The sequence below is a fragment of the Castanea sativa genome, chromosome 6 (genome assembly GCF_040712315.1).
Source record: "Castanea sativa cultivar Marrone di Chiusa Pesio chromosome 6, ASM4071231v1".
NCBI classification, from domain to species: Eukaryota; Viridiplantae; Streptophyta; class Magnoliopsida; order Fagales; family Fagaceae; genus Castanea; species Castanea sativa.
This window is the reverse complement of record NC_134018.1, coordinates 43,854,597-43,919,137: the sequence shown is the minus strand read 5'-3', so window position 1 is coordinate 43,919,137 and position 64,541 is coordinate 43,854,597. Positions and strand designations below refer to the sequence as shown.

The window sequence follows — 64,541 nt, the reverse complement described above, 5'->3', positions numbered from 1 at the left end:
CCACTAACACCCTTTTTCTCACCTACTAATCACAACTTATAGTTGCAAGGTGAAATTGTGAAAACATATGTGCATATAATTACATAAACTTATTAGCAAGAGTTTTGTTTGTTTCAATAAAAAACTTTATGTGAAAACTGAAGATGATTTTCACTTTTTTATATATTTGGTAATGTCATATAAAATTAAGTTAAAGGAAAACTGTTTCTCAATTTATCTTATATAGCTTGGCTTATGATAGATAATGAAAAACAACTCTATTATGGAAAACAATTCAATCTCACGTCAACCTAAATTAAAAAAAAAAAAACTCTATCTCACTCTAAAGTTTAAATTATAAAAAACAACTCTATCTCACTCTAAGTTTAATAAGAAAAGTTGGAAAATAGTTTTCTAACTCATTTTAAGATTAGTACTAAACATAAGAAGATGAAAGAAAATGTTCAAAAAAAAAAAAACTGTATTTTCAAAAAAATGTTAATGCTGAGAGCCTGAGACAAACAAAGCACTGCTATCCTGGGAATTTTTACTAATACTCTTCTCCAAACTGGCCTCACCAAAAAAAAGACGTGCAAGACTGGGGGACATGTTTCAGGTGGGTCCCACTCCAACTACTCTGTGCATGTCGCCGACCTCTTTTATATTTGGCTCATCGGCTGGGATCCAAAGCCCAAAGCAATTGACACGTGTCCAACCATGTATCATAATAAGCCAGCCGAAAAATCGTTTTCCTTATTACATTCTTAATTTATTTATTATTTTTACAGACTTTCTAGAAAATTGGAATTTAAATTCTAAATCACCACCGTAATTTGATCAACAACCATTTTCAACAACAAAAAAATAATAATAATAATAATAAGCATTCATATTTGTTAATAAAAAAAAATACGACCCTGCCCTCAATATTTACTTGATTTTCAGTAAATTAACCTATACATAAGTAAGTAGTTTTTCTTTTTATCCTTTTTAAGGTAAGATAAACCTATTTTTAACCTGTCGGTGATTTTCTGAATGTAGGAACTCAGGAACGCATCGAAACAATAAAAAACCCGTGTAAAACAAATTTGACCTAACAAACCAGATAAAAAACTCTCATCCGATTCAACCAGAAAAATAAACCATTGCAGAGAGTGATTAATGCTCATTTAGTCATAATTAGCACTCTATATTCCTTTAATCTATATATGTTAGCTAGTGGTACTTTAATTAACTACCACGCAAAAATGTTCTTAAAATAGATAATCTAATTCTTAGCTTAAAGAACTTTTTTTTCTGGGTTAACTGGTGCAATACTTACTTGGGAAGAGAGCAATCACGTGGCTGCCATTTCCAATATTGGTATTCTTTATCGGGTCGCCCATGTTCTTGGCATGTCAATTGGGGCTGTATGTAAGGACAGTCCGATTCTTGGTAATGAGGCCGAGTCAACTCGTCCCTAACCCAGCTCCCACTGAACACGTCACAACCTTCCTGGGTCTCCCCTATCGCAAAAGGCAACTTCTCCCACTTCTTCTCTAACCCCAAAAACAAAACCCAACTCAATTTTCCATAACAATTATCATGTGGAACACAAATATGTATATATAAGTTTTAAATCGGATGTTTGGGCTGAGTCAACTCACCTGTTCTGGAAACGGGTTGGCCCTGGTCGGCGTGGAGTTGGAGTTGTTGGCTGAAGATCCACATGAAGTCCTTGCCATAGAGAATTGCGACGAAAACTATGAAAGCTAGTAAGGTGAGGAGGTAGGGTGAGAGACGAGCTTTTCTGATGTGAACAGAGGGGGAAGAGATTGGTGGCTTCATTTGTATGGTGTTGTGTGTGTATGAAATGGTTTTGTTGTGAGTTTCTTGATGAGGTTTATTTTTCTTTTTTCTTTTTTCTTTTTTTTGATGAACTATGAGGTTTCTAAGTCTAAGAGCATTTGCAATTTAAATAGAAAGTGCTCAATTTTATATATTTAAACTCCAAATTACTCGTATCGGTCTACTAGAGATAGGTAAAATTTATATTCACATTATTTATTTTGTATTTAATTTTTATTTTTTATTTTTATTTTTTTACATGTCTCATGAATTAAGGAATAAAGTAAATTGTGATTATTGTGTGTAAAAAAAATTAATATTTTAATTAAATATAGCGTAAAATAAATATTTTGATGTAGAGTGTTTTGAAAAATGAGAGTATAAAATAGAAAAGGTAGGTTTTTATATTAAAATAGATATAAAATTTACAAGAGCTAATGCGAATACAACATATTCTACATGTTGAATTGAGATAGGAATTATATAGGTTGGAGATGATATGGTGATTTGCAAGCCTAATATCAAGTTTGATTGTAACATTAATCATATTTTAGGTGTAAATGCACCTTTTATCCTTATATTTTGACTATATTTTTATTTTGATCCTTACTTTTTCTATTTTACCATCTTTAGTCTCCAAAATAAAATGTGTCTCATTTTAGTCCTTACCATCATTTCACTAACAAAAATTATATATGTGGCAAACAAACACTACTAGCACTCCAAATGCTAAGGTGGCCATTATAATAATATTGCATAAAATTATTTGGCATTTAAAATACGCCACACCATCATTTTAAATAAAAAATTAAAAACAAATAACTTCTAATTTCTCAATTTTAATATTAATTGAAAATTAAAAAACAAAAAAAATAAATTTTTTAGTTTTAAAGATTGAGAAAAAAAATGTAATAACTTTCTCAATTTTTTTCTTAAACTTTCTTGGCAAAACACAACATTACAAAAATTAAATATCTCAAGGCTATAGTGTTTAAAATTCCAAACGCTCTACAAAAATCTCTCTCTCTCTCTCTCTCTCTCTCTCTCTCTCTCTCTCTCTCTCTCTCTCTCTCTCTCTCCATGAACAACCTCTTCAAATCTTGGGTATGTGCCAATTCTTACTCTCACTCTCTTTAATCTTTCTCTCTCCCCAGTCGATTGAGTGCTCTAGTATAGGGCTTGGTCTAGATTTGGTCTCAAGCTCGAGTTTTCTTCAATAATGGGGCTTTGTGGATCAGTGAAGGCGACAAGAAGGGAGACAAGATTCACAGGTGTAGATTGGTATGGGTGGTAGGTCGATTTGGATTTGTGAGTTATGGATTGATGTTGTGGGTGTTGTGAAACACAAATCAATGTTGGTGGTGATGAAATGGAAGTAGAAATCGGTGGTGGTGGATGTGGTGGTCGTAAACCAAAGGTTGTTAGTAGTGGTGGTGGTTAGCGATTGTGAAAGGGAGGAAGAGCTTGTGGGTATTGGTGGTGGTGAATTAGTTTGGGTTTGCTGTTGGTGCGGATAGCTGTGGTTAGCTAGTTTCTTTGAAATTTCTAGGTTTGGTGTTGGTGTGGATAGTTGTAGTTAGCTGGTTTCTTTAAAGTTTCTAGGTTTGTTGTTGGTGTGGAATGTGGTTGGATAGCTATTTGTAAGTTATTTTTGGGTTTTTTAGTGTTTGATTTGCTAAGTTTCAATGTTTTGATGATTGCTAGATTTTGTGTTTCCAAGTTGGACCTGATATTGTGTTTTGGTGGATCGGTAGGTTTCCAACTTGGAGATTGGTGTTGATTTTGTGAAAAAAGAAGATGCAAATCTATTGATTTTGATTGGTGTATGTTGGGTTCAAATTTTTTGGGTTTGATTTTTAGGTTCAATTTTGGGTTCGATTTCTACTATGCATATCTGTTGATTTGGTTTATTATTGTTTGATCTGAGTTATGAATTTTGATGTGTTTGGTTGTAAAGAAAGTACAAGAAAGACAAAGAAAATAAAATTAGGATTAATTTGCTAAGAACATGAACGTGAACAGTCATGTTCTAGGAAAGAGCACAAAAAACATGAACGTCCAAAAAATTAAAGAAAAGAAAGGAATGTTTTATTTTATTTTAAATTTTATAATCAAAAGTTTAGAATTTTGTTTTATTTTTTTTTTTTTTGAAGTGGCTTTTTTTAATATTTAAAATGCTAATGTTACATTAATTAAATGGTAAATATAAATTATTATTATTATTATTATTATTTTAATGCCACGTAAGCATTTTGAGTGCCAACTGTCTGTCTGCCACATAGGCTTTTTTTTATTAGTAAGATGACGGTAAAAACCAAAATGAAATATGTTTTTCATTTTAAGAACTAAAGGTGATAAAATAAAAAAGTGATGATCAAAATGGAAATATAGTCAAAATGTAGAGACCAAAAGTGCAATTACGCTTATATTTTATTAAACAGAAAAATAAGAAAGTTCTAAAACTATAGCTACTATTTGCATTTCATTTTTTAATTTTTTTTTATATATTGAATTTTTCTTTTTGATGAAATTTTTTATATATATATTGAAGATTGGGGTGAAATGATTTGAACCAAAAAAAAATACTAGTCTTTTTAATGTTATAATAAAGGTATTCAGACTTCTTTGAGTATTTGACTATTTCCTTATGTATATGCAGTTCTCTTGTCTCACACATACTGAGTTATAACAGAATGGAATCCCTAGAGAGAGAGAAAAAAAAAACCCTAAACATCGCATTTAACATAATTGAAGATGATTCTCCAAATATTTTAACCCTTAATATGTATAATATATGGATCAATTATTATTGCCTACAATATACAAAATCATTTTTCAAAAAACATTTTTTCAAAAATTACCTTCTTTTTTTCTTTTTCTTTTTTATGTTTGGTAGTGAGTTAGTGACTATAAAATGAGTGAAAAAATATTTATTGACGCAGTAGTAAGGGAAGTTAGATATTTGGTAGTATAAAATATAATTTTCTTTTGACCCTTTTTTTTTCTTTATACTACTGAATAAAGGAAAATGTAGAAAGTTATTTTTACGTAAGGTTTTTCATTAAAACAAACAAAGTATTAGATATTTTAAATTGTCTAAAATTCCACATTTGTTTTAATAAATACAATAGGAATTGAACCAATAACTTATTTTCTTTCATTTGTGGGCTATTAGATCTTGGGGCATATGTATAGGCTCCTATATGTATAGTTTAAATACACAATACCATTACTATAGAATGTCTTGTTTTTTAATTGTGAGACAACCCTAGGAAATAGTGTTTATTTTAAGCGTGAAACAAAGATGAAAGGCAGGGGTGAAAAAAAAAAAAAAAAAACCAATAGGTTGGAAGTTACATGTGTTTACATGTTTTTCCTAATACTCAAAACTAAAAACAAGCATATTTCAGAATTGATATTTCATTTACAAAAAAAATCAAATCAATTTTCTTCATTTTCAATTTTCCCTTAATTTGCAACAATGTTATTTTATACAGATGCTCTCTCTCTCTCTCTCTCACCTTGACCCAACTGTCACACAACTTCAAACATAGCAGGTTTAAATGCCCCACTTCCACATTCACACCCATCTGATATATGAGAAAATTTATCAATTTTGGGTTTTGATGACACTTTAAGGATAGAATAGCTTGGCAAATAGAAGCTCATTCCAAGTATCTTGAAGGCCAGGTAAACACCAATGAACACAGTCCGCATAGCTATAAGGGTTTGCTATTTGCTCAGGAGTCAATGGATTCCATTGCTTCTTGTAAATTTGAGTGTGGGCGTCTTTCCTATAACTTGAGAGTCGGGTAATGTTGAGAAATGTAATGGGAAACTTTGATTTACTGAATACTTCTCCAATCACCTCCATTATGCTTCTTCGACAATCTGAACCCCAGTAATTTGGATCTTCAATAAGAGTAGTCTGATTGTAACAGTTGAAACCTGGTTCACCTCCCCAGTCAATGCTCCTGCCAAATTTTATGTTCAATTAGAGTAGTGTCCATTTATATGCTTTTATGTGTGATATAAGGGATCAATGTCAAAGTCCCATAAAAAAAAAAAAAGGTGGATACTAAAAATTTTACTATATAGAATTGGATGAAACTTGTGTCCAGTGCCATTTCGCATTGGACACAAGCCTTATCCTACAAAATTTACAAACTAACGTATCAATGCTTGAACACAACACAGAAAAAGTAATTAAGAAATTTATTTATTTAGTTTTTGATGTGAAATCAATCACATTCATTATCACGTTATATTATAAGATTTTTATAATAAAATTAGTAGTTATTTTAGTATTTTTCATTCTTTTATATAGAACTTATGATAAATCTCTACCTGATCAATGGCTGAATGAGAGCTGGAGAACATAGCATCAATATGGTAATATATTTGCCATACAATTTCGTGAATGGTTTATTAATTTGTTTACAACTATGCCTAGTGAAATATTACTAGCTAATTAATTTGTCAGTTTGGGTTAAGGTGGGAGATCATCAATGTCCTGGCCATCTTGGCTGAAGCTTAGAACTCTCCATTTTGTTGTTTTTACATGAACCTTTTTTTTCGTTTTGCTAAGACATGAACTTATGTTTTAACTTACAGATGCATACCACATTCATATGGCAAATTCGTAGGATATACAATAGTGCAAAATTCATTCTTCATCCTTGGGGGAGTTTCTCTCTTTTGTAGCTGGTGGCAGCCACCTAAAATCACGATTCTCCACTCAAACTCAATAATAAACTTGACTTGAAAGTTTAAGCTAAATATAGTGAACTGAGTGAAGTCATGACTTGAACTCAAGAGTCACAGCCACATACTTTGATGGTATGATAAAATTGCTACTTGTCCCAAAACTTAAACCGGTAAGAGATGATGAATTTAATCTTGACCATTATTTTAAAACTCAACCCCCTCCAATTCTATCCCTGAATGAACTTGGTACATGTGCACTCATGCATATGAGAGTCAGAGAGAGTTGAGTTAATGAAAAAGACAGTTAAGATTAGAGGTTGCAAGCCTAAAGAATGCTTACTTTGCATGAGAAGGTGACATGCTAGTAAAGAAGACTCTTGTTTTCTTGGGGTCCATATTCTTCCGCACCCATCTTAACATACTTTTCATTGCCATGCGATATGCATCCTCAGTTGATAGCTCGATAATATCTTTCACTTCATCATCGAAGGATCCTAGCCTGAAAAAATTTAAGCCATTAGATCAAGAAGAGATAATACTAATGGAGAGGTGAATAAGTGATTTTGTAGAGCTAGAACATACAAGATCTTCATCTTCAAGCCGGTCATCCACCAAAGATAGGTATTGAATACTAATATATCAACGCCTTTCCAGTATCGCCCGTGCTTATTGATCGAACCTTTTCTAACAATCCTATCAGATATCCTGTGAATGACAGCATCATCTGAGTTTGATTCAAGAAGAAATGGTGCCCAATAGAACTCGATCGTGGCATTGTATTTCTAAAAATAAGGAAACAAAAAAAATGTTACAAAAACAAACATAAAGCAAAATGTGAACACTTAGTTTTGTAAATGTGAAGCTGAAATTAAATGTCACCTTGGCTGTGAAAACAGTTAATGAATCGAAAGTTTCCATGGACTTTTCATCCTCAGGTATAAGACTATGGAGAAGACACACCATTGAAACATATTGGCCCCGGTTCAAGGAATCCCCGACAAACATCATTCGCTTTCCCCGAAGAGTCTCAAGCATCAATGTGGCATTGAAACTGTACATAATTATTTGAGAGAATAATATTAATATATGTGCTACATTCATTGGAAAGAGTATGAATTCAATATGAAGAACATTACCTGGTTAGCTTAGAGGTCAAGTAAAAACTAATTATAATGCGAGTGTTGATGCAGAAAATTCTTTGTATTTCATTAGGTTTTAATTAACCCACTAAAATAAAAGGACTTGCAAAGTTAAAGATCAAATTGACACAATTAAAATATTATAAACTAAATTAAATTATAGTGTAAAGTTAGTGCAAGTTTACCCATAACTTAATACCAAATCAACACAATAAGACCAAATGTGTAGATTACTCATCGTTAAAACTCATTTAGAAATTACTACTAAATATAAGAAAATAAAATTTATATTTCATTTTTTTAATTATATATTTCAGAACTGGGTGACACGTTGCAGGTGGATCCCAATCCTCCTTTGGGCATATCGCCACCTACTCTAGGTGGAAGAGAGGGACGTGCTTCCGTGAAAGTTATTGCAGCTGGTTGACTTGTCAATTTGTAAATTTGGGTCATTGGCTGAGATCCAAAGCTCAAAGGACCATGAAAGCCAGCCGGCCAGCCGGTTTAATAGATATCAACAACCAGTTCGAAACACCAGTCAAGAACAAAAGCCGCTAATTTGACTCATGAAATTTAGATTATTAATGTTTCCACTGTTATTCTCAACAGGGTTTGTTTGAATGCCGCTTATTACTAAAAAATAAAAATATTGTAACAAAATAATTTTTAAACGTGTGAATGGTGCCATGAAATCCAATTTTAAAGTTATTTTTGTTAAAAAAAAGTACTCGCGGATCTCATAAATAGTACACGAGACCACACGAAAATGCAGGAGCTTTCCTTTTCGTCCGAATCCAAACATGCACAAAATTTTTAAAAAAAAATGAAAAGAAAATCGTATTTGTTATTACATTCTTAAGTAATTTGTTATTTTAACAGTCTTTCTAGAAAGTTGGAATTTAAATTCTAAATCACCACTGTAATTTGATCAACGAACATTTTCTATAATATATATATATATATATTTATATATTTGTTAAGTAATGTATTTGACCTTGGTGGTGAAAGAGCATAGTTAAAGTAGGTGTGTCTAGCTATTAATTTATTTTCTCAAAAAAAAAAATTGTTAATTAAAAAAGTACAATCTTTCCACCAATATTTTCTTAATTTTCAGTAAATCTACCTGTACATTAGTTTTTTTGTTTTTTTAAAGATAAAGTAAACTTATTTTTAATCTGTCACCAGTTCAAATCTAGTTCCTGGCATATTTATTTGTATGACAATCCGTATTACAAATGAATTAAAATGGGTGACTTTTTGAACTTTGGACGGGAGAGCAACATAATGCATATGATCAGGTGGATCTTTAAGACACTTGTCACTTTTTTTTTGCTGTTACATAACTTATTATGCAGCAATTACTGCATAATTCTCTTCCAACTCAACTCAAAAAAAAAAAAAAAAAAAAAACCCATTGCATTGAATGATTAATGCTCATTTAGTCATAATTAGCACCCTATATTCCTTTAATCTTTGTGTTAATGGTACTCTAACTACCATACAAAAATGTTCTAAAAATTGATAATCTAACTCTTAGCCTAAAGAACCTTTTTTTTTTTTTTGGGTTAACTGGGTGTAATACTTACTCGGGAAGAGAACAATCATTTGGCTGCCATTTCCAATATTGATATTCCTTATCAGGTCGCCCATGTTCTTGACACGTCAATTGTGGTTGAATGTACGGACATTCCGATTCTTGATAATGAGGTCGAGTCAACTCGTCCCTAACCCAGCTCCCACTGAACACGTCACAACTTTCCTGGGTCTTCCCTATAGCAAAGGGCAGCTTCTCCCACTTCTTCTCTAACCCCACAACAAGACCCAACTCAATTTTTCGATAACAGTTATCACGTAACACACACACACATTTATATAAGTTTTAACTCGGATGGTTGGGCTGAGTCAACTCACCTGTTCTGGAAACGGGTTGGACCTGGTCAGCGTAGATTTGGAGTTGTTGGCTGAAGATGCACATGAAGTCCTCGCCATAGAGAATTGCGACGAAAAATATGAAAGCTAGTAAGGTGAAAAGGTAGGGAGAGAGACGAGCTTTTCTGATGAGAACAGAGGAGGAAGATATTGGTGGCTTCATTTGTGTTGTTGTATTGTCTGTGTATGAAATATATATTTCATACACACCATTAATGGCTTTGTTGTTATGAGATTCTTGATGAGGTTTCTAAGTCTAACAACTTATTCTGCGTGATGAATCGAGGTAGGAACTATATAGGTTGGAGATATCAATGATATATGGTGCCTTGCTAGCCTAATATAAACTTTGATCGTAACGTTTTAATTATATTATAAACAGGAAAGTAGGAAAGTTCTAAAAACTATAGCTACTGTTTGCATTTCATTTCTCTTCATTTTTATATTTTATATACTTGATGATTGAAACGATACGATTTAAACCTAAATGTCTATGTTAGAAACACAAAAAACATACCAATTATGTAACATTTTTTATATATTAATGATGAGAGTGAGAGAGAATTTGAAGTTAAATGTTTATGTTAGAAACACCAAAAACATATCAATCATGCTACAAAACTCTTACCTCACATTTTACATAATTGAAGATGATTCTCCGAATAATATTATAACACCTAATATGTATAATATATGGATCAATTATTATTTCCTACATTTTTTATATAAATGCACATGCAGCTAATAATAATTGTAGTACGACTTATTTGAAACGTTGTCAAGCAGGAGTCTATAATGATTGTAACATTCTCTCTGTCGATCCTTGGACGTCGGACCTCTTGTTTGGGATCCACACACATTCAATTCAACTGGTAAAATGTTGGATGGGAAATGTAATGTCATGTTTCATAATTACAAACTAAAAATAAAAAGAATGTGGAAAAGAAAAATTAAGATTGTTTTTTTAATGGATATAATAAGATTCGGAATTTACAACGTTTTATAATGATTCTTTTTCCCATTTGAACAAGAGACCAACATGTTTTTTGTGTATAGACAAGATTTAATTCCCTTAATAAGGAGTTGTACTAATTGGAATCCACTTAGGCTCTGTTTGTTTCAATATTAATATTTTCTTAAAAGTGAATCATTTTTCAAAAAATATTTTTTAAAAAAATATCTCATTTTTTAAAAATGTTTGGTGGTGAGTTAGTAATTATAAAATGAGTTGGAAAACTATTTTTTAACTTTCTCTATCTAGTTTCGTGTGAGGTAGAATTGCTTTCCAGAAAATTTTAGCAAAAAACAACTCTTTCTCACACTAAAGTAAATAAGTGAAATTATAGAGATAGTTTTTCTTTGACCATTTTTTTTAATACTATAAATAAAGGAAAATACAGAAAATTATCTTCACATAAGATTTTTCATTAAAACAAATAGAGCATTAGTTATTTTTAATTGTCTACAATTCCACATTTTTTTATAGGATTTGAACCTATAACTTATTTTCTTCTATTATAGTCCAAGTGATTTATATATTTATAAACAAGATTGTTTTTCTAAAATCCAAATCATAGTGTAAATTTTATTTTACATTTCTAATTATATTATGTTTCAAAGAGTGACAATGAATGATATCAATCATTTTATTAATGGAAAAAAATTATGAATGGACAACATCTTACCAAAGTTGATGGGGTCACACTTCTTTTTTATATATAATTGTGAAGTTTTGCAATAGTTTTGTTTATTTATAAGGTTAGAATATTTTTTATATGATAGATAATTGAGTAAAATTCATAAATTTCTCTATTTTATGTGCAATACTATTCATCTTATAAATATAAGTAAAAAGATATATCACTTATTTAACTAATTTAAACAAAATTTGACCATTATTTACCTTAAGCCTTGCATATTTATTTAAATAATTTAAACCTATAAATAATATGATTATTACATGTAAGCAATCAAGTTTTATTTCACTTTAAGTTTTAACTTAAATATGTATGTTTTAACTTATGTGGGTTCCAGTTAGCTCAACTGGTAAAATCTCTGATGGTTGTATAAGAAATATGGGGTTCAATCCCCACCTACACCAAAAACTGATTGGTGTCTTGATCTAATGATAAAGAGCTATCATCAGGAGCAGACGTCATAGATTTGAAACTCTTTCCCAAAAAATACTTATAACCCTTACTTACGCACACAAAATTTTTAATAGTAGTGATGATGAGATTATTTTACTTATATAGGGAAGTAACGTGGACATCTCATTTTTATCGTCTAGTATTATAAATGGGTCATTTGACATCAAAATTAAGAAGGTTAAAATGAACACTTAGTCAAAAATTAGATCATAATTAGAAATTAATTTGGATTCTAATATATATGATGCCACAAAATCGATTATCTCACAATATACAAGTTTTTGGCATTTCGCTTGCTCTTGCATTCAATTCCTTTCAATTGTCAGTTAACCATATTCTCAAACAGTGATTATACTTTCCTTGTGAGCTTTATTATAAAATTACATTCAAGAACAAATTCTCTTATATCTCATTCAATGATTCAAACAAAAATAACTATCTCACAGAATTTTATCTAAGGTAAATTTTTTTTTTTTTTGGTCCTATTATGTCCCAAATGTTGTATATAGGTAGGGAAGTCAATTCAATTGTCATGTTTGTGCTTTTGGGCAAAAATAGAAAAAGGAAATACAGCCATTATTAGAAGGGGCGTGATGAAGAAGAGTAGTGGGTGCATTATGATCTTTGAAGGTTATAATGTCGCTTGGCTTTGAAGGTAAGAGTGTCTTAGAAAGAGAATGAATCATACTCTTTCCTTTTCTTTTTTACCTTTCCTTTTATTTCATGTTTAAATACAAAAGGGATTGATACACTAATAAAAGGAATCGTACTCGTTACTTTTATATATATATAATCATAACAATTATAATTGTTACAATAGAAAGGCCAAGATATATGATAAAATATGGGAGGGTTTAGGTAGAGAGTGATTGGGTATTTGTTAACATTTCAGCTTCAAAGTTGGTTGGCATTCAACTGCTCCTCTAGCCCCAAATTCTTTACCAAAAAAAAGGATCAAGATTGCAGCTGTATGTAAGCGATAGTCAGAGCTGTAATAGCGATTGATCAACTAAGTTGATTGTTTGATCCTTACCTTATTCTCTAAAAGGGAAAAAAAAATAGAGGTGATTGAATTCGTTTCACTTGTCTAATCAATGTTCAGTGGTCCATTGTCCTCGTGTTTTTGCTTAAAAATGATGCATAGCAACAACTTAAAGCTGTTCTTAAAATTTTGCACGAGTATGACTCCATTAATAAAGAAGAGAGGGACAGCATAAGACCCCATTTGAGATGGAGTAGAATTGTTTGTTTTTGAAGAAATGGAAGTGGGTGTGGCCATGGGAACCATAATTATGTGTGTTACAATAGTATGACACAAGCAATGACATAGATTTTAGGTTATTTCTTTCTCTGGATGTTTCTTTTTCTTTTATTAGGCATGAGTATAGATTCAGCAATACTAAAATGATGCCTGTAAATAAAATATGTGAATGATGAAGATTTGATTGTTTATGCTGCAAAAGCTTTGATTGTTTATGCTTTGCAACATGATGGATGTCATTCACCATTAGATTAAATCTTAAGGAAGCTGCTCGAGCTTTATACATATATACTCATGATAACCTAGGTGGCAATCTACAACTAAACTTTCTTCCTCACAAGCCGAACCTTATCAAAATTTTCTTTGATAGGACTTGCTATTGCCCATGGATGCTGATGTCTTTCAAGAGAGTATAGCAAGCCACATGCTGATTCCAAGTAAGAAAAACTTTCAATCTGGTATTTCCCATATAGTTTCACTCTCCTTTTTTATATTTCGTTAAGTTTCACACATATCTAGTGGGTCTTGAACTCACAACCTCACCCTTCACCTGACACTTGCAAGAGAAGAAAGTGTCAATTGAGCGCCAGTATTTCTTATATAGTTTTTGGGATTGAGATCCAGTACAATAGCAAAAAGCTATTGCACCGTGGTGTGAGAGAGAGGTGAAAAAATGAAGAGTAAAAGTAAGATGGTAAAAAGTTGAGTTCAAAAAAAATTTATTTAAGAATTGAGATTAAAAGTGACTTTTGCAACTTTTAATCTCAACCGTTGATATACTATTGCATGAGCTATTACACCATATCTCAATCCATAGTTTCTGTACCACTAGTACTGTTATTTGTTTTACCACGGATACATCGATTATTTGCTCATCCAATACGCAAACACCGATTACTCAACAAAGCAAATTAATGTAGCTACAGAGCAGGAACATGCTACAGAGCACTACACTCTATCGAAGCTTTTACCGATTTTTGATCTTTTATTGTTGAATAATCAGGGCGAAATATTTCCTTACCTTGCAATGCTTAGATAGGAGGTAACGAGTTCATCAAATCTATGCAGATCACCCTCAAGCATTTATACTGGATTAAGGTTTACACACACATACACATAACTATATCAACCGTATCTAAAGACCTATATGTTCTATTCAGTATTTTACATCTAAAATATTTTATGCGATTTTTTTTTTCCTATCAGCTGCATTTATAAGATTACATATAACCGTGTGAATAATATATTAACAAAAAATACCATTCAAAATGTCAAACAAAAACTAAGTAGGGGAAATTACACTTTACTCAATTAAGGTGTAATTGTTTTTCCAGTTCATGAGTTGATGTATTTAAACTGTAATAAAATTGGCAGTGTTTCCTGTGCTGCTTTCCAAGTTACATGAATTACACATTCAAAATTTTCATCAATTTGGGGCAGAAAAAAATACTAAAGGAGGTGACCTTAAGCAGGTAGAGTATAAAAATTCGTAAAATTCCATTGATATCACAGAAGGGAAATGTGACATTGACTTGAAAGAACAATGATAGCCGCATTTATGGTCAGCTTTAGGGATTACAATTAATTGAATATCATTGATGACATATATTTGGGTGTAAAAGATACCAAGAAGCACCTGTAATATGGTGGTATATCTCAAGCAATAGCGGTAATCTGCTACAGATCTAAAAAGAAAAAATCCACTATTTTGAAGCGGTTGGGTGAACTGAACCATTGCAATTGTATGTTGAGTGTTCATGGCAGAGCAGAGATGATACAAGATAAATTCTCCAGTAGAATCCTAAATGGGAAATGTTATATGATCAGAAGTTGACAGGAGAATAGGAGCTCCTGTGACCTTGAGAAGGTCCTCTAAATTTCTGCACCAAAGAAGCAAGCAAACTCTACAAAAAGGAAACAACAGAGTTGTAAGTTATTAAGCACCAAGAATATATAGCTTTGGGAGGGAAATTCACTTTTTTTCAATATAGGGAAACAAAATAAGGACATCAATTCAAACTTGTTCATATATGTGACATAACAAAGTATAAAAACAGATACTGAAACAAGCAAGTGGAAAGAATACCTGTGTTCTTTGAGGTAAACTGGCCCAGAAGTCTAAGTTTGGGAAAATCTGAGCAAGATGAGGAATAAACAACTGGAGTCAAAACACCAAGACCGGTGTAGGTGCCTTGGGTGCTCACCAAGACTAGATATGATATGAAAACTATATATTGTCTCTGTAACATTTGCTAAGACAATGGATGATCATAATTTTTAAAGCAGCTTACTGCACAAGCATAACTCAATACCATTATACTGACAACAAAGAAAAATATACTTTAAACTCCCCATCCTCCTTTCATAACAAGTGCAAAGTTTCCATGACATTGATTCTTGGATTAGTATGTTTTAATAAATAACAATAACCTCGTCACCTCACCAATGAGCTCTAGCTCAACGGCACTCCCTCCCTTTACAAGTGTTAGGTGAAGGGTAAGGTAATGGATTCAAGACCCACTGGGTGCACATGTGACTTACCAATCAAACATAAATAAATAACATAGAGCTCTAGCTCAAATGACACCTCTTCCCCTTGTAAGAGCAATATGTAATTGATTCAATTATGGAATTGTGAACAATCATCATTCCAATCAGTGCATAGTAATCTATACTTTTAAAAATGATTAATGTAGTTTCCAAGTCAAAATAAAATAATAATAATAAAAAGTACTAGATGATTGTAGTTTCCAAGACAAAAAATGCCACACCATGGAATAGCAAGCTTAGGCAAGTAATGAAAATGTAAAAGGAGTGCCTAGGATAATAGCCTATGAACATTCTTTAATTGTATGTTTTATGCAACAATTTGCTTTAATAAAACTCATTTCCAGTATACTGCTAATTTGAGAGATTTAGAGCAACCACATTAGTCCGTCTAAAAATTTTCGTCTATTTTACACTAAAAACCTACTTTTTCTATTTTATACTATCACATTTCCAAAACACCCACATCAGTTTATCTATTTTACACATCTACTCTAATTAAATGACTTTATTTATTGTTTTTTATTATTATTTATTAATACCCATTCTCTCACTCTCTCACCCGTTCCTCTCTTTCCCTCACTCTCTCCCTCATAGCCACCTCACCCAGCCCGCCGTCGCAGCCGATCCAGCTCGCCGCCTCAGCCCTCCGCTGATTCGACCTCCCTCTTTCCTTCGCCCCTCCCTCTCTCCTTCACCACCGACCCTTCGCCTCCCACCCCCAACCGACGATAGCAATGGAAGATCCAGAGGCAGCAATGGAAGACCCAACGCCAGCAGATCAAGCAGCAGCAGTGGCAGCAGATCCGGCTCCATCGGGCATTTCATGTGAATTTTCCATTGAGTATGGTTTGGGCTGGGTTTTCCGGTGGGTTTGGACTGTTTTTGCGTTGGGTTTACCGGTGAGTTTTGATTGATTTTGAGTTGGGTTTGTCTTGATTTTGAGTTGGATTTTCTAATTGCTTTTCCGTTGATTTTGGGTTAATTTTCTGTTGATTTTGGGTTAATTTTTTTTCTAGGTTGCGGTGTTTGGTGGTGGCACTGGGTTTGGTGGTTGGGTGGTTATTTTCTTCTTCCTTCTTCTTATTCTGGCGCACTGAGTTGTTGTAAATGTTGGGGAAGAGAAGTAGTTCGATAGAGGAGAGAGAAAAAAAGAATAAAAAAATATTTTACACGTGAACAGCAACCGTGTATATATGCATGATTACTGTACATTTGCACAACCGTAGTGTATATTTGCATATATTTACACAGACTGATGTAGAGATTTTTTGGGTAAAAATGTGCAAAATTGAGCACTTTTTGCATTTTACACATTTTTGCAACCACTGATGTGGTTGCTTTTAGAGTAAGATGTCAATTGTCTATAATCTAAACTTCCCTACATCCACTAAATAATATGTCAAGCCACTCAAACATACATAAGGACAGGATGATCAATCATATCACAAAATGTCTACATATGCCAGATACAGACATACTTGCCCTAGCATTGCTCCATTTCCTCTTAGACAGGAAGTACTTAAGGACTTGTGTCTCATATATATATGTTTCAAAATCACCTCACCAAAGTCACCTAACCACATTTTTTCAAATTGGAATTAACCACAGTAATTTTCTCCTTTATCCTTTCTTGTCAGAAGCCCATTCATGATTGATTGTTGAAACATCATCAAAGTCACTGGGTTTTAGCCTTGTGTACTACTTCACCTAACCACATTTTTTCACCTTGATGCATATAGCTTGAGCAAAATCCATTTCACCAAAGTCATTGAAGTACAAGATAAGAAAATACAGAGCAACATATAAAAAATACTAGTTTAGCATACATATATAGATGGACAAAAGCATGCATTAATATAAAACCACATGCGTAACAGGAACAACCCCAATTCAGGTGAGAAAACATACATCAATTCCACGAACTCCAAGGATGAAATATCGATAAACTGTACCCGCCAGCAGATACGCTCCAAAAAGGCAAAATACACTGAAAACAGAGCAATCAAATGATCAAAACAACTCCTTAAAAGCTTAGGGTTCACCCAAAAAATGTCATTTTGTAAAAATTAAATGTGTAAGAAAACACATTAAAATTACTTATTAAAAAAAAACATTAAAAGTCTTACATGGTTATGAAGGTGCCAAACCAACCCCACCCTTTCCCATGATACTGTGCAATCTTGGCACAACCAGAAGGATGCCTCATTACCGTAGCCTGCCAAAGAAATACAATTATGAATATAATCAATAGGATTCATGAATTTAAACATGATTAATCCACATTTGAATGCCAAGCAAACATTAAACAGTCAAAAAATGAATAATTTTGAGATCTATGGTTGTGACTTGTGACAAACTACATGCTAGAATAACCATGTTTTGTTCAAATGCCACCTCCTCTCCCCCTTTCCAACAGCACCACCAGTTATAAAACTATTTTCCTTACATTTTTCCATCATAATTCCTCCAAGACACAAGAAAACAGATTTATTAGTCGTCACATTATGGATCAAGTGCATCATCAGTTCTAAGCTTGTTGTATATCATGTCAATCGCATTCTTTTTCTTTCTTTTCATTTTTCCCCCCTCAGTCTGGAATTGATCAATTCAGTACAAAAATTGTCTGGCAATGCATTTGCTGAAGCATTGAAGCCAAAAGGCAGTTGCAAAATTAGGTAGTTTAATTTAACATGAAGATTCCAGGTGAAACTGCCTCAGAAATCCTAAATTACAACAATTGGCAAAAAAATTTCCAGTGAGAATCCATTTAAACATGTACCATTTGCAATTAAGCTAAAGTCTGTTTATAGAATGAAACACTGAATGCAAGGAGATATTACCACTAAATACTCTTGTGGAACCTAGAATTTTAGTCGACTTTGCTAGTACTTAAAAAAAAGCCTCGAGTCCAAGACTTCAAGCTCCAATCCATTCTTATGGAATGAAGAGGTGCCATTTGAGCTAACTCATTGGGGCCATCTCAAAATGCAACATTAATGGATATGCACATATGTGTGAGCATAAACACACCACACACATGCAATGTGTGTTCTAGGGATCAGGTTATGTGATTTTAGAAACCAACTTTGATGAATAAAATAAAGCAATAAGTACAGACAATGGAGGCAATAAAATAATTTTCTGCAAGTCCAAAGCACTCACATAATCACAAGTTCCTGAATTTTCCAGTGAATGCGGCCCCTGTCAAAAAGAGAAAGGGAAAAGTAACATAAACATGATCTTAACAACCCCATGGAAATCTATTCTATTGACTTCAGAAAGATTAAAGGAACAAGATCCCACCTGAACGTTATTTGAATCACAAAAAACAGACACCGAAAGCGAACAGTTGACCTTTGGGCCAGTATTGGACATCTTAACAATCACTCCAGCATGGGGATTCTTTTCATCTGCCATAATTTTATAATGATTTATGCTTCCAAGTTTAACTCACAAACAGAAGCATGCTATGAAATGGTTTACACCACAGTATCAAGGAAACTAAAGCAAGGAAAGGCACATATCATGATGCCATAAACAAGCAACATAATTTAATAAGATGTAATTGTTCTTCTACTTTTAATCTGAATGAGATGACGTTAAGTGTACCAATGATTTTAATGTCTATGCCTGAGGCCTGACCAATGGTACTGCAAACATGGTAACCTGCATTTACAACACGATTCTGTTAGAAGATAAGTAATATCTCCAAATCTATTGCATCAAAAAAAAAAAACTATCTCTGAATCAAACCTACTAAACTTCATGCTCTACAACAGAGGAGAAAGGCCCTTGGTTAATAGTTTCGTTGAAAAATATATGGAGAGCAGCTCTGATAGAGGCAATATAATAAGCAATAATTCCATAAGAGTACAGGCTTCACAGCTCAGGTAGAGACATCATGATAGGTTAACTCCTTATACCACATCTTATCTAGAACTATTACGAATAAACTCTCTCCCAACCACTAATCCAAGCATGACAAGCATTCAGATGATAAAACCAACCCCTCCAGAACAGGGTTACTGTAAACACTTCACCAAGTATTTACATCATGCACTATTTCATGTATTTGATTGTAATGTAAACAAGGAAAATTATCCACATAGATGGAAAGGAAGAGGAGAGGGTTCTACAATATAATCCAAAATCCTAGAATGGTGATTGGTGAACTGAGATTCAAAGAGCTAAACTCAAGTATCTGCAACAGATTTTGGAATCCAATTTGATACCCCATACTTAAGTCATTGACTCCCATTCTCAAACCTACTTCCATAAATGAACAACTTTCTCCACTTAATCAATTAGCATATCCATAGTTAACAATGACATAACATACCATAAAAATATGTATTCTAAAGAGCCTCAAAGAACAATTACCTCCTATGTTGTTTTCCATGAGGGCACTACAATACATGCCACAACGTGATGGGCCCCCACAATCCTACAATTAAGAAGGAAATGCTGTAAAATTTGTGATGGTAAGTATATTACTATTTTTGGTCAACTGTACCAAAGAAATAAAGGTATCATAAGTCAAGAAATTGAAATGAATTATTGCCTACTCTATCACTGTAAAGAAAATAACTTAGTAGGACTTGAGAAGTATTTACCGAGCAGCCAACACATTTAGGAGGGTCATGATTGAAAATCATTCCATCGCAGAGCTGCTCCACACACCATAAAGAGAAAATTAATAGTGAATCACCTTTATGTCATAGACACCTTTAAGAAATCACTATGATCACAATGGATCAACAGTAGCACTTGAATTTGCAATTAAAAGTTTCACTGAAGTGCAACGCAAATTTCACAAGTCTAAACCACAGTTTAGTGAGCTTGTTGCTTGTAAGTCATTTCTTGTTAGCCCCCTCAACCAAAAAAATGGGTTTCCTATTCACACAATTGTGTATAAGATTTAGACATGGGGTACTGTTGAACCCTCAAGAATTAGGAAGGAAAAAAAAAAGTGACACCTCAGGAAATGAAATGCTATGGAAAAAGCTTTTGAATACAAAGAAACAAAGTGTAACCTGATGGAGCCAACCTGAAACCAGACCACGGTCTCATTTGTTGCCACTTTGTAAAACCTGTATGGAGCAACATCATAGATATTTATAAACTAGTTGTCTCATCACCAAATCATTTGGAAAGCAAAACTATAGTACAGCCAACATCAAAATCAATTGCATATCAAATTCAAATACAAAAAACAAAGTGCTTTTGTTTTTAATTAACACAGAGTTCTCTTATGTATTAAAATAAAAATTATAAAACCAATCTTTTTGCAACGACCAAATTAAATTTAACCATGTGATGTATTAATCAATGCAACCCTCATTATTGAATTTAATTAGAAAATAAAAGATTCAACACCTAACAATGTGCAACTAAGTTTTGTGACTTTTGTCCCCTTGCACCAATACTATTCAAAACCAATAGTTCCACTCCAACCTTTGAGCATACCATAACCATACTAATAAACAAAAGCAAAAAAGCAAAACCAAAATATACCAACAAAGGTTTTCTAGCATTAATCATTCTAACTTTCCAATAAACTCGCTTCTTGTGCATAAGCAGGACAATAATGTATCAATGTTTAAAACCCAAATCATATTTCAACCCAAAACAAGAAAACCCAACAATCCCATTCCAATCAAGTAACCAAAAGCATTGCCATTTCACATAAAAACAATGAAAAGCAAGCTATACCTAGAACAAGAAAAAGACAAAAACAACAGAGAGAGAAAGAGTTGAGGAGTACCCATCTTCGCTGAGAACCCCGTGAGGGAAATTAGGAATAGGAGTGGCCAAGCTATAGCTGTAAAGCTTGTCGTTCTCGATGACTCTGAGTTCGCAGACCGGAGAGACCGAGTTCAGGGACGTAACTCGGTGTGGAATCGTTGAGAGAACTATTGCAGCAAAAATGAAAAGCCATTTCAGAGAATCGAATCCACTTCTCATTGTTCACACAAGCTCTAGCTATATCTCATGCTAGTCTCAGTTTTTTTTTTTTTTTTTAATACTATTTATTATTTATTGTTTTATTGTTTTGGTGTGGGATTTGAGAGGAACGTTGCGAATAGTATGGAAAGGCTTGCTGTGGAATGCATCTATCTATGACTATATGAGGAATCGAGAGAGAAAAACGGAAAACGTGTCACTGTTTTTCTTGTATTTTGAAAAACGTGTCACTGTTTTTTTTTATTTTAAACATAATAGAAAGCTTATTCTGTAAGTGTACAGAGAGCAACTGCATATAAGTGTAAAAAAAATTTCATTCTCAAAAAAAAAAAAAAAAAAAAGTGTAAAATTTTCCTTCTCGTTTTTATAGTAAAAAGCTATTAAAAAAAAAACCATTTTTTTCTATTTCATACTTATTTTTACAAAACAACCCTATTAATCTATTTTTTACACATTTATTCAATATATTATTTATTCTTTTACAATTTTTTATTATTTTCTCACTCACTATCCTTCTCTCACAAATCCAACACTACCAAAAAAAATACAAAAATATAAATGCACGAACTAAAGTAGCCGTACATATATACACTATTATTGTAATATTTGTGTATTTATATATAATTTTATACCCATTAATATGGATGTTTTTCTAGTTAAAATGTATCTCAACACTTTTTCTATTTTACGCTATTTTACATTTACTATGCAAGTGCACTTGTACTTATTCTTGTGAATTGAAAATTGCGTCACTGTTAAAATCGGAGCAAGTTTGTTACTTTTACAAATTGGAAATTACACCCGAAGACTGAAACAGTGAAAATGTTGACTGAGTTGATATAATGATATTCCAGACACACAACCGTCTCACAACTGTGCGGGGACCATCAGAAGGCCATTACAAGGCCACAAAATTCAAATTACGTCGATCTAATAAAATCTAGACATAATAATCCAACAAAAAAAAATTTTAAAAAAACTAGGCTTAACAAAATTGGAACCAAATATGTTAATTTAGGAATGGCAATAGTTTGAGTTCGAGGCAAGTTTCTTTATGCTCAAACTCGACTTGTAGGCCTAGCCTTAAAACTTGAACTTATCCCGTTTAATAAATAAGTTTTTTTTAATATACAAACCCATTACGTCAAGCCCCTACAAGACCCGCAGGCTCCGCCCACCAACTTCAAAACCTAATCTAAAGCCTTTAATCTATGGCCCAATCCATGACCCAAAATCACAAACACAAACACAAACACAAACACAAATCTTATCACAAACACAAACTTACATTTAACAATGAAATAAATTGTCATTAATTAAATTAAAATAAAATAAAATAAAGTAAAACCAGATTCACAGATTTGAGAGAGGACATGAACCCCAAAAAAAAAAAAAAACCAAAAAAAATGGAGAACTTGGAGTCTCGGACCACCAAGGCTCTATCTCTAATCTTCAATCTCCTACTCAACTTGACCTCAACACAATCAAGAGCTCCTCCGATCAACATCACCAAAAGGCCTCTCTACCTGTCACGGCCTAAACTTGCACATCTCTCTTCCATCTAACCCCCGTGCTTCTCCATGACAAACAGCAACCACCACATGATGAGAGTGTAGGTGAGAGTGGGTTAGTGAATGAATGAGAGTGAGGATGAGGGTGACTGGATGAGACCATGAAGGGCGGCTGAGAGAAAATGAGATTGAGAGTGAGTGAGGGTGAGGTGAGAGAGGCGGCTAAGTTGAGAGAGAAATTAGAAAATGGATAGATAGGGTTAGGGTGGTAATATGTGTGTGTGTGTGTGTGTGTGTGTGTGTGTGTGTGTGTGTGTAGGTAGGTAGGTAGGTAGGTAGGTATGTTTTTTGTAATTTTACCTTTAGGCTAAATAGGTCGAGTTCAAGTTCGGGGCGGATATCACCAAACCTACACCCAACCCGAACCCGCTTCTGGTTTTATTTTTAAAACCTAAACCCAATCCTACTATTTCGTGGGTCGGATTGTTATTGCCAGCCCTATATTAATTTGATATGATTCAAGGGTAGTAACTTGGTAGGTTTTAATTAGCTCAACTAGTAAAATCTCTGCAGGCTGAATAAGAGATCTGGGGTTTAATCTTCGCCTACACCAAAAACCAACTGATATCTTGGTTTGATAATAAAAGAGTTATCATCAAGAGCGGACATCATATATTAAAATTCTCTTAAAAAAAGAAAAGGTAATAACATGTCCTAAACTCAACCCATCGTAAAAAAAGGGTGATATTTTTATTTGAAAGTAATATGCAAAGTTGGATGTTCTGTCTTGATTAAAAGTTAAATACATTTAGTTTTTTGAATTTTCTTTACATGGTTTCTTAAACAACTTTTAGCATTCCTAGAGATAATATATGGTACCTTAAAAAAAATTATCAACAATTAGTGTTTTTTTTTGTCGTTCATGGTAATGATGACATTAGTAAACTAAAAATTGTGTAAACTTAAGAATTCATGTATTGTTAAAATTTTTTTTTTTGGCATTGAAAGAAAGACAAATATAATATGATGATCATGTTGTTGTTGTTGTTATTATTATTATTCCCCTTGCATAGGAATCGTAAGGACCTAAATTGGACCTTCAACCTGCTAACAATCGATGATGGCCCAACAAGCCCAATACAATGTATTTGTTAGAAAGTGGATTTTATAAGAAATAGCGTTTCAGCAAATTGAATATGGGCCTTAATTGAGAGGGATCAAACCAATTAGAAAACACAATTTGAGAATGACACTTCTCGGTCAAGTCCGAGGATGAGTTGTTCTTATATTTACTCAAGTTTTGTCTAAGTACAAGGTGTTCTTTCTTTTTTTTTCTTCCTAAGATTACATGCCTATTTTTTTATGGAGGCATTTTCCTTATATATTTCTTCCATCCTTCATTCCAACCTTCCACTTGTTGATCTTGTAAGTGATCTCATGAATGCTTATCCCATTAAAAACCTCTTGAAAGCTTTGTGAGCAGCTGTAAACTAAAACATCACTGTTCATGTGTCATTTCCACATAAATGCGGCCAGCTGATTAAGTGCAGAGCATTTAATGTGGTAGTATCAGTCTTCTTCTCAAATATTTCTTCTTCTATTGTTGGTTTCTTTCCCTAAAACTTATCCTCAAAAGAATGATTACCTCTTGCACAACAATCTCTAGGTGGCCAAGTTCCAATCTTCCACAATACTTTCCTGAGGAAGCTTGGCTTCTTGGGAGACACCACCAGCTTATTATTATTTTTCCTTCTCCTCGACTCATTTACCTCAATACTCATTAAACCTTTTGACCATCATCAGGCTCATATGTATCCTCGGGCATGGCCCACAGCCCAACACTCTTGCTCGGCTCATTTATCCTCACAAAAATAAATAAAGATCAACCTATAACTTGATTAACTTGACCTGTAATCCAATCAACTCAACTCACTTGGAAACTATTTTAAATGACCTATTTTTTACCCGAACCTCATCACTCGTACCCGACCTAACATGTTTGCTAGGTCTACTAAAATTCAATTTAGAACATTGGCATCTTACAATGCAACTCTCAATAGTTAGAAACAATCTATAATCGCTACACATTGAATATTGACCATTAGGGTTACCCACCCATGGTCAATATTGGAATGACTTTGAAGGATGTAGCTCCATATGGCAAAACCGGCGTGTCCACTAAGTCCTCTAGCCACTATTTTCCTATAAAATAAGTTAGTTCATAAATTTTTCTATAATTAGATAATCTCTCCTCTGGCTTACCACTTGGAAGCAAGGTAGTTAATACGGTACATGTACCGGCTGGTACGGCCGGTATGTACCATACCGATACATATACCAATATTAAAACGTCAACATTTTGTACCAGTTTAAATACTAGCCGTACCGGCCATACCGGCCAATTTTAGGCAATACCGACCGGTATGGAAAAAAGTTTTTTATTTTTATTTTTAAGTTTTGTAATTTTTGAATTTTTGTCAGGGCAGAATAGATTTGCATTAACTTATTAGTATTATTTGTTTTCTTAGTATGCAATGGTAACTTTTACGCTTTCTATTTTTTATATTGTGTGTTTTTTTTAATTGATACTAAAGTCTAAAACCATGAATAATTTGTTCTGAATTGAGAAAATGTTTTATGGTAAACTTTTATATTTATTATAACACACACACACACACACACACACATATATATATATAATAACGGTAAACCCGAAACGGTATACCGGTATTGACCGGTACCGAAATATATGTCAAACCGAAACAGCCTCCGATACGAGATTAACTCCCTTGCTTGAAAGGCAGACAAAGTTGAAAACCATCTATTCATATCTTGATTCTTCTCATAAAATGATTTATTCTCACAATAGTCTCTGTTAAAGTACAATTAAAATAAAATGAAAGAAAGAATAGAAAAGAAGAACTTGAATTTTAGGACATGAAACAATAATGAACTTGTCTTTTGCAATGGAAGCCAAGCCACCATTACTTAGCCAATAGAGCCAAAATTAAACTTGGCGTATCAGAAAAACCCATCTGACCTACCCTTAGAGATACACAACCGATCCCAACCCAACCAATGTAGTTTACGTCCCTAGCCCTTTTAACTCCACCAAAAATGTTTTTTATGAAAAAAGACCAAGTTCCAATATTTGTCTTCTTAAAAAAAAAAAAAAAATCAATATTGGAGATTTGAACCAACTCATTGCATATGTAAACGCTTCACGTCCAACTTGAGACAAAAGTCTTTCTTTCAGCAGTTGATGCTCTTGCCTCCTAGCATGACCAATCAAGGAGGGTAACGTAAGCCCACCCGCTTTTTTTGTTTTTTTTTTTTTATGAACACACACTTTTCAAAATGCTTGATTTATCTTCTTATTAATAGACAGGAAGTGTTACTATTTATTTTTTTGGGAATGGGAGTGTTATTAATTTTTTTTTTTGAGAGATGTGTTATTAATTAGTTACATATGAACAAATATATCTAAACTGTTTTTTTTTTTTTGAAAGGAGATCTAAACTGTTAAAAGCGGGCTCATAAATGGACAAAATAGAATGGACGCAAGGACATTGCTCACTTGTGGCTCCGCCAAGTTTAAGGCTATCATCTTAACAAATTGAAGAATGTGACCTTAAAAAGTAACAAATAAACCGAGTGTAACTTAAAGTAAAACATTAAACCAAGAAATTTATAAATGTAAGAAAAAATTGAATTTCACTCATTTAAGTTAAATAAGTTGAACACCCTTTCCAAATAACGTTACTGTGCTAATGATTTTGTTAGTTGGCCGGTTTTGAGAGTATGTGGGAAACTAACATCTCGAGTTTTAGAAACTCAAGATTTAATTAAAACTCAAGTTTTTAAAACTCGAGTTGTGGTGTTTGTCACTTCCATTACGTGGACAAATTTTCCACCTGGAGGAATTTAGCCAAGTAGAAATCGAGTTTATAAGACTCGAAATCTGCACAATATTCCCCCACTTTACCTTTCAAACGCCTAACTCAAACACTCACACTCTCTCAAAAATCCTGAAACACTTTCTCAATCTCTCAACTCTCAGTCTCTCAAACACTCTCTCTCAATCTGTCAAACACTTTCTCAAAGTTGAAATACTCTCACTCAAGCACCGAAACCAGTCACCCTCACCCTCTAACGCTCTCCTCTTTCAGATGCCTCTCTCTCTCGCTTCTCAGCTGCTGCTACACCGACTGCCGGTCCGCCGTAACACCGTCGTAACACCGTCGGTAAGCCTCTCTCTCTTCTCTAATTCCACGGGTGCTTACACCTTTTGGTCCCGTTACTCTGTTTTGATTGTAAATAAGAGAGAGGAGGGCTATGAAGAGTTGGGTTTGTTGTTTATGATATAGCCTTTCACAAAAATGGGTTTGGTGTAATTTGTTTGAACATGGCTTTTTCTGAAATGGGTTCTTCTAGATTAATTCACAGAGGCATGAATTTAGGAATTTAATTTTGTTTTGTTTTGTTTATATGATGTTACTGATATAGCAAGACCATTTTTTTTTTTTTTTTGTTTTAGAAATGGGTTCTTTTAGATTTCATTAATAGATGCGATAATTTCTGATTCTTCATGCCAATACATATGAGTTGGTTGTTAACAAAGTTGAGTTCTTAGGAAAATTTGTTGAATATGGTTGTGATATTTTAAAGCAAATTGATTGGTGCATTAGCTCATTATAATCTAATTTGGTAATATCTAGCTATGTTAGTGGTGGCACGATGAGGGCGATAGTTTTGGTCTATTTCTTGTTGTTATATAACTAGTATGAATGCTTTCGTTTTTGCATAATGGTTTTCTAATCGTTTGGGACCATTTGATGAAATTATGCAAACTACAATGACAATGGTAAAACTACAATGACAATCGTTTGGGACCGTTAAATGGTAAAACTCTTTAACCCACACCCATAGACAACATACCCAACTACAATGACAATCAAATTATGCAAACCCTTACCTGAGATATGAATTTGCTGAGAGGGAAGAGCAGTGAGAGTGGACAATGTGGTTTTGTGAGAGTGAGAGGCAATGTGGTGTGAGAGAGTTAGTGAGGGTGAGTGAGAGTTAGTGAGGCTGAGAGGAGCTCTGTTTTTAGGTTTTCTCTGTGAGTGTTAATGTGAGAGAGTCTCTGTGAGTGTTAATACCACGGGCTGTGTTTAAATATATTGTCCAGTGAAACTCTAGTCTATAAGACTCGAGATCTATTAATTTGTCCAGTGGAACTCAAGTCTTATAGACTCGAGTTCCATGCGTAGGATAAGATATTTAAAAAATAAGATATAGTGGAACTCGAGTTTTATAGACTCGATTTTCATGTCGCGTAAAACGAGTTTTTAAAACTCGAGATCTAGGTGGCATTTTGTCCAACTCAGCGAGCTCAAAGCGAACATAAAGCGAGTTTCTGAGACTCGAGTTTTTATGTATATCTCAAGTTTCAAAAACTCAAGTTGTTAGTTTCCTTTATACTTTCAAACAATGCCTAACTTACTATATTGATGCCATCCACACCGCTAATCTGCACAGTCCCCCTAATTAAGTTGCTACTACAAAACAAATTTTGATGGTGCTTTATTTGAGGAGGAAAGAGAAGTTGGTATTGGAGTTGTGGTTCACAATCAAAGAGGTGAAGTAATGGCCTCTCTCTCTCTCTGAAAAAATACAAAAACCCTTCTTGATAGTCACTTTGAAAATGTTGGCAACAAAAGGAGCAGTCCCAAGAACATGGTATTGGTAAGTTTATTTTTGAAGGTAACTCAGAGATTGTCATTAATGCCCTACAAAGAGGCAATATGTTTTACTCCGTTTTTGGCCACTTAATAGAAGACACCATGTCCTTTGTAAACTCTTTTTAGAGTTGGTCTTTCGCTCATACTTATAGGCAAGACAATGTGATAGCTCATGCCTTAGCAAAAAGAGTTAAGTTTTCTTTGCCTTTTTTTAGTGGGAATGGAGTCTGTTCCTTCGAATATCAATGATATTGTAATGACTGATTTTTCAGCTTAATTTCAATAAGATGATCAGCACGCGCGTGCGCGCGCGCGCACACACACACACATATATATATATATATATATAAAGAAGTTAAATAAGTTGGTGCGTTTCAGTTAGCTCAATTGCAAACTAATAAAGTTTATAATTAGTGACATAGTCTAATGATAAAGGGTAATCATTAGATTAAGACGTCATAGGTTGAAACCTTCTTTTAAAAAATTAAAAAAAAAAGAGTAAAACATGTATTTGTTAAATATAGGCTAACGGTAAACTTTTTGAACCTTAATATTCAATTTTTACTTATAAAATTATGGAACCTAATTTATTAATTTAAAAATCTTTAAGATTTAATTTAATATTTTTGAATGGGAAATGTTAACAAATGAGTATAAGAACTATTTTTTTGACCGACTTTTTATATTGAAAGGGTATCAAAACTTCCATAAAATGCTTTAAAAACACTCATTAAAATTACCTTTTTTTAAATTATAGTGCTTAAGCTATCATACTTATCCCCCACAAAAACCCTATAATTTTGTTTATTCTTCAACTCTTCTAAACGACTTGTAGTACAACATATTCGTTGCGCCTCAATTTTGGTACAAAACAAAGTAGAGGCGATTAGCTCACATAAACCCGCAAAAGCTCACATAAACGGCGGTACATTAGCTCTCGGAATCCATGGATTCCGTCTCCCCCAGCCAGAGCAGCGCGCTAACCAAAACGCGCTTCTCCGATCTCAACCCCTCACTCTTCGAATCGATTCTCGAAGCCCTAACCCAAGCCGGCTTCGAGTTCTGCACGCCGGTCCAAGCCGCCACAATCCCCTTACTCTGTAGCTACAAAGATGTCGCCGTCGACACCGCCACCGGCTCTGGCAAAACCCTAGCCTTCGTGGTCCCACTCGTCGAGATCCTCTGCCGCAACAAAACTCCTCCTAAACCAAACCAGGTTCGTTTCTAAATCCCTGTTTGTTTGCTGAGAAAGCTCAAGGAAAATTTAAAAAAAAGAAAAAAAAAAACTAATGGAAAATTGTTTCGTTTTGAAAAGGTGATGGGAGTAATTATATCGCCTACGAGGGAGTTATCGTCGCAGATATATGATGTGGCGCAGCCTTTCGTTTCTACGCTGCCGAATTTCAAGTCCATGTTGCTTGTTGGAGGAGTGGAAGTGAAAGCGGACTTGAAGAAAATAGAGGAGGAAGGAGCTAATTTATTGGTCGGCACGCCCGGGAGATTGTTTGACATTATGGAACGTGTTGATGGTTTGGATTTTCGGAACCTCGAGGTATTGTTTCGAGCTTAGAATTAGTTTTAGTTTGGAATGTTCAGTTAGTAGTTTGTTTAATCACATTTTGAAATGTAGATTTTTTTTTTTTTTTTTTTTGGATTGTATTGGTAAGTTAGACATGCATCCAAAATCGTCATGTATCAGATTGAAGGAACTTTAATTTACAAACCGAGAAGGTATCTCATGCATTGGATATATGTATTTTGTGCGTCCCCGCCACACGGTGTGAGAAGGAGGATGCATGTATCTAATGCATAAGATAAGTATTGCCATAAACCAGGACTAGACCTTCCAACCTATTGTTTATGTAGGGAGGAAGTGCTCCTAAGCTACAGCTTATTGGGTTGGTTTGAAATGTAGACTGATGGTACTTTTACTATCCCTGCTCAACTAGGATCAATTTGAAAACTTGTAACATATGTTGCTAAAGTTATTTGTCTGATAACTTGAAAAAAAAAAAAAAAAAAAAACTGTACTCAATAAATAAATTCAAGAAGAAAGAGAATCAATGGACTCTGAAATATAATGTGTGTAGTGTATTATTTTGATAAGTAATGATAATTGTTTTTAGTATGGAGGGAAGCTCGTGTACATAAGATGTGTACACAAAGCTAACCTAGAAAATTACAATTCTTGATAAATGCATCCAAAAAGAAAGAGAATCAATGGACGTTGAAATAAAACATGCATCAGTGTCGCCAACTGAACAGGACCTCAAAACAAGAAGCAATAATGTTCCAATACTGTATAGATGTGTGGCTGGTGGTACGACTATGTTTGAAGGAAACACAACTGCTTATTTGAGGATAGGTTATAGAACAGTTTTATGGTTTCTTCTAAATTTGATTGAGAATTGGAAATATCTGCCATTTTGGAAATAATAATACCAGCATGAAATATTAAATGCTATAGAACAATGATCTTTGAGCTTATGTGTTATTTTCTTGATTGGTATAGATTTTGGTTTTGGATGAGGCCGACAGGCTCTTGGATATGGGTTTCCAGAAGCAGATAACTTCCATCATAACTCGCTTGCCAAAGCTTCGTAGAACTGGTCTTTTTTCAGCTACTCAGACTGAGGCAGTTGAAGAGCTGTCTAAAGCAGGGTTGAGGAATCCTGTGAGGGTTGAAGTTCGGGCAGAAATGAAATCTTCAAATGGTCCAACATCGTCAGAACAATCAGGCTTTTCAAAAACACCTTCAGGCCTTCACAATGAGGTATTCTTTTTTGATAAGTAATAATGCTTTCGCTAAAAAAGCTTATAGTTCTCACAATGAGGTATACTGTGCGTCCAGGTCAGTTAACTACAATTTGTGAAATTGTGTTTTGACTTGGATTATCCATTTTGTTTAGACTTCAAATTTTGCCTGGCTAGTGCTTTGATTGTATTCTTCACAAGAATAGGTTGGCTCATGTACGTGTTTATGTTTATGGTCTTTTTCCAAGTAATGTGTGTGTAGTTCACTGGATACCCTCTCTAGGATGGCTTTTTATTCCATATTTACTAGACAAATGGGGGAAAAGAAAGTTACTCATCCTTCTCAAGTTATGTTACTTAACCCTTAGTTTTAGGTGAAGGTGAAGAAAACCCAAAATGTTGATGGTTTTGGTGGTGCTGTCATATTCTAAGATTGAGAAAATTGAGAAACATTGTTGCCGAGAAGTATACCCACATCTGATACTCATACCAGAAACCTTGCAAATTTGTGTTACATTGGCTGCAGTCTCTCATTAAGAAATATGTGTTATTTGTCCTTCGTCAGTCTTTTAATTATAAGTTCAATTCTCCTTTATGTTTGCAGTACATGGAATGTGAAGGAGATAAGAAACCATCACAGCTTGTTGATTTCCTTATCAAGAACAGGTCTAAAAAGATTATAATGTAAGTTATGCATTTGTTATGGTTAGCACGACCTGATTACATTTAACGGCCAATGAGTTTAGTTTACAAAAATGATTTTATGTACCTTCTGTAGATACTTCATGACATGTGCTTGTGTTGACTACTGGGGAGTTGTTCTTCCATGCCTTCCTGTTTTGAAGGGTTTGTCTTTGATCTCGCTGCATGGCCAGATGAAGCAGGTAATATTAGCATGCTGGGTTCCTCCAAACTGTTAGGTGACATTCTCTAAACAGGCATATTTTCAAACATGTGATTCTCACATGATTTTATAGTAGACTTTAAGATTAATCTCTGCCAAGTCTACTGCATTTTTTTCCTCTCCTTTCTCCAAACTGCTCAACACAATGCAACGCCCTTCATCACTGGGAATCTCAGGAGTCTTAGGATTCCAATGAAAAATTTTCTTGTGAAACTTACACTCAATCTTCACATTATTCTTCCTAAGGACCTTGCCTTCCATTAAAGAATGCAATGTAGCAGTCTGGAGGAAGTTTCAAAAACTTTTCCAGTTGCAGGTATTTTGCTAACATGTTTTGTGCCTAATAGACTGCAAGGGAAAAAGCATTAGCTTCATTTAAAGATCTTTCGAGTGGTATTCTTCTATGTACTGATGTTGCAGCACGAGGACTTGACATTCCAGATGTTGATTGTATACTTCAGGTAGCTTAGTAACAATCTTGATGGTGTATTCTCTGTGTTTTATATTTCTAAAGTGATATGTTTTTACAATTTCACTTTGATAACCAAGTGATAATTTATAGTTTATCTTTCGGTTGCTTTTACAGTATGATCCTCCTCAAAATCCAGATGTTTTCTTACACAGAGTTGGCCGAACTGCTCGGATGGGTAGACAAGGAAGTGCCATTGTTTTTCTATTGCCAAAGGTGAATTTTTCACATTGGTATCCATATGATAATTTAAAAATTAGTTCTTTTTTTTTTTATTCATTGGTTTAAAATTTAGGTGAAAGTATTCATTTGAGTTGCAATCTTGTAGGAGGAAGCTTATGTAGAGTTCATACGTATAAAATGGGGTGCCCTTGAAGAGAGGAAATGCTCTGATGATGCACCTGATGTTGTTCCTCAGGTAAGCATGAATTTCTACTGAATTTGTGCAGTCCTTGTGCTCTCTCTCGTCTACACCAAGTTAATGCTATTAGGCTTCTTTGGTGAGGTTCCATATCATCAACAAAAAAAAAAAAAACCCTAATCTATAGGCCTATTTGTGCAGTGTACACATTCTTTATATTAGTGGAATTTGACTTCATTGCCCAAAATTAACAATGATACTATCAGAGATGATGGTTGCTTATGTCTTCATGAGATTGTATTCTAACTGCATGGTTTTTATAGTATTTGTTGCACAATACTCTGGTGGATGATTTGTTCTCATGTCAAAACTTGTTTCAGATCCGGTCTGCTGCCAAAAAGGACCGTGATGTCATGGAGAAAGGTGTCAGGGCATTTGTTTCATATATCCGTGCATATAAAGAGCATCATTGCTCTTACATTTTCAGGTGACTAAAAATGCACCTAATTTTTGCCTTCAGGCTACTTGTATAATTGTATTTCTCCCTGTATTTTATTAGATCATTATTATTTATTTATCCAGGTGGAAAGAGCTTGAAATTGGGAAGTTGGCCATGGGATATGGCCTATTGCAGCTTCCCTCCATGTCCGAGATAAAGCACCACTCACTTTCTACTGTGGGCTTCTCTCCAGTTGAAGACATCAATTTTGAGGATATCAAGTTTAAGTAAGAACTCTACACTCTGTTAGATTACCGTACTGTATAAATAGGTTAAAGGTGATTTTAATTCTAAGTCCCTAATGGGCAATTGAATGGTGGTGGCCATAAAGGATGAAATCTCTTATTTGACTATTTGGATATTGACTTTCTATTGCTCTATTAGCAGCATAGTTCTCATATTAGAATCATCCAGCAATAAATTTCTTTTTAATTTTAATAAATATCAATTTTTATATGAAATGATTGCAATTTTTTCATTCATGGTGCCTTTTGAATGTAGTGATAAAATTTGATTTGTCATTTTCCAATTTGAGCCTGTGTTTATGGCCTATTTCTTTGATAATTCAGAGATAAGTCTCGTGAGAAACAAAGAAAGAAGAATCTGCAAGCAAAGAAGGAAGCAAAACAGCAAGAGCCAAAACCTCACAAACTCAACAAAACCCCAAAGGCTGCAGCTACTGTCACGAGGAAGAAAACAGCTAGACAGAGACGTGCTACCCAAACAGTTGAAGATGAAGATGAGTTGGCACGAGAATACCGTCTGCTGAAAAAGCTGAAAAAGGGGGCTATTGATGAAAGTGAGTTTGCTAGGTTGACAGGAACTGAAGATTTATAGGTCACACTTTTCCAATTCAGACATGATGAAATTCTGCTAGCCTCAACCAAGGAGTAGGTTTCAGAATCTAAACATATGTTAAACCCATCAATAGCTCAGGTGTTCTGATGAGGTCAAAGAGTCCATGACATCTAAAGCTTGTTTTGGAGGCTAAATGCTAACAATGTAATAGAATTGCAAGGGAAAAACTTTGCTGGTGATGGAAGGAGCTTTTACTCATTGTCACGTTCTGACTTTGGGAGCTGGAGACCATCTAGGAGTTGAGTTTGTGACACTTCTTATGAGATTTCATCACCGATCTATTCGCTCCATTGTCTCCTAGACACAATCACACCTTCCCTTTTTTGATCTATTTGCACTCTTGTCTTGTCTCACACTTTTTGTGGACTGTAGCAGAAGCGCTGGAGAAAGGATAATAGCTTTAGTGGTCATCAAGGGATTCTTGGTAGGGTAAATATTCATAAAATTTTGCGGATAAGACCTTTAATTCAGTTTTCTATAGCTTGTATGCTGATTGTTGATGGATTTATAACAGGAATATGTTATGTATTCTTTTTGATGGTTGGGGAGGGGAGGATTTGTACCATGACCAACTAATTGAGCTACAAGAAATATGTTCTATATTCTTAAATTTTTTTAAGGATAATATACTTTTTTAAGTTTCAACTCAGTTTTCTTTGGCTTTTTGTCGGTTGTTGATGGGTTTATAGCAGAAATTGTTTCAAGATGTCTTGTATTCTATAGGTAGTCACTTAAATTAAATCATTCGACCGGCCTTATATTGTAAATGAACGTGAGGAACGTTTGTGAAAACAGCTTTACACACTCTTGAGATCTGGATAAGAAGAATTTATTTTTTAATCTGATGACCTTTCCCAACTTCCAAGAATCTGCATAAATTATACCAACTCGTCCTTATCTCTCACACTGCCAACAAAAATGCTTACAAAGTTGAACACAATGTTTTAAGATGTTTAATTTTAAGATAAATCTGGCAAGATACTATTATATTTTTACATAAGAAACAAAATAAATTTTCAACTCATACAAACACTGACTAAACAAACGGATGTGAATACTTTTTTTCCGAATCAAGCGAATATAATTGGGCATATGCACATCCAAAAGAAAAGAATCCCATGTAAAACACTTTGTATAAAGAATATAATTGGGCATGCACATCCAGAAGAAAAGAATCCCATATAAAACCCTTTGTATAAAGAATATAATTGGGCACATGCACATCCAGAAGAAAAGAATCCCATATAAAACCCTTTGTATAAAGAATATAATTGGGCATATTCACATTCACATTCACAAGAAAAGAATCCCATATAAAAAAACATTGTATAAAGAAAGGAGTTCGGAAAAGAAAAAAAAGATAAAAGATAAAACACTTGAAAAAAGATAAAGATAAAACTCTTCGTATAAAAAAAAGGAATTTGGAGAAGAAAAAAAAGAAAAAAGTATAGACGCACAAACACTATCTATATTTTGAGCTGCGGTACATCCTCGTATAGTAGAGCATTTTTAAACTCTGTTTTGTAATTACTTAGTTTACAACTCCTTACAGCTTTTAGCGGGTTTTAATTAGCTCAACTGGTAAAGTTTTTGATAGGTAAATAAGAAATCCGGAGTTCAATCTCTGCCTACATTAAAAACTGATTGGTGTCTTGATCTGATCATAAAGAGCTATCATTAAAAGCAGACGCCATTCAATAAATTCAAATGTCTCATTGGGTTTTAACTTCTTACAGTTCTCTATCTCATTTTAAATATTATTTCACATTATCTTACCTTATTCTTTAAAAGAAATATAAATATATACGGTTATTTATATAGGATCATACTAACAAATGTCCTAAAAGTATTGATTAACGATCCATTTTAAGAAAGTTTTGACATTACTTTTATGAAAATGAAAAAAACTGTCAAAATATTAATTACTTTTTTTTTTCATAATTTTTTTTTAAATAGATTATTAACCATTTTCATAAAAGCATCTGTTAACATTTTTCATTTATATATCACACTTATAACAGCTTTTTTAATAGCTTATTCAAATACACTTATAATCTTATTTTATTTTATTCTATTGAAATCTATGATAGTTATACATTTTAATTTGTGAAAATATTATGAGATTTTACTATGTTGTGTACCGGTAAAAAAGATAAGAAAAATAATCCGGATGCCAAATCGTTACCTTTCAAAATTCTACCTCCTATAACAATAAATATCAAACTAACGCACGCCAAGAAGTCAAAAACAATAAATACCGAACTAACTACCACCAGCGCGACAAAAAATTAAAGCAAGACAAACTAGAAAGGAAAGCTTAAGTCTTCAGTGAGTCAACTCCGTGTTATGCTCTCTCTTCCTCTTAAATTCGACTGCCTAAGACGCAGAAACATAGTAAAGCATCTCAAACTTGTTCGCAACAAACTCCAAAACCTCCTTTGCTTTGTCAAAATGTCGGTATCGGAATCTGAACTCCAACCACCGCCTCCACCACCGTTCGATCCAACCTTACCGTCCTTACCAATCTCGTACCCAATCAAAACGCTCAAAGACCTCGAGTCCAGGTCCTACTTCAACTCCTTTCACTACCCTTTTAACAAAGCTTCGGTTCCTCTAAAATCTGTGTTGCCCAATAGGCGTAGATTGCTTGTGTGCCATGATATGGCAGGAGGGTATTTGGATGATAAGTGGGTCCAAGGAGGGACTAATTCTGAGGCCTATGGGATATGGCATTGGTATTTGATGGATGTTTTTGTTTACTTTTCTCATACTCTTGTTACTCTTCCACCTCCCTGTTGGACTAACACAGCTCATCGCCATGGAGTTAAGGTGCATGTCAATTTCCATGAGTTTGTAGCTTACATGTTTGTAGTTTTGTTTTGTCAATAAATTTCACACACTTTTTGACCACATCAATTTGTGGGGAACTATCACTGGCAACGCTTTTATTGTCATCTCAACTGTTGTGAAAAATATTGTGAAATTAGACTTGTTTTTGTGTGCGTGTTATAGATATCTTATTGTTTTGAATTGAGTTGGCTATGTTAGTACTTGGACTTTGTGAGGTTGAGGAAGAAAATGATAAATTACCACTTGGCTAAAAGTTTAAGTTTATAGAAAAATGGTGAACTTAATCATTGTTCTAACACTTCCCCCATGAGAGTTCAGACTCTCCTTATAAGTGGGCCTAATATATGAGATTTTTAATTTTTTTTTTAATGGAAGATAGAGTGAAGACAATATTCTACCTTAGGATTACTTGCTCTGATACCTTGATAATTATCACTTGTCCTAAAAGTTTAAACTAATAGGAAATGATGAATTTAATCATTTAACCATTATCCTAACAAAAAATGTGAAAATCTTGATTGAAATGAGTTCTAACATTGCTTAATTTAGGTAGAAAAATGGGATCAGGTTTCAAATTGGGAAAGTATTGCTCAGAATTTGAATGTTTATATGAGAACATGGCATGTTGGCCGTGGTATCCTTTGGTCATTTAATAATTTTGTTTAGGGAGGAATTTGTTTGGTTTGAGTGTGTTGGATATTAAATTGTTTTGAATAGATTTGGTTATTTTAGATGGACTTTGTGAGATTAATGTAGAAAAAATATGATGATCTTGATTGAAATGAGTTCTAATGTTGGTTAATTAGGTAGAGAAAATATTTTTTGGAATTGAGAAAGTATTTGTCCAAATAGACTTCTGCTAACATTGACAAGGGGTTGATAATAGTATTCATGAGTACTTGTGTGTTGTGATCTATTATATTTTCAAGTCAAGCGTGGGATTCAACAACTTAATCTAAAGAAATTGTTATATATAATTTTTGGTTTTGCCTATGCAATGTAAGGTATTGGGGACTTTCATCACAGAATGGGATGAAGGGAGAGTGGCCTGCAATGAATTGCTCTCAACAAAGGAGTCTGCTCATATGTATGCTGAGTGCTTGGCAGAGCTTGCTGTTGCTTTGGGCTTTGATGGATGGCTGGTATGTATTTATGAAACCTGCATAATTTCAATTTTTATTTTGTCTATATTTTGAATATAAGTGCTTTAGGGTGGTTATGCAATTTGAGTCATGCCAATAGTACATTTTTGGAGTGAATTATTGAACATATCCGGATATCGTATGTACACACAATATACTTAGAAACTAAAAAAGATTCAGTTCAGATGGTCCAAGGAGTTGGATTTCAAGCTGCATTGGTGTGGAAAGCTGATTTTTAAATTTCCAATTAGTCATTCGAAACAGTGATTATGATTAAAAAAAATGGGGTTAATTACAGTTTACCCACATGTGTTAGACCCACTTTTATATTGCCTACCTGCAATTTGAAAAGTGTCACTTTACTCACCCAAGGTTGACTCTATTATACAGCCGTTACCCACCTCATCTCCCTCACCGTTAAAAACATTAAAAAAACACCCCAAAAAAAAAAAATCAGAGAAAATAAGATCTGAAAGGGGCTTTTGAAAAATTATAGAAGTTGCTTATGTTTGGACTCAAGAACACTACAGAAAAACCCTAGAAATGGATCTGTCTTTTCATATAAACCCTTTTCTTTGTTATTTTGTTCCATCTCTCTCTCTCTCTCTCTCTCTCTCTCTCTATGGTAGTACAGTTTAATGAAGTTTTTGATGCACTTAACCCAATTTTGGATTGGCTAAGCTGACTTGTAGGTTAATGTAAAATTAGTTAATACATCAAAAAAGTATCATTTCTCGTATTACATAACTAGAGGCCATATTTATCATAGTTACAACTTTTTATTTCCTTTATGACTGTTGGAGATGGTCAAGTGAGGAAGAATCAAAATTTACTGGTGGAATCATGCAAGAAAGCTGGGCACAAGAATTGATAGTTTTACTGGGTTTCGGCTACAGTGGTAGCATATAGAATAAGATTATGACCTCATCATGAAGAAGGAAGAAGGCTTTGTTCAAGTACGCCATTTTAATCAGGGCACTCTTGTCACTGAGCACTAGGACCTACATCTTTTAAGAGAGGAATGGTTTAGCACAATTGTTATTTCTTCTCGTGTGACTCTGAATCATACAAGAGCTTTAAACTTTTTATACAGCTTAAGACATAATTAGAATCCAAAGCAGTAATACAAAAATATTGGAGATCATGCAAGGCCACTGTCTGTGCTACTGACACAATCCTCTCCATCTTCATATGTGTGCTCAAGTCAGTTTACTCTTGGGACATCTTCGTCCAGAGGGCCGGGAACAATTTGTTCTACGACAAGAGGGATGGCTCTCAACTCAATTCGCTTTCCATCCACAAGACCTTTCAGATCAATTTTCAGGGTTTTCCTTTAGTGTTTTTAAGAATATAAGCAACTTCTATAACTTTTTCAAATACCCCTTTCAGATTTTGTTTTCTCTGATTTTTTTGTTTACTATGTTTTTTAATTTTATGTTTTGAACGGTGAAGATGATGAGGTGGGTGGCTGTATAACAAAGCCAACCTCAAGTAGGTAAAGTGACACTTTTGAAACCACTCATAGGCAACATGAAATTGAGCCTAATTACAGGCGGGTAAAGGTAAATTGTAATTAACCCTAAAAAAAAAATTAAAAAAAAAAAAAAGAACTGATAAGGAAGGTTAATGTACTTTTAGGGTAGAAGGATCAATGTTGTTCATGTGCTGTAAGTTATTTATTTATAACAGAAAATGGCTTTTTTTTTTTTTAAAGAACTGACAAAGGAATCACCTTCAGATTAATATGGAGGTCAAATTGGATCCCGGGAAAATCCCTAATTTGAAAGAATTTGTCGACCATCTAACCCAGACCATGCATTCCTCTGTGCCTGGTTCTTTAGTGATATGGTGAGTGTTAGGAGATATCATCTTCTCAGTCACTTGTATTTTCCCAATATACTTAATCATGTATAAACTTGTAATTTATGGATAATATTTGGTTACACAGGTATGATAGTGTTACAATTCATGGTGATCTTGACTGGCAAGATCAACTGAATGACAAAAATAAACCTTTCTTTGATATTTGTGATGGAATATTTGTAAATTATACATGGAAGGTATGGCTTTTTTTTTCCCATGTGTAAATTGATTTCAGTGTTCCGTTATTATATATTAAAAAAAGGAAATTATATGTTTCGTAACATGCAGGAAAACTATCCAAGGGATTCAGCTGCTGTTGCTGGTGATAGAAATTTTGATGTTTACATGGGGATCGATGTATTTGGAAGGAACACTTATGGTGGTGGGCAGTGGAATGTATGTCTATTATTAATCTTGTGAGATGCATGAACTATGTGTTTTAGTGCTAGAATATACCTACAACAGTTTTAAACTTCTAAGCTCGAATTCGATTTATGTGTTGGTCTTTGGAGTTCTAATTATTTCATTCTATTTGAATCAGACAAATGATGCTCTCGATGTGATAAAAAAGGGTGAGACTTCAGCTGCCATATTTGCTCCTGCATGGAATTATGAGACTCATCAACTTCCTAATTTCCAGACTTCGCAAAATCGGTAATGCAGCTTTTGCTTTTGCCAGAGTTCTTTATATCAGAATGCACTTTATCTCAGATACAGCTAGTAGACTTTCTGAGGTTTTAATTACTTATATAGTTTTTTTTTCCTGAAAATTTTATATCTGTTGGTTTCATCGATTGTCAAATTTTTCCTCTACTAATTATTCATGACTAAGAGAAGTTGGCATCAATATTCCAATGCTGACCTTTAATATCTTTGTCAATTCTTTTGGGTTTTCTCTGGATGATAAAAGATGATTGGCTTGCCCTGTCTTAATGCTATAATATTACATTTTAGATTTTGTATGTCAAGATTCTATTGTTTCTTTTCTCACATAACATGTATAAAATAAAGAGTATCTTTGAAGAGTAACAAGTGTTGGTCTCCATTTGATCTCTTTGATATGTATGCCACCTTCAATATCCATACTCTTTATCTGCAGTTTTGAATGCATTTATTATCAATCATTCCCATTATTTCACTGAATTGAAATTTCATAATCTATTTTCTTTAAGCTTACAATTTTTGATAATTAATAAAGATTTATTGATATCAAAGAAAGAGACACCCAAGTACTCGGGGGTATACAATCTTTAAGCTTACAAATTTTATAAATTTCTTGAATATGATTTACTCCAATACTCATTATGTGTCCTCAGAACTGTAAGCATCACCTTCTAATTTTACTACTATAGTCACCTGATCATCCTGAATACCCATTTTTCTAACAATAACGTGGCATCTGTTTGTTCATAATTTAATATTTGTAATTTATGATTTGAGTCCATCACTTATAAATCTTCCTAAATGTTTGACAAGGTTCATTAACATGTAAGCATGATTTTGCAGTTGGTGGGGCCTTGTGGAGAAATCATGGGGAATAGTTCAAAATTATCCTAAAGATCTGCCATTCTATACAAATTTTGATCAGGTAACAACTGTTTCTTTATTCTCTCATACTTATATGATTTCTAAGCAATCAGGCATGTGAAAGCTCCTAGTATGAAATAACAATCAAAATTTGGAACAAACAAAAGATAGAGAAAAGAATAAGCAAAAGCTTTCCATATGTTCATCTCAAACTTCAGGTAAAGCATTCATTTGAGTTATATTATTGTAAGAAAATTATGTTCTCTCTCCATTCTCCTTGATAATGTTACATATAGTAATGATGTGATCTACATAATGAGATCATAAATTATAGTAATATGATAATGCTATAGACACTAATAATAATACAAAAACTATGACACGTGATCTCATTTTATCTAATTTAGCTCCTCTCTAGAACACTTAAAAACTCCACTGCCTTGGATGACCATCTGATGGATTCATCTAAGAGATTATATGTACAAAATGTAATATAATTTTGTTCAGTTTGGCTTTAGGTTCCATTAAATACTGCTTATCTGTCAGATGCTCAATTTTCCTTCCTTCAATTGCTCATATTGCGGTTGGTCATTGAAGGATTTGAAAGAAGCATGACTCTAGATAAAGTATTTGTCCCTGTTGTTTAAAGTAATGGAGTATTATTGTCATTGATTAGGGGCGTGGATATCATTTTTCAGTAGATGGGGCAGAAATATCAAAAGATCCTTGGTATAACCTTTCATGCCAAGGTTTCCAGGTATGCACCTGATAGAAATGTATTTCCTTCCTTCAGTAAGATAGGGTTTGGCTTTCCTTTTTCAACTTGTGAGTTGTGTAATCAGACTCAGTTTGGTTTCCCTTTTTACCTCTGTTAAAAATTAAATTTTTTATATGATAATTTTCTAAATAATTAGGAATTTGAAAGCCATCATTCTGATGTTAATTAAAGAAATCTATTTAATATTCTAGAGGTCCATTCAAAGTTCTGAAATTCTGGCAGTTACATAAAATCTTCATATTGTTGACTTATGTTTAACATCAAAATGTACAGTCTTGTGTGTGTTCTAGCTGTTAGGAGGTGAATTTGAATGCTGGTGGGATGGAATCATAGAAGAACAATTATCATTGTACTGTGATAAAAATACGGAAGATTAAACTCCGAAAATTTCGAACATAACAGGGATAAAACTACTTTAGAATACCAAAAACAAATTTAATGTTGTAATCTCTTATGGCTCCGCTCATAATACAAGGATACATAGGATCCAAAATATGAAAATTAGCTTAAAGATAGGGGTTGCCTCTGTTGATGAAAAGATGAGGGAGAATCACTTGAGATGGTTTGATTATGTGCAGAGGATAGTGATTAATGCACCAATGAGGAAGTGTGAGTTGATTCAAGTCAAAGTAACTAGAAAAGGTAGAGAAGACTTAAAATAACATTAGTAGTAAAAAAGGAGATGTCAATTAAGGAGGTAATAAGAGAGTATGACTTTTGGATAGAATAGAATGGCTGTAAAAAATACATGTGGCCAGTCTTTAGTCTGATGAGAATTCATAAATGACAACAAAATTTTGAAACTAAGGCTTGGTTGTTATTGTCATAATCCCTTGTGGTTGCTCAAATATTGCAGCTTTTCAAGTTCACATTCAAATTCTCCTCTTGTACCATGTATGCGATGCAGATATGTGATTAAATGAAATGATTTGCTCATCCATTATGCAATTAACTCCTCCTACTTGTTTAACATGAAATCAGTTTATAGATTATTAGCATGTTTTTTTACCCTGACTCTTGTTTTTGTGGCAGCCTTTACTTGAGTTTGTTGATAACCCTACTCTGGATAGCATTCAAACACTTGTTGAGTAAGTTTTGATCCTTATGCGTGTCTTTTATTTGTCATTTATTTAGTTTAAAAGTAGTGGTCTTCTATTAATGTTGTTTCCACTGAAAGGTATGACATGTCACACACTTGTATGAGTCCATCATGTTATACACTCTTATGACTCAATCATGTCTAGAATCGTAGAAGTTTTATGTGTTGTCTGATGAACTAATATAAGGTATTAGCTGATGAACTTATATTAATATATAGATTGTACTCTGAAGCTCTGAGCATCTACTCCTTGAACATGACTTCTATAGTGCATTACTCATTTACAAGAATGTCTATCTAGTTCTGTTTTTTCCTTAGGTGCTTACTGCTTAGTATCAATTTTCTATCTTGAAATACATATGTTTTGGCAAATGGTAGTTTCAACAAAGCATCTTATAGCGGAGGGGGAAACGTCACATTTAAAGGAACTCTTGAAGAAAATGCTTTTTTCACGAGAAGGCTTTTTCATGGAGAACTTCTGTTGGGTGATTTACCTGTCAACTTTACATACTCTGTAAGCTATCCTGTTTTGTGTATTTAAGTTGCTAATGAGTTTGGTTTGAAAATTGATAAGTAGGATTGATACCCTTTAGATTCCTTAGCCTGGGAAAAGTTTTTTGGTTGACAAAAGAGAAATCTAAATTTTAATTATATTGCCTGAGCCTGGCTGCCTGCTGGTATGGAACTGAGTTTTGCATATTTTATGCATGCCAGCGACACTATCCAATCTGATCACAGATAGATCTTATATTCCATATCCTTTTCTACTTGCATATGTTTCAACTGTGAACTTGGCAATTGATGCAGGTGAAATCAGAGGGAGATTCTCAACTGGGCCTTTCTCTTCAGTTTTCTTCTACAATGAATAAAAGCATGTCAATACTTCTGGCATCCCAGGAAATTTACCAATTCTCAAGCAAATTCAGTCAAGTAATTACAACACGCCCGCATGAAAAGCCAGGAAATTCACCAGGATGGGTCATACAGGAGGCTAGCATTGCAATGAATGGATACACATTAACAGAAATCTATGCTGTGTGCTACCGGTCAAAGCCCGAATTTAACAAACCCAGACCAGCTCACAATCCAGTTAAATATTTTGCAGTTTTGGGTCATATTACCATTAAAAATTCTGATAAGAAGTCAGGTTTTCCACCCTCTTCCTCATGGATTGTTGAGGCTCAATTTATCAAATGGGCTTCTGTTTCTCAGGGTTCCAAGACACTTAGTGTAAAACTTATATGGAAACTGAAAGATGGAACTGATACTGTATTCCCAAACTACAATATTTATGCAAAGAAACTAGCAAAACAGGTGGTTAGTGATCAAGATGGATCACTAGAAGATGTGCCGAAGTATTTAGGAACAGCACATGTGGAAGCATTTTACGTTTCTGACCTTTCAGTTCCTTGTGAAACATCCAGTCTCAAATTTATTGTTCAAGTATGTGCTGCTGATGGGACTTGCCAGAAATTGGACGATTCTCCAACCTTTTCAATTGATGTTGAAGGTCAGTAATTTTGTTATTATTTTTAAATCTTTTTTAGTGTAATTGTATTTTCCCCCTCCTTTTCAAGGAAGAAAGCTTGCTAAATAATGCAGGCTATGTAGCTTATATCTGGCAAGTGTTGTTGCATGACGATTTCAATAAAAAGGAATTGTGATAAAGTTGTCTTTAACTATTTGATATTTCCCAATAATTCATCTTTACTATGTGTCTGTTTTTAGAGGTGACATTTTGGTGATTAAACTACTCCTAACTTGTATTTATTTAACAGTTCCCCCCGGTACTTTAAGGACAAAATACTTTATAGGTGGTTTCTGATATTGGACACTTTTAACTTTTAACTTTTAACTCAGAAATGCTGTAAATACAAGCAAACGCATAGGGAAAATGGGCTTGACATTATTGATATAAACTATTGATTTGGCATGTTTTTAATGCAACTTACTTATCAAAAAAAGATATTTCGAGTGTGACTTGTCCTAAAAGGCTAAAACCCAACCCACAATCTCCCAGTTCTTCCCTATTTTTATTTTTATTTTTATTTTTTCTTGATTTTTCTCCTTGAAACAGTAACCCACCCAGCTTCTTCTTCTTATTCTATTTCAATTTCTTCTTGATGGATAAAGTAAGGGGGAAAAAATTGTAACAAACAAATAGCTCAATTTCATAAGATGATATTCGAGCTTAAAATATTAGTGGAAGGTCAAACAAATTGTTACTAATGGTCTAATTCCCGAGGTTTGTAGTCAGAAATGGTGAGCCTGCAGTTTGGGGTCAAAGAGTTCATAGTCCTACTCCACTATGCAGTGTAGACTGTAGGGTACGATGAATATAAAAAAGTGAAGGAAATTGATTATATATTTTTGAAAGGTGGGGTGGGGTGGGGTGGGGGTTGGAAATATGCACATAAGATTGTAATAGGGTTCAATATTTTATACCTATAAAATAAAATATACTTGGATGTGAAACTGGGTATACATAAACTTGGACACAAGCCTTAACTGCCTTAGATATTTTGATTTTCCAGTGTGCTCAACTTTGAATTCCAAGTGCGGTCTAGAATAGCAAAACAGAAGTAAGGAGTTTAGAGGTGCATGAATCATGATTATCTAATCATATTGACTGGGACCCAAGGGATACTCCTAGATAACTCCACCATAGTGTGGAATGTGGATGATACTAATGTATTTCATGGAAAAGTAACTGATGCTTCTATCAGCAAAATGGCTTTAAAAAAAAAAAAAAAAAAACCCCTTCTTCGTAGCATCAACAACAAAAAATAACTAAATTTTAGTCCCAAAATTTTTGGATCGGCTTAACAGCACTTTGTAACAATTTATCCCAATTTTTTTTATTAAAAAAGAACTTTGTAAGAGTGGTGTGGAAATGTTAATGGATTAATTAGGAAGTTTTGTGTTTTGTTTCCAAACATAAGACTTAAAATGGAATTATTAAAATAAATTGGTGATTAGATCCTATGACTAGAGTCTATAGAAGAGAAACAAGAAATAAGAAGTAGAAGAAGAAAGATGTAGATAACTAAAAGAAGAATGGCATTTGAAAATCCAAACCACCTTTCTTTTGGAAGTATTCTCCTCGAGCCCTCAAAGAAAGAAATGAGTTTCCCACTATCTCATTCTTGTCTGCATGTAGAGGCAGAAATCGAGGTTGATAGATAATAGTGAAATGTCTTTGTCTTCTTGTGTAATCTTTTTTAAAAAGAATTCTCATTTGGTTTTTGTTTTCATCTGTATCTGACCAATGAAGTCTATGGCTAATATAATCATAGAAGTTTCATGTACTTAACTAAATTAGACAAAGTTTCTAGCTGAAATTTGTAGAAAGTTTTCATTTGCGATTATTTAATTCTCAAAATTGACGCCATGACACTTCAACGAGAACCCAGTAGCTGCTGTGTAATGTCTGAATTTGTCAACTTACACTTGCATTTATATAGCTTTACAAATCCAAACGTGTTTGAATCACATGCTTAAGAGTAAGCCTGGTTCACAACTATTTTTACAACTTTGTCATAATTTGTTCACATGGTGACTTATGAGTTGTGAAATTAAGGACCTATAATTTTTTGCATAGACGAGTTGTGGCTATAGTTGTGAAAATTGTTGCCATAGTAGACTTACTTTGCGCTTAATCATGAGACATAACCAATATGGATTACAAGCATCAAAGATTAATAACCAATTATAAACATCAAAAGAAGTTTCTTAATATTTTAGTAATGCTTATGGTTTATTCACCTAGATATCATCATAATTACATATTATTATTTTGGCCATAACTATATTGATCTACTTTGTGTTAAATTATAATATTATGTTACAGAAAAAAGCTACTCACTTATATTCTTGCTGTCAAAAACACTCAACCTTCGTTAGTTTAAAAGAACAAGATATTGTCATATTTTCTTTGCATTTTGAAGGCATAAAATTACTATTTCTTCTAACCCTTTTGAACGTAAAAATCATTGAGGGTACGAAATAGCTATCAAGGAGATGATGGAATGGTACGAATTGTCATAGGTAAGGTGGCCCTAAAATCTTTAGGTTAGACCAAATGCCAAATGCACATAGTAATAAAAAATGACAATGAAAATGTTAAAGTTTCTTCCAACTTTATTACAAAATATTTATAAACTAACGTGGCCTTAGATTGATTGTAATAGATGCCACATCAATAACATAATAAATAAATATATTAACCTTTTTTCATTTTGTGTTTAAAAATTGACACATCAAAGGTTGATAAAATAAAATTTATAATAGTTTTAACATAACCAAAATATGCCAAAACCGAGTTGCAAAAAAACTTAAAGTTAATTCCTAAAAAGATTAAATTATTAACTCCCAAACAAACAAACAAATCGAATCTCAGTGGAAAGTACTGATAGACATTACATAATAGTAATCCAAGTTTGAAAATTCAAACTATCTATTAAGCATTTATCAGATATGATGGGGAGGATGACGATACAGCTAGATACAGACACAAAATAAAGAGCTACCCAAAAAAAAAAAAAAAGAGGATTTGATAGGGATAGAAAAAAAAAGCTTTCGAGTTTGACTTGGGACATGCTTCCAGATTAAACAAAGCAAAGGAGGGAATCTTAAGTTGTTGCCTTTCGTTTTTGTCTTTCGCAAATTTACAAATATTATTTGTTTGATTCCACACATAATTGTATAGAGAGATGAATTTAGAATAATAGGTAATGGTAGGTCCGGTGCATCCAGTGCACTGGATCTATTAAGATAGTGATATGTGTCCAAAAATAAATTCATGTTATTATCTCAACGGGTCCTATACAACTAGGCACTGGATCTAAATCTCACCTTAGAATTTTCGGACATATATCACAATCTCAATAGATCTAGTACACTGGATACACTGGACCTAAGCTTTACTTTAGAATAATATATGTATTAAATTAAGCTCATAATAATAAATTCAATTCATCCTCTTGTATACTTCCCATGAACTGAGCACTTTCTTGCACTAACCCCCACGTGAACAAGCTAGAACAATGTTTATCTGTGATGCGTGTTACCATAATTTTGTGCTATTGCTTTTTTTTTTTTTTTTTTTAATTTATTCAAGATTAGTTTAGAACCTTGTTTTCCTAGAATAATTATTGAGTGAGAGTGAGATATTGAATGTGAAAGCAAGAAGTGCAACCCAATAAGAGTATTATTATCTGCAGACAGGTAATTTCACAATCATTTTGGAATTTTGTCACATAAAATTCTAAATGACGTCTGCTCGTACGTAGTCATAAAACTATATATTGTTCATATGTTTTTACTGTAGGAATTCCTGACTTAGAAAGCAAGTCTTCTGTACGAAGGAATTCCTGACGTAGAATGGATTGGCCTATTATGTAAGCTTTCTTTGAACAGAAAATTTGTCTTAAGTAGCAACACAAAAAAGTTCATCGAAAAATTCCTTGCAGTTGGCGACGCGTAAATTTTGATGACTTGAAGTGAATCGACGTGAGGATTAAAATTCATTGCGTTACAGCCATGACCTACGTCCCTTTCCTACCAAATTTCTTTATTTTGGCCTTTGATTTAATGAATGTACTATTTCCTGTATCTCAGTGCCATTTTTCAGTCTCCACACTTGCCATAAAAATTGAATTATCGTATCTTATAACTTTTGTTTTAAGAGTTAGAACATGATCCTATCAGTTTTGTGGCGTTTCCTAAAGTCCATAATATTATGCAGTATTCTCTAATTTTTCATTTTTTGGTCTGATAAAAAAAAAAAAAAAAACATTTTTGGAGACCTCTTAATTTTTTTTCAATATAAGTATGTGGTTGTAACCTAAATTAGTATTAAGTTACTATTTGGTAATAAAATTTGAGGGAGTGCTATCTTTTCTCTATTTTGCCTTGTGGATTCAAGGTTTCCTATAACACATGCATTTCTCTTGAGAAAGGCCTGTTCTACTTCTTGTGTCTAGCGTCAATTCCACATGTATATATTTTAGATATAATATGAGAATGAGATTCTCATAGAACTCATTATCCCTAGTAGAATTCAAGTTTCCAATAAACATGTGATACTTAAATTGTGCAGATTTGATTAGTTTGGATTGGATTGTTTAAGTGTGTGTTTGAGTCTCCAATTAAATTACTAGGTGAATTTTGAGTTTATAAGTGATTACAAGAATCTTTAATTGTAACTTAACTGGTCATTTTGGCGTGTAACAAATGTGACTATCGCTTTTCTCGAGTTGTTACAATTTTTTTTTTTATTTACCTTGAGTGTGTATGTTTTAATTGTGATCTTTGTTAAATATCTTTTTTCTACTAGAACACAAGGAGAGAGGCTACTCCCTCATGTAGGTCTTCTCTGAAATGAAGACAATGGTATGTTTTAGCCATTTCAAGGAATATAAAGCCAAATGATCAAGTAACTCCTTACACAAAACTTGCAACATGGGTTTTGGATGAATTAAGGTCTTCTAGCTAGAGTTTTTAGAATAACTTTGCCATGAAGTTTTGCTCCATTGAATTTCTCCACCTTATGTAGTCCATTTTTTAAACAACAATGACATGGAAAAATATAGTCCATTCTTTTTATCATGCATGAATGGATATGATTTTTAAGAATTTCATGGTGAATTTACCTTAAGAACTCCATAAAATCCTAATAATAGTTTTGGATTTTTAGAATTTCAAAACCCTCTATAGAATATCATGAAGCGATGAGTTGTCCAATTCCATTCATTTTAAATCCAAATTTCCAATTCATATTGCCAAACCTAGAGGGTTTGTGTGTGTGTGTGTGTGTGTGGGGGGGGGGGGGGGGGGGGGGAGGGGGTGTGTTGGTTTCTTGGACTGCAGTTTTTGTGTTACAAAATGAATTTGTCTTTATTTTATGTATGTGTTTCTAATGAATTGTCTTTATTTTCATCTGAGAATAGGGGTTGAGGTTTATGAAATTCTCAACTTTGGTTGATTAGGTATATGTCATGAGCAGTGGATGCAAATAAAAATTATTGCACGATCAAAGAGGTGCAGTTGCGGCTGAAATGGCCCCTAAAAGTCTACTAAAGAAACAAAATTTGTCTTGCTTGTTAGAATACAAAACAGCCCCTCTACACCATAATGTGGTGGATTGTCATTTATTTATAATACCATAGTTAATCATTATTAATTAGTTAAAAGAATTTATGTTTGAGGTTATTTTTAAAAGGCCACCGACCTCGGTATTCACGCATAAATAAACTAAGAAGACCTTAATTTGTTTAACCAGTTACTCAGAGAACTCTAGTTCACTTCACCTCCACATGCTAGAGTTGACTCTATCATCTTACCCTTGCGTTTCAAGACACCCTCCAATGTCTCTTTAATAAATTTCAGGTCATTTCTTTAACCAACAACAAGTACAAACAACTCATCCTCTCTCATCTGTTCCTTCAATTTTTTTTTTGTCCTATTTGTGACAATCAATCATGAGCGTTAAAAAAATGGTTAATGTTCCCTCATTCTTTCTAAACAATTTAAGTTTTTAGGAACAATGATAATTTATCTTAATACCAGAGAATGTGGTCTTAAGTTTAAATTTAATCTCTACTTTACCTTCAATTTAAAATATTAAAAATTTCACAAATTGAGTCTCACCTAATGAGAGAAGTTTGTGACTACATGTGAAGAAGAATGCTAAAATAATAATTAAATGATTAAATTCATTATTTTCTAATAATTTAAGTTTTTTCATAAGAGAGTATAGTTTATGAATAAGATTACGCTGAAAGAGTAAAACATGAAAACCATTTTATTGAAAACCATTTTATTAAGAAACCATGTCATGTCCAAAAATGCTCTCTCTCTTGAAAGAGTCATGAATTACATTGCTAGAGGATGAAAAATTAAGGTACTGAGGGAGGCTGTCGTGGATTAAGTATGATGATTTGTCATCTGGGTCCATCTGTGGGGTTGGCATAACTGGCTCTTGTTGCATCTGGATGCAGAGTATCTCTGCTTGAGCCACAGCTAGCTGCATTTGTAACTGAGAGACCTGGTTTTGCAGGAAAGATATGGCTCCAACACACCCATAAACAGGGTCTCTCGCTCTTGCATTTGCCTCGTAGACTAGGCTGCTCACTGCGTCTGCTCTCTGATGAACTGGAAGCTCCTGCTTGACATCATAATTATCATAAAGATTTACTAATCAGCCAAAAGAGATTACTTAAGACTTGCCTTGGTTATGACAAAAAAATAAACAATAAAAAGTTCTCTGAAGTGGGTTCTCAAGTTCTTAATATTACCACTGACTGATAGTGATGCTATAATTAAAAAAATATGTTAAAAACATGAATGATGTGATAGATATTACAAATTTTCCTATATAAGCTTTCCTAACTCATATGTAGTATCCTTAACCATTTTCCTCAAAACGTATTCTTCTCTATGAACTTTACAATTATCATAGTACTTTTAGAGAACCAAAATTTTGTAAGTGAATGAGTGTGTGTGTGTGTGTGTGAGAGAGAGAGAGAGAGACCTGCAACATTTTGCTAACATTGCTAGCACCAAAGACCTTGTGAACAATGGCAAACTTGTGGGGGTCATCAGATGGAAAGTAAGGAGCAAAAATGCAGTCTTTGGCGCATCGGCGCCTCAGTAACTTGCAGGAAGCGCATGGTGAATTTCCACCCATGTTTTGGTTTCAGAAATAAAAACTCTCGTGTGTTACTGAAGGGAAAAGCTAGCTAGGAACTATGAAGGTATGACTAGAACTAAGCTTGGAGAGAATGAGATTGGAGTGTGTATATTTATAATAGTTGAGAACGTGTGTGTGACCCTAAAGTGTGCTATAGATCAAACACACTTAACTGTAAATAAGAAACTGTACTAAATAATAGCTTAACCAATAAAAAATTGATCTGATAAGTTTTAATAATTATTATTATTATTACAGTATATTTTAAAGATGAGAAAGTACTCGAGTATATCAATACAGTTTTGAGGAAACTCTTGGGTCCTTGCAGAACGCTATAGACATCAAACCATTATCAATAGGCACACACTGTTTTAGCTGTGACAAGGGCATCTAAGTAATTATCCGAATCGAGGCTCCATGTCTTATCCTTGTTGTTGCAAACTTTATAATTATGATTTGATAACCTAGATTTATATATATATATATATATATATATATATATATATTCACTGCATCTACTCCTCCATTTTTTACCTTTTTCTATCTTTTTCATCTAGCTTTTGGTCCGTTCAAATTTGGGTGGGTCCCAAAAATGAATTCCAACCCTTAGATTAGTTTAACTAGTTGTTATAAATTTTACTACATAAACTTTATAAATTAAGGCTTCAAATTTTAAATTTTTTTACATTTTACATTAGTTTGTAAGCATTTTATAATAAATTGGTCATGTAGTAGTTTCACTGTTTTACCTTCTTTTTTCTCCATTTTGTAAATACTATTTAGAAGATATTGTGTCATTCGTGCGTGTGCATAAGACATAATATAATTAAAATTGGCCTATGGGTTTGGGATATGGTTGGAGACCAAAACTTGAAATGGGTGGTTCAGTCATGTTGCTTATTTAATTAATTGTTGTTCAGTTCATGTTGTACATAGATCCCATTTGGATGGTTCAGTTCATGTTGTGAAAAAACATATATAGTGATGATATGTAATCGTCAGTCAAATTGGTTCGTCCAGACGGTGCCGAACCCTCGTCACTACTCCTGCAAAATAGGACAAAGGCTCTCTTGGGATGGTCATTGGTGTAGCGCCTACCACAACGTCTCCGATGCCAAAGTTAGTACATAGAAATCTTTTTTAGAGAAAATGAGAAGCGTAAAAGTATTTTTTTGGGTAAAGATTATGTACCTTCTGTGCTTCTAATGAGTGTGTATATATAGCTTTTTGGTTTCTGACCGTTGAGGCCTTGATTGTGGTTTTAATGCACTTCTTGTAACGCCTTTCGGCTTATTAATGCAAGTCTTAATGAGGCTCCAACGGTCTGACAGCTAGCTTGTAACTGTCCGAGGCATTCAATCTCCTTATTAATAACTTGCATTCCCTCGTCCATACCACCTTGTATGTGGACAAAGGTGTTTCATGAGGTCGTCCAAGGAAAGTGGTTTCATTAGTCCTGTCAATTGCCCCCAAGTTCCGTGGTCATCATGGTGTGTCAGGACGACCATTGGAAGATGAAAGGTTTTCTGACCAGACGTGGATCTTAGGGTTTTGTTTCACATTTAATGCGTAGTGGCGGCGCTTCACACATCGTGGCCACATGGCGAGTTCTGACCAGTGTAGTTAATGCCCCAATTAGGTGACTCTTGGTTTTCCTACTGAATTTCAGTTTTTTGTGCCTGATTTTTAAATTTCCTCCATTTCCTCTATTCCCTTCACTTTTTCCAATTCTCTCAATCATTGCTCTATGCATCTTCTTCCCCAATCCGTTTCTACGATTCTCCTCAAGCTTTTCATGTTTTGTGGTTTGAACCTTTGCATTTTGTGGTTGCTCCTTTCAAGGTACGCTTATTTTCTTTCCCTTTCTTTACTTTTCTATGGCGTTGAGTGAATAGTGTTTGATTTCTGATTTTAGCTTCCTTTCTTTTCTTTTTTTTCTTTTCTTAGGATTCTTCTCTCCACCTCCATTTTCTGGTTTTCATGGTCAGTAGCTCTGAGGTTAGGGTATCTTGTCCCTCAGTTTCCTTCTTTTATGCGCGTTTAGGGGCTTCTTTTGGTGCCTCCCGTGCCTTTTTCCTTTTGGTTGAGAATTTTGTTTTTGAAGGTAGTAATTTAGGCATTGTGTTGGGTGACTTGCTCCCCTTGCTTTGTCAATCAATTGATTGGTTAGAGGGTTTGGTGGGAGAGCGAGGGATAATGTCTAAGGTGAGGTCGAGTGAGCTTGAGACCGGGTTGTCGTCTAGCGACGACCCAATGGAAGGAGATACCACCGTCTTCACCCCTCGCAAGGTTAGGGCTTTCCACGCCCTTGGGGAGGTGTGTGGTTTAGACGGTGATACACTCTTCAGATTTAGGGGTAGATTCCAATTCCCTGATAGGGTTAGGGTTCATCTTCCTCATGAGGATGAACGAGCTTGTCACTTTTCACCTAGGGAGGTATGCTTCTACAAGGCTGCCTTCCTGAATGGGCTCAGATTCCGGTTCATCCCTTTATCATGGAGCTTTTGAGTCATTTCAAGATTGCTCCTAGGCAGCTTATGCCCAACTCCTAGAGGATAGTGGTTAGCTGTATGGAGATATGTCTAGCTGCTACTGACAGAGATATTATTAAGGTGGATGAACTTGTCTACTTGTATCGTTTGAAAGAGTCCCAGGAGTAAAGGTACTACGAGCTAGTGCCTTGGGTCAGGAAAGCTAGGATCTTCAGGGACTTGCCCTCGTCGTTCCGGTACTGGAAGTCCCGATTCTTTTTCTTCTCAGGGGATGAGTGGGAGACCCCTTTTGGCGAGGTTTGGGGAGACGTTCCTAGGTTGCTCCGTCGGTGGGGAGCCCCGAGTCTAGGTGCGTCAACTTTCCACCAGTCCTTCGTCAGCATTATCAATTTATTTTTCTTTTTGGCTCACATTTTGTCACTACTAACTTTCTTGCCTGCTATTTCATGTACAGTTAAGAGGCGGCCAAAGCTTAAAAGCGGATATAGGCAGCGTGTTGAAGCGGCCATCTAGTACGCAAGGATGATAGAAGATTTTGACGATCTTGTTGACCCGCGGACTCTAGCTTTTCACTGTCTTGGCCCGAATCCCTCTACCTTCATTTTGCGCAATATAGAAATTGAAAAAAAGAAGAGTAAGTGTTTGTTGAGTTCGTCTATGTTGACCTTTCTTCACCTTTCTTCCTTCTCTCCTTTTTTTTTTTTACAAGTGTTTTTCTTTTGCAGGGATGACGATGAAGTTCAATCAGGGAATTTACGCACGAATGAGGGCTAAGAGGAACGAGCCCCTTTCCAACATTGGGGCCAGGGCTGTGCGTGTGATGGATAAGGGGGCCTCCATCACTCTAGGTACCCCAGCCACCCTCGAGACTAAGACGACGAGGACAGACTCCCCTGCTACCTTGATCGAAGAGATCATCCCTCAACGGAAGAGGCCGCGAACTAGTGATAAGGGGGCGGATAAAGCTAACTCTCGTTCGTCCAGCGTTTGGGACGATGCTGGGGTCACACTAGCAAGGGCGCAAGAGACTTTTACTGCTGAGGATATGAAAGTGTTCTCGGGCACGCCTCCCAATGAAGTTATGGGCCGTCATCTTCACAAGCTCGTACAGGTAGTGTACTTGTGCAAATTCATCTTTTTTTTTTTTTTTTGCATTGTCTTGAAGTCTGGTTCCTCTTTTCTTCTTCTTTTTTTGTAGGTGTTGGGGGAGAGCCTTCACATCACCTCAGAGTTCCTTACCCAGGAGGCGAAGGTGGCGTCAGTGGCATCCCGAGTGGAAGTTTTGGAGGCAGAAAACTCCAAGCTAAAGAAAGAACTGATTACTACCATGGGTGAGGCCAACAGCATCAAGGAGCAGGTTAAGGGCCTTTCAGACGAGCTGAAGGTGGAGAATCAGTTAGTCTCGGAGAAGGACTAGCAGCTTTTAGCCTCGAAGGAAAAACTCAAAACGATTACTACTAAGTCCGTAGAGGCCTTTCAGACGACAGAGGAGTACAACACCATCCTCTTCGGCTGGTACTTCAAAGGTTTCGAGCTCCTGAGGCAGTACCTTGCCAAGCACCCCACTGGAGTGGATCTAGAGAATCTAGATATGGAAGAAGTAGACAAGGAAATGGCAGCTGACGAAGCCTCCCAGCCCACGGCTCCTGAGGACAATGCTCTTGCCAGTGCTCTCCCTTCTCCTGCTGCTGATGCTTGAACCTACTTTCTCTTTTTTTTTCTTTATATGTATATATATGTTTTCTTTTGGGTGCCCAGTATGTTTTGGGCTTTCTAATTCTAGTTTCAGAACAATGTTTTCATCTTACTTTAAGAATGATGTTTTTGCCCAGTGTTTATGGGCTTTTAATTATAATGTTGATATAACGCTAGTTGCCCGTTGTTTTTGGGTCTTTAATCATAATTTAGTACTTACTTGTTTCTGCTTCTTCCTTGCATAATACTTTGTGAATATGTGTGGTCTCTGTCTGCTTCATTTTTATGCGTTAGTGACTGATAATACTGTTACTTAGCGAAGGTTTTTGCTGACTCAAACTTAATGAGGGGGTCTTGATCCGTCAATAACTTGTCTTCGTCCAAGCGGGACCTTGTTGCAATGCTAATTTTCCTTGACTTACACCAAGTGAAGAGTTTTTGTCATTCCAGGCTTCATCAGTAAGTTATATCTGTCCACGCAAAATCTTGTTACTTAGACAATGTTTTGTGTGACTTGCACCCATTTAAGGGATTTTTTCACTCTTTTGACTTTGTCAGTAACTTACATCCGTCAGAGCGGAATCTTGTTACATAGCTAATTTTTGTGACTTACACCCATTTAAAGAATCTTGTCATCTTTTGACTTCGTCAGTAACTTACATCCGTCTCTGTGGAATTTTGTTACTTAGCTAATTTTTGTGACTTACACCTATTTAAGGGATCTTGTCATTCTTTGACTTTGTCAATAACTTACATCCATCTGTGCGGAATCTTGTTACTTAGCTAATTTTTGTGACTTACACCCATTTAAGGGATCTTGTCATCTTTTGACTTCATCAGTAACTTACATTCGTCTGTGCGGAATCTTGTTACTTAGTCAATTTTTGGCTTTTAAATTGCTAGGTTTGTTCGCACTAAGTCATTGGCTGAATAGTCCTTTTATTACTTTCAAAACCGAAAACAATTATTTGTTACATCTATTGATGGTACTTCTTTAGGTACTCACTGTTCCATGGTCGTGGCAATCTCTGCCCGTCTAAGGTCTCTAGGTGGTAACTGTCTTGTCTAGAGTAATGGACGACCTGGTGGGGTCCTTCCCAAGTTGGGCCGAGTTTCCCTTGGGCTGGATCCTTAGTTGCTGGGGTGACTTTGCGCAGGACAAGGTCTCTTATGTCAAGTCATCTGAGCTTCAGTCTCTTGTTGTAGTACTCGACCATCTTCTGCTGATATTTTGTTATTCTGTTGGAGGCTTCATCCCTGATCTCGTCTAAGCAATCCAGGTTGATCTTTAGTTTCTCATTGTTGCCTTCTTCATGGAACATTCCTCGTCATATGCTGGTTACTCCCACTTCGATTGGAATTACTGCCTCAGTGCCATAAGTGAGTCTGAATAGGGTCTCTCCTATCGGGGTTTTGGCTATGGTCCTGTAAGCCCACAAGGCATTGGGAAATTCCTCTGGCCATGCTCCCTTTGCGTCGTCCAGACTAGCTTTGATGATCTTGAGCAGTGTTCGATTAGTCACCTCCGTCTGTCCATTCGCTTGTGGGTGTCCCAAGGATGAGTACTGGTTCTTGATCCCTAGGCTTGAGCAAAAATCCATGAAGCGTTGACTATCAAATTGTCGTCCGTTGTCTGATATGATTGTCCATGGAATCCCGAACCTGCAAATTATATTCTTCCATACAAAGCTCTGGATTTTTGCTTCAATGATGGTTGATAATGTCTTTGCTTCAACCAATTTTATGAAGTAGTCAATAACGACTAGTAGAAACTTTACCTGCCTCTTACCTCGGGGCAATGGGCCGACGATGCCAATCCCCCATTGTGCAAATGGCCATGGGGAGGCTATCGTCATTAACTTCTCTATTGGAAGGCGCTGAACATTCTCAAACCTCTGGCATTTGTCGCATTTCTTAACGAGCTCCCTCACGTCCACCTGTAGAGTAGGCCAGAAGTAACCTGTTCTGATAACTTTACTTACCAAGGATCTAGGGCCAGCATGGTCCCCGCAAATCCCTTCATGGATTTCCTCTAGGATGTATTTAGCCTCTTCTTCATTAACGCACTTCAGGTACAGCATGGAAAAGCCTCTATTATACAAGATACCGTTCAAAATCGTAAATCTAGCTGCTCTCTTCCTGACCTTTCTGGCCTCCTCGACGTCCTGCGGAAGGTGCCCATTTTGAAGGAAAGATATGATCGGGGTCATCCAATTGCTTGTGCTCTGGATTGCGAAAGTAGAGACTTCCTCAATGCTGGGGTGCTTCTGGACTTCAACCTTCAAATATGTATCTGTTGGTCCTGCTTCTGACGATGACTGCTTCGCCAATTCCTCTGCCCCCATATTCTGGCTTCCAGGGATCTATGCAAATTTCGCTTAGTCAAACTCCTGTGCCAGAAGCTTTGTCAACTTCAGGTACTTCTGCATCCTCTCCTCCTTCACTTCAAATTCCCCCTTTATTTGACCCACGACAAGCTTTGAATCACTCTGGAAGAGTATATTTTTAATTCCTAAAGCCTTCGAGACCCTTAAACCCGTCAGTACTCCCTCGTATTCTTTTTCGTTATTAGTGGCCAGGAATGCCAACTGGACTCTATACTTGAGCGTCTATCCTTCGGGGGTAATGATGATGACCCCTACTCCACCTCTTTTTTGGACTAACAAACCGTCAGTTTGAATCTTCCATTTCACCGCTTCGTTTGTACTTTCTTTTTCGGGGATTGTAAATTCAACAATGAAATCTGCCAGTGCCTGTGCCTTAATAGCTGTCCTGAGGTGATACTCAATGTCAAACTGGCTAAGCTCAATTGCCCATTGGACCATTCTGCCCACTGCCTCAGGCTTGTTCATGGACTTCTTAATGGGTTTGTCCGTCATTACTAAGATGGGGTTCGCCTAAAAATAAGGTCGCAGTTTCCGCGAAGCTACTACCAACGCGAACACAATCTTTTCAATCCTTGAGTACCTGGATTTTGCCCCCTGGAAAGCTTGGCTAACGTAGTAGACTAGGAGCTGTTTCCTTCCCTCTTCTCGAATCAAAGCTGCGCTGACGGCTATGGCTAATACTGCCAGGTACAAATACAGGTCTTCCCCTTCTTTGGGCGGACTCAGTAGAGGTGCGTTGCTTAAGTAGTGCTTGAGTTCTTGGAAAGCTACCTCGCATTTGTCAGTCCAAGCAAAAGCTTGCTTCAATGTCTTGAAGAAGGGTAGGCACTTGTCCATTGCTTTAGAGGCGAACCTGTTGAGTGCTGCTATCCTCCCTATAAGTTTCTGGACTTCTTTGACGATTTTGGGCGACGTCATGTCGAGTATGGCTCGTATCTTCTCTTCATTTGCTTCTATCCCCCTTTGGGACACTATAAACCCCAAGAACTTCCCTGAGGCTACTCCAAAGGCACACTTGCTCGGGTTTAGTTTCATCTGGTACTGCCTGAGTGGGTCGAACGTTTCTCCGAGATCGTCTCGATGAGCTAGTTCCTCTTTGCTCTTGACGAGCATGTCTTTCACATATACTTCCATGTTTCTCCCAATCTGCTTGCTGAACATTTTTTCGGTAGGTTGCCCCTGCATTTTTCAATCCAAAGGAATTACCTTATAACAATAGAGCCCTTGGCTCGTGATAAAAACAATTTTCTCCTAGTCTGCTTCAGCCATCTTTATTTGATTGTATCCCGAGAATGCATAAATAAACGTCAATAATTTATGCCCTGCCGTAGAATCGACTAGCCGATCTATCCGGGGCAGAGGAAAATTGTCTTTTGGGCAGACTTTGTTTAGGTCCGTGAAGTCCACGCACATTTTCCAATTCCATTTGCCTTTTTCACTAGGACGACGTTTGGGTAGTAGACCTCCCGAATAAAGCCTGCTGATAACAACTTGTTAACTTCGTCTACAATTGCTTGGTTCCGCTTTGGAGCGAAGACCCGTCATCTTTATTGGACGGGCTTCTTCTCGGGATCCACGTTTAGCTTATGTTGGATGACCTTCGGGGATATGTCAAGCATGTCCTCGTGACTCCATGCAAAGACGTCCATGTTTTTTTTAAGGAACCGAACGAGTCTCGTCTTCATCTCAGGACTCAAAGTCGTCCCTATCCTAGTCGTCTTTGCTGCTTCTCCTTCGACCTGCTCCACTATCTCCAGGGCTTCCACCTTATCTTCTTCATTTTCCTCGATCATCCATGTATGGTTTTCTTTTGCAGCTAACACAGCCTGGTAGTACTCCCTGGCCAATACTTGATCTCCCTTTATTTCGCCTACACCGTTTTCCATCGGTAATTTCACCTCTAGGCAATACGTGGAAGTGGCTTCCTTCCAGCAGATAAGTGTGGGCCTCTCAATGATCACATTGTATGAAGAGGGGCAGTCTACCACTAGGAAATCTAACTGACAGGTCAGCTGCTGCGGATAAGACCCTACCGTGACTATTAGCATTACTATGTCTTTAGGATACACTCTATCCCCACTAAAGCTGACGAGGGGGGACTTAAAAGGGCACAGTCTTTTTGGGTCTAGTCTCAATTGTTGAAAAGCGGAGAGGTAGATGATGTCCACGGAGCTGCCATTGTCCACGAGGATCCTTTTGGTGTTAAACCCTTCTATCGTGAGCATTATGGCCAAGGGATCTTCATGAGGTTGCTTCACTTCTCTAACGTCTTCTTCAAAGAAAAACATATCCCTATATGCTTGTCTCTGCTTTAAGGGGGTATCCTGTGGACACTGTTCACTTGCCTTTGATATGACTTCTTGAGGGATTTAAACGACCCTCTTGTGGACGGCCTACCTGTGATCGTCTTTATCTCCCCGATCATGTTTGGTGGACGATGGGACATGCGATCCTCGTCCTTTGGTGAGGCTTCACGATTACCCTTTTCATCGTCCCTATTCCTACTGGGTTCTCCCTTCTTCACAAATCGTTGCAGTTTCCCTTTTCAAGTGAGCTCCTCTATCTACTCTTTTAGGTCCCTGCAATCTTCTGTGTAATGGTCGTGATCCTTGTGGAAATGGCAGTACTTCTTCCTATCGCGTACAATAGGTGACGAATGTAATGGCCTAAGCCTTTTGAGGTAGTGCCCATCTTTAATTTATGCCAGAATTTTGTCAACAGGCATAACTAAGGGAGTGAATTTTACCATCTGATGAGCTTTCTCGTCTCTCCAATTTCCTCCATCGTTAGTCTAACAATCTGAGTGTTCCCTCTTCCGTCTTCTCCGTTCATCTTCTTTCCTTCCCTTTTCACTGGTTTTCCCTTTGTCTTTTATTACGGCTAAGGCATCTTCAGCATTCATGTACTTCTGTGCCTTCAAGAGCATCTCATTCATCGTTTTTGGAGGATTCTTTGCAAGCGAGACCACGAATTCCCTGGATTTCAATCTAGCCTTAAAGGTTGTTAGCTGCACCTTGTCTTCAGCTTCGTTTACCTCCAAAGTTTCATGGGTAAAGTGCTTCACATACAACCTCAGGGTTTCCTTCTCTCCTTGCTTGATGGTGAGTCTGCTAGCCTTCTCGGGCATTGTCCTCCGACGAAGTGGCATAAGAAGGAACTGCTCAACTGTTTGAAGCTGTCAATGGACGAGGTAGGTAGCTTTGTGAACCATTCCCTCACAGCCCCTTTGAGAGTGGTAAGGAAAGAGCGGCACAGTATTTCGTCGGGGAACTGTTGGAGACCTAGTGTTGTCTTGAAAGTGTTGAGATGGTCCAAGGGATCCTTAAGCCCATCAAACTATTCAAGCTGAGGCAAGTGAAACTTTAATGGTACTGGGCACTCAAGAATCGCTGCTATGAAGGGAGAATCTGTCGTCCTAACCATCATGTCCAAGCTTCAATTTGTTTTTTCTTTGATAGTGTTCCTCAGTTCGTCCATTTCCTTCTTCATTTCTCAAAGAAGCTCTAAGCTTGGTTCATCTAGAATGGTTGGCCTTTGATAGCTTCGTCTCTGGCTATCCCCCTCGTCTTCTTGATTGTCTCTAGACCGATTGGCTTCCTACTGGAGCCATTGTCTCATCTCCTAGTTTTGTCTGGTGAGTTCTTCCACGCTAGCTGTAAGTGCTTGGATTTGCAAGGCCAGCATCGCAAGGTCTTGATTGGACTCGATCTGAACTTAGAGAATAACTGGAACTATATTCTCGAACCTTAGCGTAAAAATGTTGTCCCTACAGACGGCGCCAAACTGATGATGTGTAATTGTTAGTCAAATTGGTTCGTCCAGACGATGCCAAACCCTCGTCACTACTCTTGCAAAATGGGACAAAGGCTATCCTGAGATGGTCACTAGTATGACGTCTGCCACAACGTCTCCGATGCCAAAATTAGTATATAAAAATCTTTTTGAGAGAAAATGAGAAGCGTAAAAGTATTTTTTTGGGTAAGAATTATGTACCTTCTGTGCTTCTAATAAGTGTGTATATATAGCTTTTTGATTTCTGACCGTTGGGACCTTGATTGTGGTTTTAATGTTCTTCTTGTAACGCTTTTGGGCTTATTAATGCAAGTCTTGATGAGGCTCTAACGGTCTGACAGCTGGCTAGTAATTGTTCGAGGTATTTAATCTTTTTATTAATGACTTGCATATCTTCATCCAATACTACCTTGTGTATGAACGAAGGTATTTCGTGAGATCATTCAATGAAAGTGGTTTTGTCAGTCCTGTCATATAGTACAATACTACAATTTACCTATCGTGTGCTTATTTAATTGTCATTATGTCAGTTTAATTTCACTTTCAATCAATTTACAACCTGACCTCTTCTTTTTCTTTTTCTTCTTTTTCTTCTTTTATGTACAGCTGTATGAATCTAAGAAGATGAGCTCATGTGATGTGACTCATCCTAAATTTCCAACACGCTTTTAATTATTTTAATTAAAAGTGTGATAAGCATGTTATTAATTCATTTGGTAAAGATGCAATCAATTTACGCTGTTCATAAAAATCTTCTTCTTCTAGCGTGCTCATTTCAAATTATGGCAGTTTATTTTCACATATTTCAATCAGTTTACAACCTGACCTCTTTTTTTTTTTTTTTGCGTAAAGTTGTGTTTAGGAAGATAAGCTCATGAAACTCATCCTAAATTCCTATCACGCTTTTAATTAAAATAATTAAAAGTATGTTAAGCATGTTATAAATTCATTTGGCACAGATGCAATTAATTGATTTTTGCTGTTCATAAAAATATTTTCCTTCTAGCGTGTTCATTTCAAATCAATGGCGGTTCCAGTATTTTTTTTTTTTCAATAAAAAACATAAATTATACAAAATTTAAAACAAAAGAAAACTGGAATATATCGACATCACAAAAAAAAAATTTTTGAAATACATAAAGTTTTACAATTGCTTTCTATGATGTTTCATATATTGAAATTGTTAAATGATTTCTTCATTATCAATTCTATAAACTACGTCATTTTCAATTTATACAACTAAGCAATCATTTATGTATTGATATTTCATTGATCCTTTGGACTTATTAATTTTTTTCCCAGATTTTAAATCAAATTGGTTTGTTATTGAGATTTTTTTTTTTTTTGTGTTTAAAAATGCTAAGATATTGTTAAGAGGATCATATTCAAACTTATTTTAGCTGGACTTAAAAAAAATTCATAATCAAAGTGTTCAAAATTTTATTTTAGGAAGGTCACAAAAAAAAAAAATATATATATATATATATATAGTTTCTTTTTTTTTGGCCAGCAGAGGGTTCATTTGAACCCCTAGGCTCCAAGTGGAGCCGCCCATGTTTCAAATTACCTAAAGGAGAGGGAGACGGAAAAGAAACCAAGTTGTCTCTCTAGTAAACGA

The 64,541-nt window shown here is 35.1% G+C and overlaps 7 protein-coding genes across 9 annotated transcripts in view; 2 read left to right on the top strand and 5 right to left on the bottom strand.

The window, feature by feature from the left end:
* Positions 1-1,925, bottom strand: part of LOC142638337 (protein trichome birefringence-like 33) — a 5,150-nt gene extending 3,225 nt beyond the window's left edge. Inside the window, exons 1-2 of one of the 2 annotated variants that reach the window (XM_075812354.1) lie at positions 1,626-1,925; positions 1,301-1,517 (exon numbers count right to left, since the gene is read on the bottom strand). In XM_075812354.1, coding sequence (XP_075668469.1) covers positions 1,301-1,517; positions 1,626-1,806 — 398 coding nt within the window. In that variant the 5' untranslated portion in view covers positions 1,807-1,925. The remainder of the gene's footprint in view (positions 1-1,300; positions 1,518-1,625) is intronic. The other variant, XM_075812356.1, reaches the window with a different exon arrangement.
* A 3,285-nt stretch (positions 1,926-5,210) lies between these two features.
* Positions 5,211-9,892, bottom strand: LOC142638123 (protein trichome birefringence-like 33). Its single transcript, XM_075812121.1, has 6 exons — positions 9,564-9,892; positions 9,239-9,455; positions 7,393-7,564; positions 7,096-7,295; positions 6,854-7,012; positions 5,211-5,780 (listed from the first exon to the last, which is right to left on the bottom strand). The coding sequence occupies exons 1-6, from the start codon at positions 9,742-9,744 to the stop codon at positions 5,441-5,443; spliced, it is 1,269 nt and encodes a 422-aa protein (XP_075668236.1). The 5' UTR covers positions 9,745-9,892; the 3' UTR covers positions 5,211-5,440.
* Positions 9,893-14,468: 4,576 nt separating this feature from the next.
* LOC142638078 (uncharacterized) lies at positions 14,469-21,648 on the bottom strand. Its single transcript, XM_075812076.1, has 11 exons — positions 21,307-21,648; positions 20,590-20,632; positions 20,156-20,209; positions 19,923-19,986; positions 19,152-19,208; positions 18,846-18,952; positions 18,705-18,743; positions 17,669-17,757; positions 17,451-17,529; positions 15,079-15,126; positions 14,469-14,896 (listed from the first exon to the last, which is right to left on the bottom strand). Exons 1-11 carry the CDS (start codon positions 21,504-21,506, stop codon positions 14,816-14,818), a joined length of 861 nt encoding a protein of 286 aa, XP_075668191.1. The 5' UTR covers positions 21,507-21,648; the 3' UTR covers positions 14,469-14,815.
* Positions 21,649-29,618: 7,970 nt separating this feature from the next.
* LOC142641225 (DEAD-box ATP-dependent RNA helicase 18) lies at positions 29,619-35,251 on the top strand. Its single transcript, XM_075815626.1, has 11 exons — positions 29,619-29,977; positions 30,077-30,313; positions 31,274-31,534; positions 32,120-32,199; positions 32,294-32,399; positions 32,767-32,880; positions 33,006-33,104; positions 33,217-33,306; positions 33,630-33,736; positions 33,832-33,975; positions 34,318-35,251. Exons 1-11 carry the CDS (start codon positions 29,708-29,710, stop codon positions 34,583-34,585), a joined length of 1,776 nt encoding a protein of 591 aa, XP_075671741.1. The 5' UTR covers positions 29,619-29,707; the 3' UTR covers positions 34,586-35,251.
* A 1,639-nt stretch (positions 35,252-36,890) lies between these two features.
* LOC142641101 (cytosolic endo-beta-N-acetylglucosaminidase 1) lies at positions 36,891-45,544 on the top strand. Of its 2 annotated transcripts, XM_075815485.1 has the most exons (11): positions 36,891-37,435; positions 38,461-38,598; positions 40,337-40,446; positions 40,547-40,658; positions 40,750-40,857; positions 41,003-41,115; positions 41,968-42,049; positions 42,665-42,745; positions 43,799-43,854; positions 44,244-44,379; positions 44,673-45,544. In XM_075815485.1, exons 1-11 carry the CDS (start codon positions 36,953-36,955, stop codon positions 45,381-45,383), a joined length of 2,130 nt encoding a protein of 709 aa, XP_075671600.1. In that variant the 5' UTR covers positions 36,891-36,952; the 3' UTR covers positions 45,384-45,544. The 2 variants fall into 2 exon arrangements, with proteins under 2 accessions (XP_075671600.1, XP_075671601.1); XM_075815486.1 differs by lacking the exons at positions 40,337-40,446; positions 40,547-40,658 and having other exon boundaries at positions 36,892-37,435.
* A 6,123-nt stretch (positions 45,545-51,667) lies between these two features.
* LOC142641103 (LOB domain-containing protein 12-like) lies at positions 51,668-52,641 on the bottom strand. The gene is made up of 2 exons (XM_075815488.1): positions 52,399-52,641; positions 51,668-52,029 (listed from the first exon to the last, which is right to left on the bottom strand). The coding sequence occupies exons 1-2, from the start codon at positions 52,552-52,554 to the stop codon at positions 51,688-51,690; spliced, it is 498 nt and encodes a 165-aa protein (XP_075671603.1). The 5' UTR covers positions 52,555-52,641; the 3' UTR covers positions 51,668-51,687.
* Positions 52,642-59,641: 7,000 nt separating this feature from the next.
* Positions 59,642-61,419, bottom strand: LOC142640014 (uncharacterized). The gene is made up of 2 exons (XM_075814127.1): positions 60,802-61,419; positions 59,642-60,310 (listed from the first exon to the last, which is right to left on the bottom strand). The coding sequence occupies exons 1-2, from the start codon at positions 61,417-61,419 to the stop codon at positions 59,642-59,644; spliced, it is 1,287 nt and encodes a 428-aa protein (XP_075670242.1).
* Positions 61,420-64,541: the final 3,122 nt, after the last annotated feature.

What these genes read in the sequence shown, in the direction of transcription:
- LOC142641103 (XM_075815488.1), bottom strand. Translation starts at nt 52,554, where the DNA reads ATGGGTGGAAATTCACCATGCGCTTCCTGCAAGTTACTGAGGCGCCGA. An exon ending in ATGTTAGCAAAATGTTGCAG is followed by an intron (nt 52,030 to 52,398) that starts GTCTCTCTCTCT and finishes GATGTCAAGCAG; the next exon opens with GAGCTTCCAGTTCATCAGAG.
- LOC142638123 (XM_075812121.1), bottom strand. Translation starts at nt 9,744, where the DNA reads ATGAAGCCACCAATATCTTCCTCCTCTGTTCTCATCAGAAAAGCTCGT. An exon ending in GGCTTGAAGATGAAGATCTT is followed by an intron (nt 7,013 to 7,095) that starts GTATGTTCTAGC and finishes AAATTTTTTCAG; the next exon opens with GCTAGGATCCTTCGATGATG. An exon ending in ATGTCACCTTCTCATGCAAA is followed by an intron (nt 5,781 to 6,853) that starts GTAAGCATTCTT and finishes AAAATTTGGCAG; the next exon opens with GAGCATTGACTGGGGAGGTG.
- LOC142641225 (XM_075815626.1), top strand. Translation starts at nt 29,708, where the DNA reads ATGGATTCCGTCTCCCCCAGCCAGAGCAGCGCGCTAACCAAAACGCGC. An exon ending in CTTCAGGCCTTCACAATGAG is followed by an intron (nt 31,535 to 32,119) that starts GTATTCTTTTTT and finishes TTATGTTTGCAG; the next exon opens with TACATGGAATGTGAAGGAGA. An exon ending in AGGTCTAAAAAGATTATAAT is followed by an intron (nt 32,200 to 32,293) that starts GTAAGTTATGCA and finishes TACCTTCTGTAG; the next exon opens with ATACTTCATGACATGTGCTT.
- LOC142640014 (XM_075814127.1), bottom strand. Translation starts at nt 61,419, where the DNA reads ATGTTTTTCTTTGAAGAAGACGTTAGAGAAGTGAAGCAACCTCATGAA. An exon ending in CTGAGATGAAGACGAGACTC is followed by an intron (nt 60,311 to 60,801) that starts GTTCGGTTCCTT and finishes TGAAAAATGCAG; the next exon opens with GGGCAACCTACCGAAAAAAT.
- LOC142638078 (XM_075812076.1), bottom strand. Translation starts at nt 21,506, where the DNA reads ATGAGAAGTGGATTCGATTCTCTGAAATGGCTTTTCATTTTTGCTGCA. An exon ending in GTGATTCAAATAACGTTCAG is followed by an intron (nt 18,744 to 18,845) that starts GTGGGATCTTGT and finishes TCTTTTTGACAG; the next exon opens with GGGCCGCATTCACTGGAAAA. An exon ending in TTTGGCACCTTCATAACCAT is followed by an intron (nt 17,530 to 17,668) that starts GTAAGACTTTTA and finishes CTCTGTTTTCAG; the next exon opens with TGTATTTTGCCTTTTTGGAG.
- LOC142641101 (XM_075815485.1), top strand. Translation starts at nt 36,953, where the DNA reads ATGCTCTCTCTTCCTCTTAAATTCGACTGCCTAAGACGCAGAAACATA. An exon ending in CTCATCGCCATGGAGTTAAG is followed by an intron (nt 37,436 to 38,460) that starts GTGCATGTCAAT and finishes ATGCAATGTAAG; the next exon opens with GTATTGGGGACTTTCATCAC. An exon ending in TGGGCTTTGATGGATGGCTG is followed by an intron (nt 38,599 to 40,336) that starts GTATGTATTTAT and finishes AATCACCTTCAG; the next exon opens with ATTAATATGGAGGTCAAATT.